We start from the raw sequence: 72,089 nt of genomic DNA on the forward strand, positions 1-72,089 counted from the left end.
TAATTTGGCCCACAAGTTCAGAAGTTTGAGTATCCCTGCTATACATGATATCCTGATGTTCAGCTGACATGGATATACTATTTCTAGTTGTAGCCAGCAGAGTCATCTTTACACTGGCTGTGAACCAAGAGGAATTATAGGTAAAGATCTATAACAATACTGTTTTAATCTCTCTGAAGTATGATATACAGTAGTTCTTGTTAAATAGTTGAAGAGTGTTAACCAGTTATTAGACAGCAGACCACACTGCTTCAGACCCAGGCTGGGATTCAAACAAATGCACAATAAAAATCAATTACAGTAAATCAAATACAATACATCCCCCTCATGCTGTATTTCAAAACACCTTTAGCAGACAATGATTGCAGTGGTTCTAAAAGTGGTGTCCGGGGACCCCCAGGGGTCCTTGGAGGGGTTCCAGGTGGTCCCCAGTTAAATGAATTTAAAAACCGAATGAATCGGCTTGGATGGTTAGCCGCCTAGGCACCGTGTCGCGGGTTCGATCCCGACGACCTTCGCTGCGTGTCACTCCCCATTTCCTGTCAGTCAACTCTATCAATAAACCCGCCCCCCATCCTTCTATGGAGTCTATAACTCAAGTGTACAAATGGAACGGTTTGTACACTCTCAGGGTTATAGGCCTATAATGGTCATACTTGAAATTAAAACGTTTGAGAATCACTGTTCTGTTGGACTAACCATTAAATGAATAACGGCTGGTGTCCCTAGTAACTCAACTAGAGAATGCACAGATGGTCTGTGGTCCTTACATGAGGAGACATGTGAGAACAGTCCATCTTCTCTTTCGTGTGTCATCATCAGATGTCCAGATCAGTAGCATACAGCCACGCCCTACTGATCCAATAGGACTCATGGTCGAATCAGGCTATTCTCACATGTCTCCTGAGCTCCTCTCTGTGCCATTGGTTTCCTGTCTCTACACTTGCCTAGCTAAGAAATCAAGCATAAAAGTGGCAAATAAATAACTATTTTGTTATTTCAAAATGTAATTAGAGGACAAACCCCTTAAGGGGGTCCTCAAACTCAACTTAAAAAACAAAGGAGGAAAGGTTTCTCCTGCTTTAAACAAAACTTTAGATGTAGAATGATCAAAATTACTTCGACAAAGCACTAATTGTGTTCTAAAAAATGCCAGTGACTCGATTGAAATCGCAATCTTTCTACTCATGTGCATTTTGGTTGAACCTATATCCCTATTTTACTTAATCTGTATGTATTCTTTATTAGATCTTGGCTATGAAATGACTAACAAGCCTCTGGAGGTCCTGAGCTCGAAGGCGAGTTGTTTCCAGTACCTCTTCATGGTTGGCTTTCTCCTGGCTGGCGTAGTCGGTCACTACCATGTTGGTGATCAGGGACAGACCCAACACACGCAGGCCACAGTGGCGTGCTACCAGCACCTCTGGGACTGTGCTCATACCTGCAGAGAGGGAAGGAGGACGTTTACTTTTATACACTGACTATATGCACACACGCAGGGGTGTCGCACCAAATTCTGGGCCCTGGGTACAAGGATTCACTGCGGGCCCCCCATGAATGTTCTTCATAGGGGGAGGGGGTCTGACCCACTAGAACGCATTATTTCGCATTATTTTGTGCTTTAACTATTGAAAAATAGCAGCTATACAAGCTCGGTGTGAGCTTGTAGATCTGCTATTTTTGAAAAATCGTGAACATGTGTGCAAGTCTTTCAATATTTCAAATCCTTTTTTTTTAATGTCAGTGGTGCTCAAATTCTTTCATGTGAAGGACCCCCAAAATGATATGTATTTGTCCACGGACCCCCATCTCAAAATATTTAGTTCCAGGGACCAGAAGCAAAATTTGAGTCACAAATATTCGCTTAAAAATACATATATTCAGTACAGTTTTGCACACATTTTCACACATTTTTCAAAAATAGCAGATCTACAAGCTCGCAGCGCAGCACCCGGTGCCACGCTGTGAGCTTGTAGATCTGCTATTTCTCAATGGCTAAAGTATAAAATTATTCCAGCCCCCTCCACCTTGGGCCCTAGTAACTCACACACACACACACACACACACACACACACACACACACGCGCGCGCACACACACACACACACACACACACACACACACACACACACACACACACACACACGCGCGCACACACGCACACACACACACACAATCATAGAAAGTGGAGTTTGCCTTGAGAGAAAAGGGAAAGATGGAAAAGATGCTTTGTCAACATGACAATAATAAACATGAACTCAGATGACTTCCCTGGAATTGGTTTGGTTGGACCTCTAATTACGAGCACGAAAGAACGTGGAACTGGATTGTGAAGACTAGCACATTTTGGGTGAAAACACGTCTTTATCTTTTACAGTTGGGTAATGATGTACCAAGATATTAACAGTGATGGGCAAGCTACTTGGAAAATGTAGTAAGCTAAGCTACAAGCTACTCTTGATGAAATATAGCTTAAGCTACAACGAAGCTACCCACAGAAAATGTAGCAAAGCAAGCTACAAGCTACACGGCAAAAGTAGCTAACTACAACAAAGCTATTTTTTTTTTTTTTTTTTTTTAATCAACTTCATGATCAAGTGCAACTTTCCACCAAACAAATAGTCAGGCAAAAAATGCTCAGTTCAATTGATTATTATAAAACTGGAAAAAAGCCCTCATGTCTAGCTTTTTGTTTCATCCTTTCATTTACTTTTTTAAATTAAATGTGTACCTTTTCAGGCTGTGACCCCCCCAAAAAATCCTATTTGAATTTGGGACCCCACCCTGACAAGCAATTGGAATTAGGAGTTGAGGCATTACATTTAGTTTCACTCTGTTCCACCGATTTATTGTGAAAATAGCAGATCTACAAGCTCACAACACCTCGGAACACAAGGCGTTTCGAGCTTGTAGATCTGCCATTTTCACAAGTTGTGCCTCTTTCACTATATTGTCAAATTGGCCAATGTTTGACCAGTTTTTATAGTTGCTAACTTTTGATGCAGTTTTGGTATTTTATTTGTATTTTTTAGGTATTAAAAATGTCTAAAAGGTCCTTAAATTGCCACTTCACTGTCATTTAGCTGTGGACAAAAGAGTGCCCTGATCTGTGTGCTGTCGAAACAGCTGATAAGATGGATGGATGGATGGATAATCTTTATGCTGATAAACAGACAGACAGACAGTCAAGTCAGTCAGTCAGTTACTTAGTAAGTATAGTAACATTCTCATTTGAATTGATTCATGTTATAGGCCTACAATTCATTTTGTACTGTAGTGCAGATAAATGGTGAGTTGAGTGTAACGTTCTACTATGACTACTTCGGACCAGTGGTGTAAAGTAAAGTAGATTTACTGTAGGCCTACTTACACTAAGTACAATTTTGAGGTATCTGTACTTTACTTGAGTATTTCCAGAGTATTTCAAGTTTTCAGTACTTTTACTTCTACTCACTACATCTCAAATCCAAATATTGTACTTTTACTCTACTACAATTATTTGAACACTTTAGTTACTAGTTACTTTACAGCTATGAAAGATTATATTGTAAAATATAGACTACATTATTCCACTTTAGCCCTATTTTATACCTTCCTTGGCTATTTTCAAACATTTAGTAGCCTACTTTTAGTTTTGGTACTTTAAGTAGACCTACATTTTGATGCCAATACTTTCATACTTTGACTCAAGTACATTTTGAATTCTGGACATTCGCTTGTAATGGGGTAGGCCTACATCTACAGCGAAGTATTGATACTTTTACTAAGTACAAATTGTGAGTACTTTTTCCATCTCTGCTTTAGACAGAACAGAACCTTTAGCACTAATTTAGCAGGTCACACAATGGATCAGACATGCATCCAGCCGATGGCTCATTCTTATGTTAATTCACGTCGTTGAGGCACGCTTTTTAAACGAGGTGCGAATGGTTGTTTTTGATCGATATGCGAGTTATGTCCAGTCCGAGTCCGACGTTCCTTGCACTCTATCATGCGGCGCGGTGTCCCCTTCACTGTTTCACCCGCATTTGGTTAAAGTTATAACGAGTGAAGTTCTAACATTGCAAACGTTGCAAACAACTTTAGTTTCACTGTGTATGTTTAGTTCCATATCCCTCCGTCTCTCCGTGTCTCTCTCTGTGTGCAGTGAGTGCACCGGTGCAGACACTGACAGACAGAGAGCAGTGACTTCTTGCTATTGGGGAGGAGCCATGGAACTAAAAGAAGGGTAGATCTTCAAGCGAACACCCTGCCGAGCCGAGACGCGTTGATAGCTTGTAGATCTGTCCTTTTTTGCAAATGACACCGCTGTACTATAGAAGTATAAAACGAGCTGTGATTCATGTGCACTGTGCACAGGCTGTACCATGGCTTTTCTCCTGGGATTTCTTCTTTTCTTTTTTGCGCACAACCTTTATTAGTAACGTGTAGCGTTTGGTGGACGCTACGTCACTACTGGTGTCTAAAAATAGCTCCGCTACGCTAAAAGCTATTTGGTTCAAAACGAGCGGCGCTACCGTGACGCTACTGAAAAATGTAGTTAAGCTATGTAGCGTCGCTACTTGTAGCTCGCTACTGCCCATCACTGGATATTAATCTCTGAGCTTATGAATTTTTCAGAGTTCCATTTGGCTGCACCATTATGATTAGTCATTCAAAGCAGAAGCTGCCTCTATGATGTTAGCTCAGCAGCTCTGAATGTCAAAGAAGGTTGAATTTCTATGGTTGTTCTGTGTAAACAACCCTTTCATATTCGTTGTTGTACAGTGTGGTGTGTTGCGTACAGTGTGGTGTGTTGCTAAACTGAACATCGTCACTTTTGTGCAGAAACCTCGTAGCTCCAAATTTGTATGTTTTTTTTTGTTGTAAATTAAAGCCCTACTTCATCACACAAAAGTGTCGCACAAAAGTAGTGAAAATAGCAGATCTACAAGCACACAACGCTTCGCGCCGCAAGGCATTCATGTGTGCTTGTAGATTGTAGATATTTTTTTGAATAATAACAAAAAAAAGGAAGCTTTTGGATATACCAGGTTTCCACCGGACGACGACGAAATGTGGTTCTTGTGTTGCACAGAACCTTGCCCTTCCAGTGTGTCAATATCCCTTTAAGTGAGTGTACGCGGCAGCCATACTAACCCACAGCGTCTGCCCCCAGTAGCCGCAGTACTTTGCATTCTGCGATGGTCTCAAAACAGGGTCCACCCAGCATGCAGTAAACCCCCTGTTGCAAGAAGGCACCGCAGCCCTGCTCCTGGGCTGCCTGTCTGGCCAGGGCACTCAGCTCACGGTCGTATGCATCCGACATGGCGGGGAACCGCGTTCCAAACCTGAGGGAAACATTATGTTGTTGGATGCATGTTACATAAACCCCTTCTTTAAAACAGTGGTTCTCAACCTTTTCAGGCCGTGACCCCCAAAATAATCATATTTGAACTGGGGACCGCCAACCCTGACGAGCACTAAGAGTTGAGGCATTACAATAACACGGTTCTATTGTGAAAATAGCTGATCTAAATGCTCATGTAGCATGTAGATCAGCTATTTTCACAATTTCTGCCTCTAATATTTGCCAATTTAGCCAATGTTTAATTTGTCATTTTAGAGGTATTAGAAAGTACTTAAATTGTCACTTTAGAAATGTGCAGATACCCTCTATACACTTAAACTTTATGTTGGTTTGTTTACTGTTGAGTGAGCAAACAATGTTTCATATTAAGCTAATCATCTGGGGACCCACCAAAATAATTTGGGGACCCATTATGTTGTTAAAACAAACATTATGTTGTTGGATGCATGTATGTTACATAACCCCTTATTTAAAAGGGTGTTTAAAGTGTGTGTGTGTGTGTGTGTGTGTGTGTGTGTGTGTGTGTGTGTGTGTGTGTGTGTGTGTGTGTGTGTGTGTGTGTGTGTGTGTGTGTGTGTTTGACACATTCCTGTGTCAAACTTCTGCAATGAAAATCCTGAAATCTTTGCACATCTCTCTGCTAATACACCAGATGTTGTCAGCGATGTTGTTGTTGTCAATGAAGGAGACAAATCAGTTTCCATTCTTGAAGTGGCCTGTACCTTTGATTCTAGCTTAGAGGAAGCCTTTATGACCAAAGTCATTAAATACCAGCCACTCCTACGAACCATCACAGAGCTAGGCTACAGGTGCAAACTATTTACATACCGGTAGGTTGGTTGTAAGAGGATTCCAACAACTTGGGATGCCAAAAAAAAGCAGCTAAACAGCAAAATTCTGTGCAATCTCTTCTACTATCGGTATAGTCGCCAGAAAATGCCAAGGCGTTGTTACTTGTACCCTTGAATGGTGTGTGTGGGTATTAGATATTTGTCCAGGATTTGCTGACATAGTTTTTACAGCACTTTGTAATAGGTGTGTCCTTGTATTGTATCTCTTATGTGGGCATAAATGAATGATTGAAGTGTGTGCGTGTGCGTGCGTGCGTGCGTGCGTGCGTGCGTGCGTGCGTGTGCGTGTGTGTGTGTGTGTGTGTGTGTGTGTATGACCTACAGTACCTCTCGTCATTGTGCCCACGCAGTGGGGTCTGCCCAGCAAAGCCTGGCATGTTGATGTGATCTTTAATGAGCATGATGTCACCCACGTTGAAGCTGCTGTTGAGGCCTCCCGCTGCGTTTGTCACGATGAGTGTTTCCACACCCAGCAGAAAGAACACGCGTACTGGGTATGCCACCTGGAGAAGAGGAACATGTATATACTATATATCAACTTGTGGCAGGCGTTTGTTGTCTGTTTGTCTCTAGCATAAACGCAAATAGGCCCATTTTGACAGGACATGCCAGATGTCAGCTCGAATCGGCAAATATGCCCATGTATGGACCGGACATGCCTGACTGACTTCAGTGCAAATCGGTGTTGTGAGGCAACGGTTAATGTTCAGTCAGAGGGGGGAAGACCAAGCCCCCAGGACGGGCTGGGGGATGCTTGATGCCAGGATTTCTAAGTGCCCAGATGTGCAATGTTGCACCGATTTGGGCCCAAAACTTGGACGTGAACACGCTGGGCTCGACCAATGGGTTTGACGCACATGGAAGTAGTTTGTGACGTAGATAAACCAGCAAGACTCCCTAATCGGGAGATAAACTTTAGAAGGCAATGGTAGGCAATGAGGAGGGAATATGGGAAATGATGGGACTGATCCATATAGATGACGTGACTTAAGAGATACTGTGTACCGCAAAGGACATACGAATGGGACCACGATGTCATCAAACCACCAGTGGACCCAAACCCCAGAAGGAAGGTTTTCCTAGGGGAGTACGTGCTGGGTGAGCAACTTTCACTGAAATGAGTATACAGTGAGTTTGTGTCCGTCCTCCAGATATGGCTCAATGGCAAAGACGGTGGGAGGGGAAGAGAGAGGTGGAGAGAGAGAGAGGCACCAGAGAGGGGGGAGGGGGGGGGGAGGGGGGGGAGTGAGAGGGTGCATGAGGGTGAGGGAAAGAGAGAGGGAAAGAGAGAACCTTTTCCACTAATAACCCAGCAAATACTGGGTACCGACTATTATTACAGATTAGTAGCCTAGTACACAATGTAGAGTCTTGTCTGGTGAAAAGAGGGAACAATCTTAAGACACAATCTGCATTCACATCAGACGTTTTTTTGCAGCAGCAGCAGTCTAACTAATGGAAGCATTTCGGCTCCTCAGGCCTTCATCTGCGTTTAAGACAAGAAGGAGCAATGCACCACAAACCATCTACTTTTAAGTAAAAAATGACCCTTCTGTAGATAATCCAAAGATAATTGAGGTTTTAAGGACTTTCTGCTTCATTTGGCAAAGTGTGGTGCACACATCCGAGAGAGAAAAGAAAAAAAAGAGAGAGAGAGAGAGAGAGAGAGAGAGAGAGAGAGAGAGAGAGAGAGAGAGAGAGAGAGAGAGAGAGAGAGAGAGAGTCATGTGACACAGTTCACAGTGTTTGAGCCCATAGTGTCACTCCAAACACATACACTCATCAGCCCACTGAGCTAACACAATGCTCTAGAAATCCAAGTAGAACAAACTACTACTGTCAGCCGTTCAGAGTTCATTTAAGTTCAGTGTCATCATGTAGTTAACCATTGTGATGTTCAATTTAATGTAGTAAACATCATATTTAGGGCCTCAGCTGGATAGAGGATTGCCATACCTCTGGCGTATTATGAGGCTGTACTTTGTTTTCATGTTTATTGTGCCTATCTTTATAGTCAATTGAGCCCAAAGGCCACACTTGTTGTGATAGTAACATGCACGCACTGGGTTGTTTTCTTACCGATGATTGACTATCCCTGTGCCTCACAAGGTGATCATTCAACCATGTAGCTATATACGGTAAATGTCCCCGCCAGCATGCATTGATGTGTGCCAAAAGCATGTCACAATCGGCGTTCACTTTTCTTCCTGATTCCTCAGAGCTTGTTATGTCTCCCTGAAAACCCACCAACAACCAATAAAACCACAACATGGGCTACGAGACTGCAACTACAGATCCCATTGGCCCATCGCCCTAAATTTGTGTCTTGCCAAAATGCTACCTGTACACAGCTTAAGAGTTTAAATCAGCTTTGTCATTCCCCCCAGAGTCTGGGGGTCGGCAACCCAAAATGTTGAAAGAGCCATATTGGACCAAAAAACCCCAAAACAAATCTGTCTGGAGCCGCGAAAAAAATATTAAAGCCTTATATATCGTCGTTGTCGGGTGGAAACCTTGTATGTCCAAAACGTTGTTTTGTATTTATCATTTAAAAAATGATTTAAACTAGTGAAAACAGCCGATCTACAAGCACACAACGCCTCGCGGTGCGAGGCGTTGTGTGCTTGTAGATCTGCTGTTTTCACTACTTTTGTGCGTCAGTCTCGTATGAAGAAGCTTTACTTTGCCCTGCAAAAAAAAAAATACAAATTTGAAACTTGGAGATTAAAGGTTTCTGCCCGACAGTGACGATAAAAAAATCATTACATTTTTTTTTTTTCCCATTTTCATACATTTTTGAAAAAGCTCCAGGGAGCCACTAGGGCAGCGCTAAAGAGCTGCATGCGGCTCTAGAGCCGCGGGTTGCTGACCCCCGCCCCAGACAGACAGACAGACAGACAGACAGACAGACAGACAGACAGACAGACAGACAGACAGTGTAGAATAGTAAAAGGTTAAAACAAAGCTGTAAGCAGTGCAACAGCCTGTGAAACAGTAATGGGCCAAAAGCCCACTACAGGGGCATTGGCCAATAGAAATCATAAGAGTAGTTATGGACCTCATAATCAGTACTGGACTTCCATAAACAACTGACTGGATGATTCCAATCTGGCAGAGCTGAAGCAGATGAACAGCCATACTCTCTGGAATGCCTTCACTCAGCAGATTTGCATCATTGGAATCAGGACAGCTGCTTTGTCTGTCAATCAGAGTCTGGTATTGTTGACTACTCTCTCTGAATGTATTCTTCCAATTCATTAAAAAAATGTCTCGTAGTGTGAGACATTTGTCTCGTGGATATTTCAATATGTTTCTGAGCATCATAGTATTGAGGCATTGTCCTAGTGTGAGAGATTACATCCCTCTTTTAAATTTGAGGCTGTACATCTTAAGAATATCAAGAATAAACTGAGAATTCTTACTATTCTTAAGCCAGGTGCTCTGTCATGCAATCCACTTGCAAATCCACTTGGCAATTGGCCCATAAAGAAGTAATAACATCTTGTTGAATACTATTACTAGGCTATACTGTATGTTAAGGTGCCTCCACACCGAAAATACTACAGGAGACTCTTTCTAACTGTTCACAGACTGCAAAGAACTGCAAAGAACTGCAAAAAACTAAGCACATTGTTTTCCATCCGACTGCACGCAGACTGTAGTTACTGTACGCAGTTGTGCGCATGCGCACTGTGTTGCCAGGTCTGCTCGTTATAAGCGACTTTTATCCTGTTTTCTTATAATGTTGCTAGTTGTGGGTTACTTTTGTTTGGGCTTGTTTCTGAAGTGTAGTTGCTTATTTGGCCTAGTTTTCAAAATTCTTTTAGAAAATAGCTAATTTAATAGAGCTCAATAGGTGAAACTGGTTGTTTTCTTTTGGTCTTGTTTTCATAGACCTGGTCGCTTGTTTCACTCACAGAATCTGGCAACCGGATGGGGGAAGTGGAGATTTTACTCAGTGTTTTTTTCTGCTCTTACCAATACAACACACATTACTATTACTAGCGTTGCTTTGGAGTTGATTAGTATAGGAAATTGAGATTGTGAATATGCTATTGAGTAAAAATTATTATTTTGGCTTGGTTTTGCAGCAGTAGCAAACGAATGGTCCATTCTACAACTCCCTCAATCCTACCGACGGCCAGGGGCGACTCAACAAAACTGAGCAAGTCTTCCAGTTTTCCGAAAACCTGCCGATGAGCTCCCTGTCGGCAACAGATGCTTTCCGCCGCCGATTCGTGGCCGAATCAGTTTGGTTAAAAGTGCACTTTAGGTTTGTCGCTATAAGTGTTTATCCATAAGAGCACAGGTCTCCGCCAGGTGAGGTGGTTGTGGGCGTGCATTGTTTGGTATTGAGTGATCATCAAAATATGTGTTTCACATAAGTCAACCTCCTAGTGGCGCTATAAAAGGCAGATTTGAAAAATGCAGGCCAGACATTTACCTTGGCCTCTAACGAGTGTGCAAACAAGTTTTACGCAGATTGGTGCAGTTATTGGTCAAGACGTGACTCGGCCTGTTATAGCGCCACCATGAGGCTGATTTAAAAATGTGGCATTTCCTCCTCACCCTACTGTGAATGCGCATACACAGTTTTCCACCCAATCGGACGCTGCGTTCATGATTTGCAATATTCACAACCCCTGCTAACTTTAGATGTCATCTTAGCCAATCAGGATGGAATATGAAAAATCTAACAAATCTGGGTTGGTCACATGACTATAGAGATCATGTGTATCGCTTTGTGTGAAATTTGGCTAAAATCTGAAGGAGTAATGTCAAAAAAATTGTTTTACATGAGTCGGTCTCCTGGTGGCGCTATAAAAGGTAGATGCAGGGCAAAGGTTTTTTCTTGGCCTCTAGGGAGTGCGCATACAATGTTTTACACTGACCGGTGGAGTTATAGGTAAAAACACAAATCCGGTTGTTATAGCTGATTTGAAGATGTTCAAGTTGGCCTAGTGGGAATGTGCGTGCAATCTGAAAGACCTCTTTTGTTTATTTACTATAGAGACTGACCCGCACACTACCACTTGCGGGCTCAAAAGACTTTAATAAAGCAACGTTTTGGTCCAGAGACCTTCAAAAATCCACCTCCTGGTGTCACTATAACAGGCCTGTGTGAAAAATGAGTTTTATTTGACCTAGAGTAAACTTTTATTTTTTTGTAACCTTTTCTGTAACCCCAAAAGTCCATTATGTTCAGTGGACGTTTTCTGTAACATTTTCTATAACCCCAAAACCCCAAAAGTCCTTTGAGTTCAATGGACTCAATCTGTCCCTTTTCTGATTGGACAATTAATGGCCAATATAATACAGGATTGGTCATGCTTCACGTGACATCACAATATCTAATTGCATTTACTATAAAAAACCTCCAGATCCTGTGCGTGTGTTGCAGTGTGTGACACATGTACGTCACAGTGCGTGACACCTCATCCCAGCTCAGCAGGATATACTGTAGCTGACCTGTTCTGACATCACAATGATGTTGCAAATTAATTCCGTCTCTTTTATGCCCATATATGGAGATCCCTGATGTCATCAATGAATTCCGTCCTTGTGTGACATCATAGACCTATGACGTTTGACATCATACAATCCCTTTTATGCCATTATTTGCGACCATAGTTTGCAGTTTACTATCAGAACCGTCACAGCTTGTCTGTAGACGTCCGTCAGGACGCGTAACGCCTGACACTGTGGTTCCCCTGACACATCACTGTGACATCACAGGTGACATCACAGTGATGTCAGATACTCAGAGCAGGGATCTCCATATATGGGCTTAAACAGGTGACATCACAGTGATGTCAGATACTCAGAGCAGGGATCTCCATATATGGGCATAAAAGGGATTCTGTTAGGGATCTCCATATATGGGCATAAAAGCGATTGTATCCCAGATGATGCCCTGGAGAACCACACTATCAGAATCCATATATGGCCAAGACAGATGGCGCGACCTCGCCCAGGCCCTCACCCAGTCTTGGTATATGGATGTCTTACTAGTATGGTAAGACGGAATTCATTTCCCAGTGGATTCCTCGTGACTTGCAAATTGCACCTTTCTAGTTATGGGCTAGTTATTTGTCAGTTTTCCAGTTGTCATCAAGTATCAATACTAAGCTATAGCTCACCGTGTATATACTGTGGCCCTCATAGAAGTGGAAGCGTCCCTGCATGCAGACACACTGACGGCCTTTTAGCTCTCCGAACACCAGTTGACCTGCATGGCCCGGCACTGTATAGCACACATAAAGCCATTAGAATGCTCATGCACTGTAAATTAGTCACATACCGGTATATACTGTACAGACATGCTATCTTATCCTAAATATCTAACTCACACCTAAGCTTTTTTCCTCCTCTCTCTATTTCCCTGTCATTCTCTTTCAACCACACACACAAACACGCTGTACCCGTGCTGCTGGGGAAATGTGGAATCTTCTCATAGGGGAAGACAGCTTTGTTCTCCAGCAGGTCCGCGAGGCCGCCCAGCCCTGAGCCACAGATGATAGCCACTTTAGGACGCTGCTCTGTTTGGGCCAGCAACCAGTCTGCAGTCTCCCTGTAGTCCTCATGGCTGTAACTGAGAAGAACATGACTCTGAACATCAACCCCTATTACTATTATTAACCCATTTAGGCCTAGAATTATTGAATGCTTTAACCAGTGAAAAATAGCAGATATACAAGCTCACAGCGCGGCACCGAGTGCCGCGCTGCGAGCTTGTAGATCTGCTATTTTTGAAAAAGTCGTGAAAATGTGTGCAAATCTTTGAATATATGTATTTTCAAAGTGAACATTTGTAACTCAGATTTTGCTTCTGGGGGGTCCCTGGAACTAAATATTTTGAGATGGGGGTCCATGGCCAACCGCCAAATACATATCATTTTGGGGGTCCTTCACATGAAAAGGTTTGACTAAGTGAGCTCCAGTTAAGTGAAAAGGACCTTTTTGTTGACGATGGCTGGCCAGATTGCTGACATAGAAACATACGTTTTTCTAAAAACCTTAGAAGGATTCAAAAGACACTTATAGAATCGGGTCAAAATTCTAATTTTGTGAGCTTGTATATCTGCTGTTTTTCAATAGTTAAAGCATAAAATAATGATACACAATAATGTGTGCCCGTTCTGAATGCGTTTAATAAATCAATCAACCATTGCATCATAATTCAGCGTAACATTATTAAGCCATCATTTTCACGTTCTCTCTCATCATCTTCATATTCACATACCGGTAGGTCAGCACTTTTAGCACGACGAGCCAATTACATAGATTAGAACGGCTTATAATAACTGTAATTTTACAAAGGGGGAAATCGTGCTCAAATATCCCTTTTTTAATCATTCTGGGGAAGAAGAAAAAAGAAAGAGTAAAATAATTATTGTCTTGTCCCCGCTCTACAAGAGAAGGCCTTGAGAAAGGTGGTTTTGATTAATGTATGTCTGCAGAAGCTCTTGAAGGGAAAGTGATGACTGTGCATGACAAAACTTTTTCCCCAGGATTGAGAAAGCGAGATTGGCTTTCCTGCCAACTACTTGACTGGTTTGTAATCAGTAAGTGATTTATTTATGTCTTCACAAGGGGGATAGTGAGCCAATAACTTACTGTTCCTCTGCATGTTTTCTCTCAGATCCATGGAGTAATTATCACAGGGGATGCACGGTTGTTCAAATAATAGAGTTTCCATAGCCTTTTATCACCCCCACAAATCATCCCTCGCGATGGCATCTGTGAGTGCTCATGTTTTAGTTAAAGCACAAATAATACACACAGCATAAACTAACCAGTAACCACGTTTTCTTAATGAGTGATTCATAAACTCAGTGACATCAAGGATAGGGCAGTGAAGGGCAAGTCATGAAACATCTAAAACTGAAAATAAATGAGATCTGAAATGAGAGTCCTTTCTGTATTTTAAAATAATATGGATTTAAGCCAGGTTTAAGCTTTGTCACAGTACTTATGAAGCACTTACAGTATTGATCCATAATGCTATTATAGTCTTTAAAGGGATAGTTCACCCAACAACAACAAATACAAGTGGTTCCCTATGGAGTCACAAAGCACCTCTTTGTTCCTTATGGAGACACAAAGCTACAAAAAATATCCATGAATTCAAGTCTGCATGGAGTGACGTGTCTCAACCAAACAAACAAGTGACTTTCACTTGAGATTCAACAGTATATAAAAAAATCACACCTAGTGTGAAGTGAGCGGGGCTATTTATGAGTTCATTTCATTAAGCGTCCCGCGAAGCTAGGCCAATGTGACCCTAGGTGTACAACAAACTTTGTCCGCTTAGTGCAAAGATGTAGGCCAGATGTAGGCATGCTTCGCATTCCACAAAGCGTGGCCAATGTGACCCTGCATGGGTGAACAACAAACTTTGGACAAAGCCAGGAGTTGGAGCTTGTGTCAACTATTGACATTAATACTTTTGATATGTAGCAGTCTAGCAGAGTGACTCACTGCCTCAAAAGTCTAGTATCTCCCCCAGTTCATAGGGATATCCTTGTGGTCTGGTGGTTAAGATGTCAGACCCAGGTACGAATCCCGGCGTTACAATGGTGCCGGCCCGCGACCCCGATCAAGTTTCCCTGGGCGTTTACATAAACAATGAATGATACTATACACTGTACTCTTTTTCACGTGTACTTCTTCATGTTGTGTACTTGTTTGCTAATTTCAAATGTGATTTGTTAGGACCAGCATCGTGGGTAGCTGAGCTCTACTTTTTTGAAGCTACATTTCTATCAAATCATGTGGAAAGTGAATAAACACATAACAACTGTCAACAAGCTGCAACCTAGAGTTTTACCTATAAACTTGGCACATTTAGAATAATCGTGGGCTTGCTGAAAGGTGAGACCAGTATGTTATACCAAATCTTTATATGTCAAGTTTATTCTCCTCAAAGAAATTACCGACAAAGGTACAAAGGCAGGGCCCTTAGCCAATGAGGAGCAGCGTTCTAGGTGACATCATCACCAACAAGTGCGACCTGATATAGGCTAAATAACAACAATACCCACATATAATCTTTGGGGCTCTTCTCTCAAATCTTTATAGACCAAGTTTATTCTCCTAAAAAAATTACCAACAGTACAAAGGCAGGGAATGAGGGATCACCAGCACTACGCTGAAAGCGTATGTTCTCCCCGGCCTGTAGGTTCTCCCAAATATTTATTGCGACCGTCAGGGAGCAGTTTACTATGAAAACCTCCACCGGCCGTCCGTCCGTCCGTCCGTCCGTCCGTCCGTCCGTCCGTCCGTCCGTCACACGTCACACGTGACCATCAACAAAGGTCACACCTTTGTTGATGTTTAAATCGAAGAGTCTTGGTCAAATACTTCTGTTGGTTTCTGCACTGATCATTTATACAATTCAGCTGTGTTTGCTCGTGTCATCATGATGAGGTCATAAATCAGCCATGCCCAAATATAGATTTTACGGGTTTACATGCTTACTCAGTTATTCGTTATGTGAAAGTCCTATGACGTCTATGATATCTGACATCATCATACATACATTCCCTTTTATGCCCATAAATGGAGATCCCCTCTGTAGAACCAGCCACTGACATCACTGTAATGTCAGGGGAACCAAATCCCTTTTATGCCCATATATGGAGATCCCTGTGATGCCAGGGGAACCAAATCCCTTTTATGCCCATATATGGAGATATGGAGATCCCCGTGTTGCCAGGGTAACCAAATCCATTTTATGCCCATATATGGAGATCCCTGTGATGCCAGGGGAACCAAATCCCTTTTACGCCCATATATGGAGATCCCTTATGTCATCAATATTAAGCCCATATCTGTGAATATCTTTGGGTACCAGATGTCTCCATATATGGTTAAATGGTCCGATATACATCACTGGCCAGAAGACCAAGAAATGGTGCAACCTCGCCCTTTGCTTTTCTCCCTTAGGCATCTTACTGGTAGGTAGTTTAATGAGGAATGCAGTATGGTGGTAGGTAGGTAGTTATGGCCTTTGATGTAAGATTTTCACTTTCTAGGATAACTATATTTGCTATTCCCAGATGATGCCCTTTTAGGGTACCCCTCATGCCCATATATGGAGATCCCCAGGCTTTACTAATTAACATAAGTTTTATGCCCATATATGGAGATCATTGTCCCAATGTCATCAGATATATGGGCATAAATGGACACAGGCAAACTAGATGGGCTGTATGGATATCCAGATGTGTGATGTAAGTGTTTTATTCCAAATGTGGCACCCCACAGACATATTTCCAGAAACAAAATCCCTTTCATGCCCATATATGGAGATTTCTGATGTCATCAATCCCAGGCCCTGTAAAAAACATGGTTGCTATGGTAAACAGTTGGTTGCTAGGGTAAACAGTTGGTTGCTAGGGTAAGAAAACATGGTTGCTAAACAATTGGTTGCTAGGGTAAACAGTTGGTTGCTAGGGTAAAAAAAACATGGTTGCTGTGGTAAAAAGTTGGTTGCTAGGGTAAACAGTTGGTTGCTAAGGTAAAAAACATGGTTGCTATGGTAAACAGTTGGTTAGTAGGGTAAACCTTCAATGATTTTGACATCTTGTTACTAATCTGTCGGTAGATAATGCCGGTCTTATATAAGGGTCATTTGTGTACGGTGTGATGTCATACTGATGTCAGCAGTGTGACAGGAGATAAGCGACCAACGGTCGCTTATCTCCCGATTAGGGAGTCTTACTGGTTGCGACCGTCAGGGAGCAGTTTACTATGAAAACCTCCACCGGCCGTCCGTCCGTCCGTCCGTCCGTCCGTCACGTCACACGTCACACCTTTGTTTGTGTACGGTGTGATGTCATATATCTTCAGTATGACATCACACCACATGTGTAAACAAACCTTTGTGTACGTTGCTGTGGCAACAGTCTGTTGTTGCTGGTCTGTTAGTGTACGTTAGCAACCACCTTAGCAACCATGGTTTTACCCTAGCAACCAACTGTTTACCCTAGCAACCAATTGTTTACCATAGCAACCATGTTTTTTTACCCTAGCAACCAACTGGGCATAAAAGGGATTCTGTTAGGGATCTCCATATATGGGCATAAAAGGGATTCTGTTAGGGATCTCCATATATGGGCATAAAAGGGATTCTGTTAGGGATCTCCATATATGGGCATAAAAGGGATTCTGTTAGGGATCTCCATATATGGGCATAAAAGGGATTCTGTTAGCTGTTAGTGATCTCCATATATGGGCATAAAAGGGATGCTGTTAGGGATCTCCATATATGGGCATAAAATGGATTCTGTTAGGGATCTCCATATATGGGCATGAAAGGGATTCTGTTAGGGATCTCCATATATGGGCATAAAAGGGATTGTATCCCAGATGATGCCCTGTTAGGAGATCCACACTAACAGAATCCATATATGGTCCTACCGACAGCTGCTATAAGCCAACCCTGGCGATAAGGTCTGAGTCGAAGAAATGCTTCTTTCCTGGCAAGAATTGCCCCTTTATACTGTAGGGCTCGTTTGTGTATTGTATGACATCACGCCACATCATCGGCTGAGGACTGTGTGATGTCATCATATCTCCATATATGGAGACATAAGTTGCTCATGCCCAAATATGGGCTGGTGAGGTCAGACTTAGTGTGATGCGTAGGTTATCTCCATATATGGAGATTCAACTTCAATGAGTAACCATGGCAAACTGTCAACTGCCCGTATGTCTTGATAATTGGTAAAACAAACTTTTGGCCTATTTGTGGAGATAAGCGACCAACGGTCGCTTATCTCCCGATTAGGGAGTCTTACTGGTATACTCGGGTTATTCTCCTCAAAAAACTGGACGACAGTACAAAGGCAGGGCCCTTAGCCAATGAGGGAGCAGCGAAAGGCGAGAGCCTGAAAGGCGAGAACACTATGTTATCTTCAGAGGCGGCCGCCAGGGGGGGCTAGCGGGGCACTCGCACAGGGCGCCACTTTGAGGGGGCGCATGAAGAAGAAAAAGAAAAAAAAAGTAGAGTGACGGCCCTGCAAACATTAGATCAACTCCACTCCTTGCCTGGTTAAACCAGACCGAATACAACAACACCCCCTGGTAGTAGTGATAGAGGCTGGCAGCTCCAGGCAACTCCACTCCGCCCTCCCCTCCTCCGGGGATGTGATGTCATATCCACCCGCCAGTATTGAAATTGAAAATATGTTGAGAAAACATCTGTTAAAAAGAAAGCATGGAGTTCGAGTTCTTCACTACTATGGACATGACTAGATATTATAATATAGCTGCTTGCCCTGAAACATCACATGGAGAGGATCATTTTGTTCCTGACTTTCCTCTACAAAACACAGACCTCAGGCTCTATCAGCCAGGATATAGGAACTCTATAGTCTTGTCTCACTGTGCGTGACTGTGAAATAACCATTTCTCCTGACCAGCTCAAGGTAAGACTAAGACAGTCAGATCATGCTTTTATAAACCCTATTATATTAAGCCCAAAATGGTTCTGCTGCCGTGTAGAACCGAACCGCTTATAACTTAAAAAAATGCATAATTTGCCCGCAAAAACCCGATTTTTCCGCGGCCTAGGGCGCAATATAGTTACCGACCGCCACTGGTTATCTTCATTATTTATTTATCAAGGGCCGCCACGACAGTACAAAGGCAGGGCCCTTAGCCAATGAGGTGCAATTGAGGTGCGGAAAATCTGGGAGTGGTGTTAGTTGGAGTATTGGTTGAGCTTCACATGACAGTTAGCACGCTGCAGAATGAAGTCACGACTCACGAGCAAACCCACACTGTTTCGTAGGAACCGTATTTCTAGTTATCTATCATATAATTAGGGAGGTCAGTCAGTAGGAGGTCAGTCACAGTCAGTCAGTAAATGCTTTTCCACTACAAACCACCCACCAACAGGGGGTGGTGACGTGCGGACTGAAGTCTAACACACACCAATCTCACAGTTAGGAATGTTGCAAATGTTGCAGTCCCCATACTTCTATTCACCTAATTTAGCTGTTAAATTATTTGTATCCATCAAAAAATATACACTCCTCCATGGGTTGCTCCTTACATTATGATGCTCCCACATATTCTCACACACGCACCAGTTACAGTTAATTTCTCCATAACCCACACTCTGCACATATTGGAGCACATATCTTCAAACGGGTAAGGTCTAGTTATTATATAATGTTATATGATTATATGCCCTGTGCTGTGTGTGCATTCATTGCAATAGTCACACTTTTCATACAGGCCTTCGACTTTGTAAAACAAAATATCCACACGGCAATGAAAAGTTGTAGGCTATTATTGTGGGCTCGCCTAAAGGCGAGCACACTTTAGATATTGTCATTATTTATTTATTTATTTATTTATATACTATATCAAGTTTTCCTCAATACTTTGGCACCTTTCTACTCCTACATACTTAGTGAGAAAATGAAAATAAAAACATCAATGTGTTCAGCTTACAGTGGCGACGTGTGCTATTACTTTATACAGCAATCGGCCAAATGGTGGCGCTGTAGGAAGCCTTCGAAAGTGCGATCTTTGAACAGGTATAGCTCATGCTCTGTTATACGTACAGCCATGAAACCTGTATACACTTATGCGTCTCCTCATGCCGAACAACTTTTACCCTCTAACTTTTGACCTCTGACCTTTAGGTCTCCCACAATTCGGAATTATATGAAAAACAGTAAAAATCTATCTCCTCCTGGGTTTTTTTTGTTACGCGCACAAAACTTTTTTCACATGAACTTTGGACCAATACGGTCAGATTTATCTCGGTGGATTTCTTTTAAAGTGAAATATCATTTTTTAATAATTCAATCAATATTGCGGTTTTATGCAAATTATTCTTCGGCCTCTAAATCATACATGCAAAGTTACACGTTCATGGCATTTGGCAAAGATGTGGAGGGTTAGTCAAAGTATCACTGAAACCAATTTTATTCCAATCGGCCAAAGGGGGGCGCTATACGAAGCGTCTGAAAATTCAAACTTCAAACGGGCACAAGTCATGACTCGTTTCGTTTGAAGACATGCAACTTGTTACACGCGTGCTTTGACTCAAGCGGAAGACATCTGTGTCGTTGTTAAGTAAGCTCCGCCCTTCGATTTTCCGCCACTTTGAGCAGTTTGTAAAACGCGTAAACCCGCTTTTATTCTGGAATTTTCGCGTCACGTGCACAAAACTTTTTTTACGTGAACTTTGGACCGATATCTAAAGATCTGTCAGATCGGATTTCTTTAACATTGAAACATGCTTTTTTAAATAATTCAAACAATATTGCATTTTTATGCAAATTATTCTTCTGCCTCTAAAACATACAAGCAAAGTCACATTTTCATGACAAAATAGTGTAGAGGGTTAGTTCAAATATCACTGAAACCAATCTTACCCCAAATGGCCAAAGGGGGGCGCTATATAATTTTGAGCAGTTTGTAAAACGCTTAAACCCGTTTTTATTCTAGGATTTTTTTTGCAATTTGCATGAAACATTCTACACGCAATATAAGGACCTTTATCTAACATGCCTATGAAGTGCACACAAAAAAATTATAAAATAATAATAATAAATATAGCTGCAAGCAGCGATAAAGTGTCCAAAGCCAAAAACACCTCAAATCATGAACACAGCCTGGGATGTGCGTGAAATCTTGCAAGCACATTCCCAATAGGTCAAGGAACAGATACCAACCTTCTCACATTGGCCTGTTATAGCGCCACCAGCGGGTCAACTTTTGCACAACACATTTTTGGAACAAAATGGACCAATCTTTGACGTCAGTAACGTCAAAGAGAGCACTGCCTGCGATCTTGACATTTTGTGCTTTTATAGCCATTGTTTTCCGGCTTGAAGCGAGCCCACAATTGTTTCGAAGGAACAATATTTTTCTAGTGACAATATCTAACCGTCATATCAAGTTCTCCTCAAAACTTCGGTTCCTTTCTACTCCTACATACTTAGACAGAAAATGAAAATAAAAACATCAATGTGTTCAGCTTACAGTGGCGAAGTGTGCTATTATTTTTTACAGCAATCGGCCAAATGGTGGCGCTGTAGGAAGCCTTCGAAAGTGCGAACTTTGAACAGATGGAGCTCATGCTCTGTTATACGTACAGTCATGAAACCTGTATACACGTATGCGTCTCCTCATGCCGAACAACTTTTACGCTCTGACTTTTGACCTCTGATCTTTATATCCCCCAGAATTTTGAATTATATAAAAAACAGTAAAAATCTATCTCCTCCTGGGATTTTTGCATTACGCGCACAAAACCTTTTTCACATGAACTTTGGACCAATACGGTCAAACTAGTCTCGGCGGATTTCTTTTAAAGTGAAATATATTTTTTTAATAATTCAATCAATATTGCGGTTTTATGCAAATTATTCTTCGGCCTCTAAATCATACATGCAAAGTTACACGTTCATGGCATTTGGCAAAGATGTGGAGGGTTAGTCAAAGTATCACTGAAACCAATTTTATTCCAATCGGCCAAAGGGGGGCGCTATACAAAGCGTTTGAAAATTCAAACTTCAAACGGGCATAAGTCATGACTCGTTTTGTTTGAAGACATGCAACTTGTTACACGCGTGCTTTGACTCAAGCGGAAGACATCTGTGTCGTTAATAAGTAAGCTCCGCCCTTCAATTTTCCGCCATTTTGAGCAGTTTGTAAAACGCGTAAACCCGCTTTTATTCTGGAATTTTCACTCCACGTGCACAAAACTTTTTTTACGTGAACTTTGGACCGATATCTAAAGATCTGTCAGATCGGATTTCTTTAAAATTGAAACATGCTTTTTTAAATAAATTCAATGAATATTACAGTTTTATGCAAATTATTCTTCTGCCTCTAAATCATACATGCAAAGTAACATGTTCATGGCATTTGGCAAAGATGTAGAGTGTTAGTCCAAATATCACTAAAACCAATCTTACCCCAATTGGCCAAAGGGGGGCGCTATATAATTTTGAGCAGTTTGTGAAACGCTTAAACCCGTTAGGATTTTTTTTTGCAATTTGCATGAAACATTCTACACACAATCTAAGGACCTTTATCTAATATGCCTATGAAGTGCACACACACAAAAAATAATAATAATAATGAATATAGCTGCAAGCAGCGATAGTGGCCAAAGCCAAAAACACCTCAAATCATGAACACAGCCTGCAATGTGCGTGAAATCTTACAAGCACATTCCCAATAGGTCAAGGAACAGATACCACCCTTCTTACATTGGCCTGTTATAGCGCCACCAGCGGGTCAATTTTTGCACAACACATTTTTTGAACAAAATGGACCAATCTTTGACGTCAGTAACGTCAAAGAGAGCACTGCCTGCGATCTTGACATTTTGTACTTTTATAGCCATTGTTTTCTGGCTTGAAGCGAGCCCACAATTGTTTCGAAGGAACAATATTTTTCTAGTTATGAGTTTGAAACTCTGCTCAAGTCAAGCATAACGTGCAGCGCGCATGCAGCGGCCAGCTGTGTGCGGAGCGGAGCTGTCCATGGTGCTGCTGCACAATCCCCACTCTCCAGCTGGGATCAGCACTTTTCATTCATAGACTCTCTGACACACACACACGGGCACGCGCACGCACGCACACACACAGGCTTGGCGAAGGGAACGGCCTGCAGGCACAATAAGTGCAGCACAGCGCCTCTCTCTCAAATACAAAATGAATGTGATCCGCTTCCCATAAAGTCCCACTCAATGACTTGCTTCTCTCTCTACGCCCTGGCCTAGCGCTTCCCTGTGGTGAACTGTCCCTTTAAGACCAGTGGCGTCCACGCTCTCGCGTGCGTATTATAGGTTTAACCCGGCGCTTAAACCCATCTGTACATCTTCGTACGCCAGTATCTTTGGCCAACCTATAGAACAGATCTACAAGTTCGCATCGATGCATTTATAACAGTTCTAAGCAGCGACATCACGTCGTAGTACGAGTACGACGGGGCATATAGTCTAGCCTAAAGAAGCATCAACGCTCTTACAGCGGTTACAGAAAATGTATGTTTAATTTAACGTTACTAGGATGATCAGATTATAGGCTATAAAAAAGGAGATAGAACCGTTATAATGTCATGGAAGTAGCAGCCTAGTAGGCTGTGTCTACATAATGCCAAAAATATGAAAACGTCCAATCCGACGCGTGATTATGAGCACATTTATTGACACTCTTGCATTTATTGGCCTGATGTTTTGGACATTTTCTGGAGCTCAGCATAATTTCTTGCGTAGCCTTGACAACCAGCGCTGTGGGGGGAGAGCATTTTCTCTCCAGTCACGCAGCCAGCCGGCGGCAGTCAGTTCACTGTCAGACTAACCATCCATCCACCCACCCTTATATCTTCTTACCTGCTGCTCAGATCAACGGAGGACGATGCCACTTCCATGTCTGATGCTTTGGACGAGAGGAAACTATTGGCTTTATGCTGGGTCCCGTGTCTATCTAATAATAATTCGGTCAAATTGACGGCAGTACTAGTAGTTGAGTAGCGGATAGTTTCATCAGCGTGGGTAAAGTGACAGCTTCCAAGCAGGTCACGCTGCGCGATGACGTCACGCAGGGCTGCTTTGACAGGGGGGCGGAGGCGGAGCCCGCCAACGCTGCCGGTTCCTTTGAAAATAAGGAAGGGACTGGGAGCGATGTCCAAATAATCCTATTTTCTAACAGACTGAGCAGCTCACTGACCCGTGCATACACTGACAGACTGCAGGAATGACACGGGCCTGGGAAACAGGGGACACACAGAGAGAGAGAGAGAGAGAGAGAGAGAGAGAGAGAGAGAGAGAGAGAGAGAGAGAGAGAGAGAGAGAGAGAGAGAGAGAGAGAGAGAGAGAGGTCATGAAGATTTTTGTCCAATTTCCAATACTTTACAGTTATTAACCACTTTCAGCCCATTTCGGCCATTTGAAAATATCAGATCTACAAGATCACAATTTGTCGCTATGCGAAAAGGTAGTCTACTCAACTTACAGTATCAATTCTGCAATGTAGATACTTTGTTGCAAGTAAAAGTCTGGAATTCAAAATGTAGACTAGGCCTACTTGAGTAAAAGTACAAAAGTATTGGTATCAAAATGTAGACTACTTAAAGTAGCAAAACCATAAAGTACTCATAATGCAGAATGCCCAATTTCACACCTTTTCAAATGTCTAAAATGTATGAATTTGTACTCTTTTGAAAATAGCTGATCTCCATCATCTATCGTCTATTTTCAAATGGCCGAAATGTATATAGGGCTGAAGTGGTTAATGTATGTTTTGTAATAATAATCTACAAATCTACAAAGTAACTAGTAAATAAAGTGTTCAAATAATTGTAATGCAGAAAAATATTTGCCTCTGAGATGTAGTGTAGACAGTAGAAGTAAAAGTACTGAATGAAATTAAAAATAGTCAAGTAAAGTAAGTAATTGTACTTAATTACAGTACTTAGCTACTTTATACCACTGCAATAGAACAAAAGGTGCTGCTGTTTCAGTCAACACCACTGTAGCCTAAGAAACGCCACGGACCAATCAGAAAACAGCTTATTGGGGTGCCAGGAGACGCGTTGCTTGGCAACGGCAAAACCAAAACGAAGTTTGGATTTGGAAGAGCCTGCACAGACAGTCAGACACGCGGAAGCTGCAAAAGTGGTAAAATATTGATGTTTTAGCCCTTTGTGAAACCAGGCAAAGAGTGTAAAGTGTTTTATTTCAATATGGTAGCAATACGTCATCATGTCATTGTCACGCTTTACCGGTAATTATAGGCTAGTCTACACTAGCCTTGCAGAGCTTATAACAGCTGTAAAATTGCAATGCCATTCTAACTGTGGCACGCCGTTTGATATTCGACGTGTTGTGTTCATGTATATTTATTATGTTCTATTCTATCTGGTCAGTTGTAGCTAACATGCTAAGAATAGCTAGTTTTGTGACCAAGTTGTTTACAAAAGTTAATAGTCAGGGGATATTAATAAAAACCTGGGAATAAATTCCTTACCAAACAATTTCTTCACCAATGTGTTCGTAAAGGTGTTTAGTAACATATCTAACAAATATTGAAATTCAACATCCCTAGGAGAATCTTTGACAGCTAGGGTTTCTGGGTCATTGGGCTAAAAGTAGCCCAACAAAAGATGGTTTAGTGATGAGTAATTTTTGGCCCAAGGAAAGTTTTTCGTGCAAAACAAATGCTTGCAATGGATTCAGAATAATTAAAAACACCTAGTTAGACCCCTCACATCCCACTTAAAGCATACTTTTTGAGAGTCATTTTTTACCCTTATAGTATAGTGTATAGTAAATGAATTACCGGTACCCTAGCTGTCAAATATTCTCCCAGGGATGTTGAATTTCAATCTTTGTATATGTTACTAGACACCTTTACAAACACATTGGTGAAGAAATTGTTAGGTAAGGATTAAGGAATTTATTCCCAGCTTTGACAGGTATTCTGATAATATTCCCTGACTGCTGACTATAAAGAAAAATGACGTTAAAGGTAATGTAAGTGATATTATAAGGCATCTAAGCCTATACTTTTGTTATGGGTTCATTAACAGGGCTTTTCCCTTTCAGCCATGTTTATCAGCTATTAGCAAGTCCAATTTTGTTTGCTTTTACTTCTTTATGTCATCACTTCCAATTTCAATTGTTTAACCTGTATCCTCCTTTTGTATGAGTTCTCTATTGTGGAAATGCCTTTTCTGTTTAACAAAGAGCTTGAGAGACAGGGTTGGGAGAACCCTGCAGAACAAACGCTCTATAGCAAGGGTCTTCAACAGGGGGTCCGGGACCCCTAGGGGGTTCTCAGAGTTTCTACAGGGGGTCCTACAAATCTGTGTGGGATAGAAACCTTTTTTTCTCCTTTTTTATATTAACCATTCAAAAAAATAGCAGGTCTACAAGCTCACAGTGCCTCGCGCTGCGAGGCATTTTTTGCTTGTAGATCGGATATTTTCGGCTAAGAGGTTTGGTGTTGAGGGGAAAAAGAGCAGACCATGTACAGAGTGAAAGGACAAGTTTATTAAGTATTGACGGTTCAAGCGTTTACATTTCTGAAAACACAAATTGACATGACTCCAAAATACACTGGTTCGATATACATCACTGGCCGATATACGCCCTTACCGGCGAGGTCGCTTGTCGCCCTGAGGCGTCTTACTAGTTAGTAGGATATATACTGTGTGTGTGTGTGTGTGTGTGTGTGTGTGTGTGTGTGTGTGTGTGTGTGTGTGTGTGTGTGTGTGCGTGCGTGCGTGCGCGCCTGTGTGTATAGTTGTTGTTGCACTAATCTGTTAAAATATTTCTGTTGTAATTTCAGCTGGATCTGTCACAAAACACCATCAGTATCAGTATGGCAACCTCCAAGGTCCAGGCACTTCAATCTTCTTCGCATACTCTACCTCCGAGATTGCCAGAGGGGTTCAAGAGCAAAGTGGTTTTCCCTCGGAATCCCAAAATTGTCCTGAAGAAAGACAGACCAAAAAGGGTGAGGATAACTGGCTATACTGATGACATGCTGTGGGTTTTCAAGCAAACATTTATTTCTTACCTTGAGTGTTGGCTTCTAGAGGTGATTTAGCCTAGAACATGTCACTATAGGCCAACACACATTGCAGCAATTACTAAAGACTAATAGCAACATGACATATAATTCATCCATCAATAAAATTGGACGTGTCCAGTCAGAATTCCTAGATTTGTAAAGCCACCTGCTATACAAGGACAATTTAACAACCTGTTTTAATCTAAGTTGTGACCCAAATGACTGATTATTTGAATAATTACTTTGGCATCTTGGAGAGAGCGGAAATCAATATGTAACTACTTCGTCTCATTACAGCCAGCTCTCATCTATTTTCTGTCTTTGATCTCTCTTTGGTCCCTAGCTGTTCCTTAGTTCCTAGTTCCTACAGGTGTTAGAGGATAGGTGCCCTTGCTTCAACTTCATTTCATTCTTTCAATGTCAAAGAAAACAAGAAAAGTTAAAAAAAGTATAACTCAAGTAGTTTGGTCATTTCAAATTGATACTAGCTTTTAAAGCGATGTTATTTTGGTGGGCTTAGGGGGCGGGCAGGCAGCACCCACTATTCAATATCAAGGTCCTTTACCATCCCGCGCACCTGCACACACAATTCAAAATTTGCGTAAGTTTCTGCTCAGAACCTTAATGTTTACCGTAGGTCGCAAGTTTAGTACGGTGTGTGAACGGTCTCAGCTTGTCCGTATGTATCTCTGTCTATAACGCCTGACACTGTGGTTCTATGGGTTTGTCGCTCTGACATCATGCTCTGACGTCACTGTGATGTCAGGGGAACCACTCTTAACAGAATGGGTTAGCCGCTCTGACAACACGCTCTGGCAGAATCAATCCAATCCAATCCACTTTATTTATATGGCACATTTTACAACCGAGGTTTACAAAGTGCTGCACAGAAAATCATAAGCAAAAATACACCAAGAACAAAACACTAAAAACACAGAACAGCAAAATCACACAACATAAAACAACAGTGAAACAAACAAAACATAGACCACAGAAACTCTAAAGCCAAGGTATAAAGATGGGACTTAAGACAAGCTTTAAAAGACTAACATGGGAGGGGAGCGCATTCCATAGTGTAATCAGAACAGAATCCCTTTTATAACCATATATGGAGTTCCCTGGTGTCATCAGTATTAAGCCCAAATCTAACTGGACTTCATATGGGAATGCCCATATATGGAGGCCACATACCACACTAACGGCTGGTTCTACAGACAGGGATCTCCATGTATGGGCATAAAAGGGTATGATGTCAGATGTCATAGACATCATAGGACTTTCACATAACGAATAACTGAGTAAGTATGTTTGGGCAATCACAGCATATCTCCATATACAGTACATGGATCTCCATATATGGGTACCTGGGGTCTCCATATATGGCTACTTGGGGTCTCCATATATGGGTAACTGGTCCGATATGGGTAACTGGTCCGATATACATCACTGGCCAGATGGCCAAGAATTGGCGCGACCACATGTCGCCCTGAGGGTCTTATTAGTTTATTATTCTCTGTTGCTTATATCATTTTAAGCATCTAATTGAATGCCACATAATATATTTTATGTTAAGCTGGGCTGATAGAATATGATTAGGCCTATTAGCCTACTTCCCAGGGAGCAAAATAATGTATAAATAAAAGCATGATGTGACTAATAGAAGTAGAATCATGTATCCTTAAAATAGGCCAGGGCTACTAATGTATCAGTTAGTGTTAAACAACTGCTTATAAACGGGAAATAATAAATAATAACAAAAATGATGCATTCTTGGTTCCACTGTAAAATACAGAAGTGCATTCTGGACTGCTCCAGCTAGATGCTGTTTGTGAATGCTTGTTTAGCCAGCCACAATGAATTCCTTTTCAGGGCACCTTTTACGGTTCTCACATAACATATCAAGAATTTGCGCTCTGTACCAATTTGAATAAATGACATGTTATTGTCACCCCCAAAGTTATTACAGACCTGCATCACCTGCTGAATTATGTTAGCATTGAATTTTGTCAACAAAGTATTGAATAGTCTTTTTTCCCCCCTTCTTTTCTTTTTTTTGCTCAGCACTGCTAAATTGTCAAACTGGTGTGCATAATGGATAGTATGGATGAGCACCCTTGTGGTTGCTGAATAAGGAACAAAACAAAAATGTTTCCATAAAGCTGGCTTGTACTGCGGAAAGCCTGGTGACACAAGGTTAATGCTGGCTGCAGCCTGAAAAAAATATGCCGCTGATAACTTCAGTGATGTTACTAGGTTTTCAATGTAATGGGTCCCGGGACCCACAGGTGGTCATTCAAATGGGTCCCAGAAAAGTTTTATGAGTCCTCAATACAATGTTTTCGAGTGCTGTGAGCTTGTAGATCGGCTATTTTCAAAATGTTTGCCTATTTCTTATATTTATTTTACAATTTGGCTAATGTTTGAACTTAGAACTACTAAAACTACTAAAACATGTGCTCCTAACGAATTCGGGCGCACAAAATGGCGTCGGACGTCGGTGGAATCAAAACATTGACGTTTCTATCGCCTGTTTAAGACTTTCTACGTGGATTTTATTTGTGTTAACGTAGGGTAAAGTAGGATGCTTTCACCCATGAACAATGGTGGTGTCTGTGGAATTTTAAAATGTTTTTCTTTTACTGCGACCCGGTAAATTATTTTAACATGGACTCCAATGGAGGCGCATCCCCGGGACCCCAGGACCATGACATGAATGAGTCCCTGGGCGACTTGAATGAGTTTTTGATGCGGGATGCGCACGTAATGACATCACTGTAACTTACCAAATTGTGTGACTGATGGTGCAATGGAGAAGATCCAACAATGAACTAGTAAGGCGCACTCAGTAAAACCAAGCACTAATCTCTACCAATGTTGTTTTTGACAGTCATAGTCTTTTGAATAAATATTGAATAAAATGTCATTTAATTTTAGTCATATTTTAGTCGACTAAATATCATACGTTTTCAGGCGACTAAATCTACAGTTGATTTTGTCAACTAAAATGTCTTTTGGCGGGACTTGATGGCATCGTAATGACTGATTTTACACTTGGTTGCGTGCTGCTGCTATTTTCAGCACGCAACACCTGAGAGCAACCAAACTAGTCCCTCCCTAACGTTTTAGCCTAGTTTTTATTTTGTTGACGAAACACTCAATATATTTAGTCTTAGTTTTAGTCATCACAGCTAAGTTTTTATTCAGTTTTTATTTCGTTTTTGTCAGTGAAAAAACGCAGTCGACAAACATTTTTCGTCATAGTTTTAGTTGACAAAATCAACACTGATCTCTACCTGTCTCTCTGTCTGTTCGGACATGTCCTGGTTGGGTGACATGATGTGCACAAAGTGAAGCCGTTATCTTACCTGTTAGCTTTATCTAATACCATAATCGTGTCATAATAGTGTTCTGTGTTTTATTGTTGTTATTTCTTACAGTATAACTTTAGATTTTATTGAAATAAAGAATGCATGACCTTTTACATCACTTGAATAGAAAGGCAGGCGCACTGACAGAAGCGTGTCCATTGCATTTCTAGCCACGGTCACTCACTCTGCACTCTTTCAGAGTTAAATTAAACCAGGATTTTACAGATTTGAGGTTGGATGTACATTCGTTCTAGATCTAGAACATAATTTAGCTCTCTCTAGTCTAGGTCATCCTTGGATTTTAGTACGTCCACGTAAATTTGGAAGATGTGGGGGTCCAAGCTTCAGGGTCCAGCCTTCACTGCCACATGATATTGGACTACAGTTGCAGAGAGGAAATTGAGCTTGATATGTTGAGGGAAGTTGGACTCCACACAATGCACTGGCCTTGCCATTCAGACCCCTTCATGCAAGCGTTTCCTAACGTTAAGGTCTACAAAGTGACCCATGAGCCCAAGTTGATTATTTGAAGTCATTGACTTCTTTCAGTGCAGTGTCCATGTCTTTATTGCCTCAGAGCAGGTTGGGAGGGACATTGTAAGCCTTGGGTATCCTCAACACCATGTCTTTGTGTCCATCCATCCATCGCAGGGCTAAAGTTTTTAACAGAGATTTACAGTTTTCCCCTTTCCAGTGCAACGTTAACAACTCCCTCCTGGGGTATCCAGAGGCGTTCCCAGGCCAGTGTGGACTGGGGAGATATAATCCCCCATCCGGTCCTTGGTCTGCCACAGGGTCTCTTCCCAGTGGGATGTGTTGTGTAGCGAGGACCTTCCTAGGGAGACGCTCGGGAGGCATCCGAACCACCTAAGCTCTTTTCCAAGTCAAGGAGCAGCGGTTTTACTCCAAGTATCTCACGGATGACTGAACTTCTCACTCTATCTCTAAGGGAGAGGCCGGCCACCCGTCTGAGAAAACTAATTTCAGCCGATTGTATCCGTGATCTTTTTCTTTCGGTCATGACCTACAAGGGGTGGATGCTTTTGTGTATCAAGTCAAATGCCTTTTTGAAGTCCACACTACTGGCATGTTGCTCTTCGTCACCCGCTCAATGGGTGGTCCTTTCCTCTCAAAAGCCATTTTGGTTCTCTCTCGAGTAGGGGTCAGTGGCGCTCCGTACCCTGTTCAGTATCATGCAGTTGTGTGGTTGCGCTCCGCCAGAAGTTTACCTTTATAACTGAATGTTGGCCTTTGAGGGAGATATATTTTGCCATCTTGATAAATATACGAAGACATCTGTTTCTTCTTTAAAAGATCTCACAAATAGCTTCTTTTATGACCTTTCCCTTCTAAAGAATAGTGCGTAGGTGAGCAATTGTGTTGTCTCTGAATTATAGAAAGGAGTGTGTATTATGAATACACACCTAACTGGCAGCTATTCAATATTGCATATACAGTAACCCCTTCTGCTACATTATTCATTTCAATTTTAAGCTAAAAAATATATTCTCATGCCCTGACCTTGAAATAGGCTAAGTGCAGTTGTATGTTTCTTTGCTGCTAGTGCACTGATGAAGAGAAATTGGAGAGGAATGTGTTGAGTTAATATTAACAGCACCAAGCTATCCCAGATGGCCCTCTCTGAAGGAGAAAATATTTACTTTCTCCGAGCATAGTAAATCAGCTGAGACAACAGTCTGTGTGTGTGTGTGTGTGTGTGTGTGTGTGTGTGTGTGTGTGTGTGTGTGTGTGTGTGTGTGTGTGTGTGTGTGTGCGTGAGCGTGTGCGTGTGCGTGTGCGTGTGCGTGCGCGTGTGCGTGCGTGGGGCGCGCACATACTGTATTTTGTGTTTGTTACAGATGACAGCTTTTCATTGCACCATCCATTGAAGTGCCTCACAGGACTCGTATCACAATGTTTTTCCAACAGCCGTTGGCTATTTATAAGTTTGCATCTGTAACAGACCGTGGTTACACTCGTCATTTCAGTCGTTTTCTTATTGTGGGCTCGCCTGGAAGGCGAGCACACGTATGTTATCTTCATTATTTATCTATCAGTCAGTCAGTATCCTCAAAACTTTGGCGCGATTCATCTCTTAAACGCTTACACCTTTCAACACCATTCAAATTTTTATGTGTTCAGCTTACTGAGGACACGTGTGCTTGTATTTTTGGTTTTGAAATGTTTTGTAGTATAAATATAAAAAAATAAAAATGTTTAACTTTAAGCACCCAATGCATTTCCAATGGGTTTAGTGAGTGGAGAGAAGGATAATAGACCCATGTTTATGTTAAGGCGCTGTGGCTGCAGTGTTCACACTTCAGATATGCTATCTATATCATTGCGTTCACACAGGTCTGCTCTCTGATTTGATCCAAATATCTAAGCTTTGTGATGTATATATTCTGAGTTAAAACTACAAATATCTATAAATGTCCCTCTCCACTCTACTGATTGAGACAGCTGTGATTAAAGGCCTGTCTGTCATTGGCTGTTCTGTGGTGCTGCAAAGTAACTAAGTACATTTACTCAAGTATATACAAGTACTTGTACCTACAGTACAATTTTGAGGTACTTTTACTCTACTTTCCATTTTTGTTACATATACTCTACTATAAATACAGCATTTGACAGCCTCAGTTACTTGTTACTTTGCAGATTTTATTATTAATAAAAAACATAGATGGACCACTTAATACTGCTATGAAGTTGATCTACAATGTGCACACGCACGCACGCACGCACGCACGCACACACACACACACACACACACACACACACACACACACACACACACACACACACACACACACACACACACACACACACACACACACACAAACAACTGTTACTGTGTTACTGTGAAGACGTTTGCTTGTATTTGTCTTTGAGACATGTTTTGTAGTGTTTTAGAAATTGTTCTTAAAAAGAATAAGGTTTTAGGATCCCGGGCAATGGGATTTACAGTATATATCCTAGAACCCGCAGGGACAATCAGCCGTATTAGTGGTTGTTGTTGGTTTTCAGGGAGATATCACAACCGATGCATTTTCAAATCAGATCCACAAACACAATAAAAGTCATGCTCCACTCCTCAGTCTGGAGTGGCCACATAGAAGAACGCCTTGGTTATAGACATAGTGGAGGACAGATGTGATCTGGGATTGTTAACCTACAGTATATGCACTCAATATACACCTCTAGAACACATAGAATATGTACAGTAAGGTTCAGTAGAGTACAGTAAAAGTACAGTTAGGTTCAGTAGAGTACAGTAAAGTACAGTAAGGTACAGTAAAGTACAATAAAGTACAGTAAAGTACAATAAAGTACAGTAAGGTACAGTGGAGTACAGTAAAGTACAGTAGAGTAACGTAAATTACAGTAGAGTACAGTAAAGTACAGTATAGTAAGGTACAGTAGAGTACAGTACAGTAAGGTACAGTACGGTACAGTAGAGTACAGTATAGTATAGTACAGTAAGGTACAGTACAGTAGGGTACAGTAGAGTACAGTAAAGTACAGTAAGGTACAGTACAGTAGGGTACAGTAGAGTACAGTAAAGTACAGTAAGGTACAGTACAGTAGAGTACAGTAAAGTACAGTAAGTTACAGTAGAGTACAGTAAAGTACAGTAAGGTACAGTAAAGTACAAAACAATACAGTAAGGTACAGTAGAGTACAGTAAAGTACAGTAGAGTACAGTAAAGTACAATAAAGTACAGTAAAGTACAATAAAGTACAGTAAGGTACAGTGGAGTACAGTAAAGTACAGTAGAGTACAGTAAAGTACAGTAGAGTACAGTAAAGTACAGTATAGTAAGGTACAGTAGAGTACAGTACAGTAAGGTACAGTACGGTACAGTAGAGTACAGTATAGTATAGTACAGTAAGGTAGAGTACAGTACAGTAAGGTACAGTAAAGTACAGTAAGGTACAGTACAGTAGAGTACAGTACAGTACAGTACAGTACAGTAAGGTACAGTACAATACTGTAGGGTACTGTACCTTACAGTACCTTAAAGTATCCTATTTGTTGGGTTGGAATCGAGCCCACACTGTTTCGAAGGAACAGTATTTCTAGTTTTTTATTATCATCAGACAATAATGACAGAACACTTAGCTGGCTTTCACAGCAGACAGAAGAAATGGTACCCAATGGGTAGGATGGTGTCCCTGTGACATTAGCGTCATCGTGTGCAGGCAGGGGGTGTTCATGTACATCAAGCTGCCTCCCGGCCCCCACAAGAGAAACAGGAGATAGGCTTTTGACCTATCATGGGCCACCAATGGGAACTGTTGGCTCCCAAGGCTACTGCTTAATACTTTTACACTTGTACACAGTGTGCTGTTTAGATCATAATGGGAGCCAGTAGAGGGAATACCAGTCACTTCGCCAAAAATCCAACTCGCCAAATCAACTTGCTAGGACACCTCGCCAATGAGCAGGGTTGTCAACATTGGACTGTCAGTCCAGGAGAAACCAGGAGATTTATTTTTTAGGGGGTGCTCGGAACTCCCCAACAGGGGTCTGGTGGTCCTCCCCCCAAAACTTCTTAACAGATATATATTTTCCTGTGTTCTGTTGAATTTTTGAACTTGCTTTACTAGCATGGGTACAATTTCAGCCTTAAAATGCCAAATATAGGTGTACAAATTTGATGACTGAAGCAAAGTAAGACATCCTTAATAATGACTTCTCATCTGGGGGTCCTCCCCCAGAAAATATTTAACATAGTAGATGTAATTGCTAATCATCCTGGCAAATCCAGGAGCATTGACAAGCCTGCCCAATGAGCGTGGACAATTTGGCGAGTTGGATCTTTGGCGAAGTGACCGGTTACCAGTAGAGGCCGTCTTTAAATCAGTACTTATGGATAAAACAGCATTATATGCAAAACAGCGTTAGTAGTGTTTTCCACTTCATATTCTGCTGCTGTGGATGTTTATTCATGGGTTGCATTTGTAGTCCTACACCAGCCATTTTGAGGACCAACACAGGTGTTTTGATTAACGTAGAACATTGGTTCTATGCCAGTCAGACAAATTGAACACCTGTGTTGGTCCTCAATATGGCCGGTTTAGGACTACAAATGCAACCCATGAATAGTTTATGAGGCCACATCTTTTTTTGGTGCTACATTGTTCAATTAAATGCTATAATATCCCATTCTGTCAACTATGAATGGTAATTGTCTTGCTGCGGTGGCCCAGTACTTCTTCATTAAGTATGTATGGAGGACCTGCTGACTATCTGTAAATGAAAAGATTGTAGATTGAAGATTGCTGCTTTGTGGTTGCAGGTGACTCCATCTGTTTATGCCCAAGAGATGCTGCAGTCCACGGAGGAGCGCCTGGCCAGCACAAAGGAGATGCACCTCCCTCGCATCCTGGAGCTGTTGGACATGAGCGAGACCACACACCAAAAAGTAAATGCTGCCATATGCTAACTCAGTGGTTTCTCAACCTTTTCAGGCCGCGACCCCCAAAATAATCATATTTTAACTGGGGGACCCCCCACCACCGTGACGAGCACTAAGAGCTGAGACATTACATTTTGTATAAAAATGTTCTATTGTGAAAATACAAGGGATGGTCCGATCAGGTTTTTTGGAACCAATCACCGAGCACCGATCACAAAAGTTTGATCACCCGATCCCGATCAATCACCGATCCGATCAAGTTATTATTTATATTTTCTAAATGTTAATGTTTTAACTTTATTTCATTCATTCACTCATGAATTTATTTATATATTTGCCTTATAGTTATTTACCAGCATTAATATGTATTTATTATCATAGCAGTAACTAATTATTCCTTCAGCACTGTGGAAATTAATACCCCAAAATGGCCTCAAGTGGGCATACTGAACGGCTGGTTGATCAGATGCACCGATCGGATCGGATCGGTGAATTTACCTTTTGATCTAAACCACCGATTATCGCCGATCATGCTTTGATCGGCCCGATCCGATCCATTGCCGATTGATCGGCAACATCTCTAGAAAATAGCAGACCTACATGCTTGCGAGGAGTTGTGAGCATGTAGATCGGCTATTTTCTCAATTTCTGCCTCTTATTGCCTATTTGACAATTTGGCCAATGTTTAATTTGTCATTTTTGAGGTATTAAAAAGTCCTTAAATTGTCACATTAGAAACGTGCATATACTCTCTACACACTTAGGTGCCCTCCACGTCGGAGCTGCGCGGTATTTCACAAAGATGAACACAATCCATCTCTCACCGCCCGCGTACGCACGCACAAACGAGCACGCTCGTGGTGGATTTCACGGGACCGCGCCCGCTCGCCTCGCCGACCCCAAACGTCGCTGCGCGGCCCGAAAAAGTCGCCCGCCTCTCATTGAAAATGAATTGCTAGGAGGCGGTGACCGCGCCTAGTGTGGAGGGCACCTTAAACTTTATGTTGGTTTGTTTACTGTTGAGTGAGAAAACAATGTTGCACACTAAGTTAATCATCTGGGGACCCCCCCAAAATAATTTGGGGACCCACCTGGGGGTCCCGACCCACAGGTTGAGAACCACTGAGCTAACTGAACATGCCCTGCTTTCAGTTTCACCAGTTTTCACCGAAATTCAATCAAATTGCGTACTGTATGCTTTGGGGTTATGACCTGTGACATACAATGGAAGCAGAGAGACAGTGCAGGCATTCTTGACAGGGAGGATAAAAGATAATAATATTATCTTTTATCTTATACATATTATGTTAGTATGACATTTACTTTCACTGCACATGATAGATAGCTGGTGTTCATATAACAACAACGGACGTTCAAAAGAAGCAGCTTACGGATTAAAGGTAAACATTAGATGGGATTTTGCTGTGCCGTGCGCGCTGTCTGCACAGTACACAGCTACTGCACTGACTTTCATCTTGTAAATGAACCCCCGGGAGACTCTTCCATACAGACTCAAGTTCCAGTTAAAGTGGTGAGGCCTACATTCGGTTGTGACAAGCTGTCTTCTGGCTCCAAAAGCCTTCATATCCACAGGGATATGTAAAATACATACATCAAGTCACTCTCATCTTTTGGAATAATTAGTTCTACACACTGCAGACACGTTGCTGTCACTTTGTAATGAAAGCTTGGCCTATTCTGCCTGTTTTCTCTCATTCCCCGTATTATATATATATATATATATACACGGTATATGGCTTAATTAATGCATTCATGAATCTACAAACATATCCCTCGCCGAAGGACGTAGGTAGATGTGTTCTGGAAGAGAACGAAAACATTCGTATGGAAACATATCCCACTGTTACTTCATCATTAGTCCCCTGGGCACAGAGCATCTGCTCCCTGCTAAGGTCATTGACACTCAGATTTACTTTGCTGCTTTTGCCTTGTCAGCAGGGTGCTAATAGCTGGACAGAGGACAGCCAATGTGAATGAATCCTATACTGTACTCTCATTTTGTATAGTAAAGTTCTGTGGACTTGGAGGAACTTAGTGTTATCAGATGCGAGGACAGAAGGGTTGAGAGAATGTCTCAGATCGAGGGAGGAGATTGGCGTTTCATTTTAAATAGGATTCTGTCTAGGGATGGGACGATAAGCGATATTATCGTCTATCGTGATAAAAAACACTCACGATAATCGTATCGCGGAGATTTAATATATCGTGATATCGTCCTCTGTCATGCACTTGGATCAATTCACCTTTTATTTGCCGAGCTACATATCCGGTACCACTTAAACCCTCTATAATTGGTAAACGGTACTTATAATATACTTGATAGTCTTTTTTTTCACTCGATCTCTATCAAATGTCTTTGCCAAAAAATAGCTGATCTACAAGCTCACAACGCGTCGCGTTGCGAGCTTGTAGATCGGCTATTTTTTGGCAAATGTTCCGCCCCAGGATAATGGATTTTGATTATCGCATTAATATTGTAAATCGCGATTTCTTTTGTCACAATAATCGTGATATGACATTTTCATATCGTCCCATCCCTAATTCCGTCTACGTCATACTCAGGAGTTATTTTAGGGAACAGGGTAAACTTTGCATATGTTGAGGTTAGGGCTACAGAGAGTTTCAAGTAGAGATTTGCACTAAGGCAGTGGTTCTCAAAGTGGGGTCCAGGGACCCTCAGGGTTCCTTGAGGTGGTTCTTAATGTGCCGTTACAGGCCTGTAACTCTGAGAGTTGTGGAGTCCTTGAAATGAAAAGGCTTGAGAACCGCTTCATTAACTGTTCTGCTGCTGTTGACGACGCTCACCGTCATTGAAAGGGTTAATACCATGGCGCCGTTGACGGTGAGGACTGTCAATCTTACTGTATATACAGTAAAGATATTATTACTTACTGTACGTCGCTCCGGTCCCGCCCGCATCGGTAATGTCCGCGATTTGTTTACAACGCACGTCGGGCGTGCACGCGAAGTGAAGCTCCTCCATAGTAAATCCATTGAGAGGCCCATAAAGAAACTTCAATAACTCATAAAATACATTTGTATACAAAGAGGGGTCTCCACTCTGCACACTCTAGACTCGGGATGGGCGCAGCCATGTTTCCCTTCTGGACCCACACTGTCATGTGACTAGATGACGTAATCGTTGCCGTCAAGTGATAATCCAAAAAAACAAAAACAACCCCCTTCCAGCCCTTCAAAATAATAGCGGAGGCCTATGGAGGAAACGGCGTGGCACAGAGGCACCAAGCAAACCTTCAGATTAAGAGGCAGTAGTTGTGTTAACGGAATCGATAGAACCTTCATTGAGTAAACAGATCAAGACTAATGTCGTCTCACGCTAAATGTGTGCGTGCGTGTGCGTGTGCGTGTGCGTGTGTGTGTGTGTGTGTGTGTGTGTGTGTGTGTGTGTGTGTGTGTGTGTGCCTGTGCATGTGTGTGTTCTCCTCAGTTCTCCTTGGTGGATGTGGATGTGGCTCTGTTCCAGCCGTACCCATCTGAGCTGGTCTTCCAGAACTTCTCTCCTTTAGAGACGTATGAGCTGCCGCTGCTCCTCCGCAACAATGACAAGGTGTGCGTGCATGTGTTTAATATGTGCATTTTCACTTAGGCTTCCTACACACAGCAGTTAAAGTCACCTGCCCTCTCCGTGTCCTAGGGGAATGAGGGGGGAGAGCAGAATCCAATTCATTCCCTATGGAAGTCACATGGTTTCATGCCTCTTGGGGTAGTGCGTTGTCACTTTAAGCCAAGAGGATTGGAAGAGGCATGAAACTTCCATAGGGAATGAATTGGATTCCCCCTAGATTCCCCTAGGACAAGGAAAGGGTAATATCACTCTTTAGTGTGAATGCACCCTCACAAGTCAGGCACTGAGCCGAAGCTCTTATTGAAAGTGACAAATATTTACTACAACAATGAAAAGACAAAACAACTACCGTAGTTTTGACCTCTGTAATTATTGCCGGTAGCCCAGTGCACTGCATGGACTACTTTATGCACATGTGGGGGGGTGGGGGGTGTTGTACCATAATTGGAAAATGTTTCGGGGCACGGGTTAGGGAAAGATTTATTGCAGTGATTTCTGAAAGACATCTTCAAGCAGCAATGAATGCCTTTTTATATACCTGGCTCTGCATTTGTGGTGGTGGTCAGTGTTTGCACTTCTATATCCACATTAACCCTGACGTCCCTCCCTATTTTGGGCATGTCATTATAGGTGATTCTGATCTATAGTACTGCAAGCTCAGTAGTTGTGAGCTTGCAGATCAGCTATATTTTGAATAACCGAAGTATAAAATAGGGTTTAACTATTGAACTTTAGCCAAAAATAGTCGATTTACAAGCTCACAGCGCGAGGCGTTGGGAGCTTGTAGATTGGTTATTTTTGTCAAAGAGCTTTGGTGTAGAGGGGAAAAAGAGCAGACTGAGTGAAAGTTAAAGTTTTTTTAAGACGGTTCAAGTGGTTAAATATCTGAAAACACAAATTGACATGATTCCAAAATACACTTCATGATTGTGCTATCAAACAATGAAACTATATGGAATCTATGAACAGGTTGTGGGGGTCCCTGCTTCAACTCAACTAAGGGGTCCTTGGCCTGAAAATGTTGAAGACCCCTGATCTACTGTGTGTGTGTGTGTGTGTGTGTGTGTGTGTGTGTGTGTGTGTGTGTGTGTGTGTGTGTGTGTGTGTGTGTGTGTGTGTGTGTGTGTGTGTGTGTGTGTGTGTGTGTGTGTGTGTATGTGTGTACTGTGTGTTTATTGCCCAGGTGTCACGACAAGTGAAGGTGGTGCCGGGCGACTTGCCATGTTTTCGTGTGGTGGGTCAAGTGGATGTGTATAACAAGGTGGCTCCAGGGATGACCTCCACCTTCTCTGTGTTCTTCACCCCTCAGGAGAACAAGGTACCTGGGATTTGAGGGATGTGACACTGTCTGGGCCATCAATTAGGATTTCAATTAGGGGTGGGCGATATGGCGATAATTATCGTCTCGGCGATACAGCTTTGCCACGATAGGCCATTTCAGAATATCGTTTCTCTCGTGATACAAACAGTCATTTAGAAAAGGCTCTGGATATACAGCGAGTGCACGTTCCATGAGTCGCAGCTCTATTGCTTAATTTATACTTCTATAGTACGGTGGTGTAATTCGCCAAAAAGAACAGATCTACAAGCTATAACGTGTCGCGGCTCAACGTGTCATATAGTTTGAGGATCTGTCCCCTGCTTTCACGGCCCCTCCCCCGTGCAGCACGCAGACAGGAGTGTCTACAGCACTGACTGAGTTGTGATTGTGTGCAGGAGCACGGCACAGTGGTCCACGATTTAGTTTCACTTTCACGGGACTTAAAGCAGTGATGCAGCTTGGCCTGCATTCTTTGAAGCATATTTTTCATAATGGATGCATTAAACTAACAGGACGCAAACTACTTATCCGTCCTGCTATCGCTATCAGCCATCTCACTGCTTGCAAAGCTGAACTGTGCTGGAGTCTCATCCATATTAGCTGTGTGTTCTGGCAGTATTGATGAGATGATTTAGATCACCTTGTAAATCCATGCTTCTGTTTTTATTAACTATAAACAAGTAGCTATTTGCTGCTATTTGTAAAGTGCTTATGTTTTCACCATTGATGCATGCGTGTGTCGTCGCGAATCGCGGTGAAATCGTCGCGTCTATTTTGCGTCTATTACATAATTGGCTTAGTTATAAAAACCATGCCATTATTGTTAGTAGAAAAGCGAAAAGCTAGGATGATAATGAGTGAGTAATTCTCTAAAAATAAAGCTTGTATCATAACAAACCTCCTGACTTTGGTTGGTCATAAGGTAATTTGTTTTCCCTCAAGTTTCAATGGTAAGGCATGGGTTGTTGTCAACCTGTGGGTCGAGACCCCCAGAGAGGTCCCGCCAAATTGTTTTGAATATAGCCGATCTACAAGCTCACAACACTCAAAAAACATTTCAAGGGAACCCATAAAACATTTCTGGGACCCATTTGAATGACCTGAACCATCATCACACCAACTAGTAAATATTTTGAGGTAAAAAATTATAATTGTTTAATCAAAAATCTGAATGTTATCATTAAAAAAAAACATAGATTAGGCTATCTATCTTTCTATCTGCAGCATATAAATGAATAGATTATCTATAGAATATCTGTGTGGGTCTAATAAACCAACCATAAGGTAATTTGTTTTCCCTCAAGTTTCAATGGTAAGGCATGGGTTGTTGTCAACCTGTGGGTCGAGACCCCCAGAGAGGTCCCGCCAAATTGTTTTGAATATAGCCGATCTACAAGCTCACAACACTCAAAAAACATTTTAAGGGAACCCATAAAACATTTCTGGGACCCATTTGAATGACCTGAACCATCATCACACCAACTAGTAAATATTTTGAGGTAAAAAATGATAATTGTTTAATCAAAAATCTGAATGTTATCATTAAAAAAATCATAGATTAGGCTATCTATCTTTCTATCTGCAGCATACAAATGAATAGATTATCTATAGAATATATGTGTGGGTCTAATAATCATAATAAACCTAAAAACTCGCATAAAACAGTATCGTGATAATATCGTGTATCATGATACTGCATGAAGCATAGCGTGATAATGCTTTTATCCAGTATCGCCCACCCCTAATTTCAATCAAGGGTGCGGTGGCGCAGTCCGTTGTGGTGTTGCCTCACAGCTAGAAGGTCCTGCGTTCGACCAATCAGATTGCTTCGTCGGAACTACCTGTTGTATAATAGACAATTGACACAGGGTAAAAAATCATGGGATTAAAAAGAGAGTCTTAAAAAGAGAGTAAAACAAAGAAAATAAGAATTAGAATCAGAATGGCAGTGTGGATAATGCTGAACTGCTATAGTCATTGGTACACTACTAAATCAAAAAGAATGAGCAAAATAGCTTTAGCTGTAATTTAATAAACAAACAAATAAAGCTTCAAATAAGAAAGTATTCACTTACTCAAAACAAATAAAATAAAGCGGTTCATAAAAGGTTCAACCAAATGAAATATTCAGCTTTAGTCTATAATAGTCTGGCTATAATTCAAACTTAAATGTCCAAAAGAAATCCAAAGAAAACCTTTGTCTCTAATGCAACGTCGTCCAATAATCCAGCAGGAAAAGTTCACTTCTTCCAGTGGAATTGGTAAATCTAGGGAAAATAAATCCTCTTGCTTCTCTCCTCTGCTGTGTTTCACCTTGGTCTGCCCGAGTCAGACTCCCCCAGGTGCCACAAACATTCAATCTGAGGTTTGACCCAAAAGCAATAGTGCAATAGTAATGGTTCAAAGTTTTTTATGATCCTTAGGGTCATCCAAAAAACATGTTAAAAGTTTCCCATTGGGGCGCCCGCTGGCCTACTGGTCCAGGTGCATACCACTTAGGCACTGCCACAAAGGCATGGATGCCTGGCGGCGGCGCCGGTTCGATTACCGATCCAGACGGCCTTTGCCACTTGTCACTCCCCGTCTCTCCCCCCATTTCCTGTCAGTCTACTGTCCTATCAATAAATGCAAATATCCCAAAAACAAATCTTAAAAGAAAAACAAAAAAAGGTTTCCCATTATATTCTTTTTACTACACAGGAAAAAAAATCTTCTTTAATTAGCATGTGAGGGGTCTAACTAGGGTTTTTTTCATGATTCTGAATCCATTGCAAGTATTTGTCACGAAAAACATTCCTCAGGCTAATGAAGGACCCCGCAAAACTGTGAAAAGTGATGACTCATCACTAAACCATCACTAAACCATAGTTTTGTGGATCCGTTTTTAGCCCGAGGAATGTTTTTTTGTGCAAAAAAAATGTACCAGCTGAATCATGAGCATTCAGTAACGTGAACTATGTTGGTTTATACTGTATGCATATTAGCAGGTCAAGGGTCAGGCATTAGGTTACAGAGGCACTCACTCTCTTCCTGATATTGTATGTGCAAGTGAAAAGTGAGAAGCTTCCATCAAATCTAGCAGTAATATGTTAACACATCGGATGCCCACGTGATCTCTGACGTCTAATTTGCTGGTGCCCATGGCAACGCGTCATCTTACCTACCGGCGAGAGTACTGGCGAGAAAAGTAATCCGAGTAAATGTAATCCGAGTATGTCCTGTTTATTTCGCGAAAATCTTTTCTTTCAGTCAGGACCGTTTTTTATCATTTCTAAGCCACGGTGTTTGTGTTACGGCATGTAGAAGAGGCTGCCGTTTTGAGAAAAAAATGAAAAAAGGAAGGGAATCCGGAGAAAACAGCACTTTTGTGCAGCCGGTAAACAGGAAGTCAACGAGCCACACAGCACGTCCGGGTGACGTAATTGCGCGCTGCATGTTGGGAAATGGAGTTGTTTCATCACCGCGGTAGCCAAGTGCAGTAGCTACAGTACAGTATAGTTTACTGTACAACGCGTCAAACGCGTCGTTGGGCACTCGTAAAGATCAAAGAGATTGACGCGTAGACACCACGTGGGCACCCGATGTGTTAAAGGACACACAATGCCTCTGGTGCAATATGGCTTTCATTCAATGGTCACCAGCACAGCAAGTTGTGCAAATACAAGACATTTATGTTATATACTATAAATGATAGCTTTATAGAGATGGATAACAGTGTGTGTGTGTGTGTGTGTGTGCGTGTGCGTGTGCGTGTGTGTGTGTGTGTGTGTGTGTGTGTGTGTGTGTGTGTGTGTGCGTGTGTGTGTGCGTGTGTGTGTGTGTGCGTGCGTGTGTGCGTCCAGGATTACCATCACAGGTTGGAATGTGTGACTGAGAGGGAGAGGTTCGAGGTTCTGATCCGTGCTATCGGGCCACGGGGCATCCTGGACTTTCGAGATGAGCTCCATTTACCCATCTGTCCTGTCAAAGCCTGCACACAGAGGACTCAGTTGGTTCGCAACATAGGACACACCCAGGCCAAGTTCCAGCTGCACACACAGAGGTAAAGACCATCATTGGACAACATTGGACTTCTATTCCAGTGGTTCTCAACCTGTGGGTCGGGACCCCCAGGGGGGGTCCCCAAATTATTTTGGGGGGTCCCCAGATGATTTACTTCATGTGCAATGTTGTTTTCTCACTCAACAGTAAACAGACCAACATAAAGTTTAAGTGTATAGAGGGTATCTCAGTGACGTCATTACGTGCGCGTCCCGCGTCTCTGACGCATTCACGTTGCCTAGAGACGCATTCACGTCATTGCCCTGGGGTCCCACGGACGCATCGCCTCCATTGGAGTCCACGTTAAAATAATTTACCACGTCGCGAAAAAAAAAATATTTTAAAAAGTCCACAGACGCCACCATTATTCATGGGTGAAGGCATGCTACTTAACCCTACTTTAACACAAATGAAATCCGCGTAGAAAGTCTTAAAACAGACGATAGAACTAACAACAGTGCGTTCTATCGTCCACCGACGCCATTCTGTGTGCCCGTAGATGGTCACAGAATTCAATGGGTGCCTGAGTTTTAGCGTAGCACCGGGCCGCTCTCTGACCATAATGGCACTGCATGTTAGGTGATACACCAAAAGGGGTTCCCCCACAGAACGTGTGCAACTGACGGCGCAGAAACGCGACGTCTCTACACTGGCAAAACAACAGCGTCGCGGTCAGGGTCCCCGCGGAATGAACGTGTCGCAAACAGCATTTCGTTTCATTAATATCCTCGCCAGAAACTGCCTGCCGTCTGTCTGTCTCTTTCTGCATGCAGCGGAGCCACCGCACTCTGCACTGCAGCAGCATGAACGTGCTCTCTCTGTCACTCTGATGTGATGCTGCTACTTTTAGCTACATGCTAAAGCTACTGCCGTGGCTGCTCTTCTGAGGCACAGTCAGTGAGGCTGGCAGAGGGTCATAAACTCATTAAGTCATAAAAAGACGTCTGATTTTCAAAGCGGAGAAACTAATTATCTGTGATTTACAACAGCCGTTCTCCGGAGCGCTCCACTTTCTCATAGTATTACGTCGAGTGGTCTCTCCATACACAGAAGTATACTCAAATGTTTTACTTAAGTAAAAGTATCTTCTACTGCAAGTTAAAGTCCGGAATTCAAAATGTACTTGAGTAAAAGTATAGGCTACACTTTAGGACTAAAAGTAAAAGTACTCATTATGCACAATTATTCTGTATCACATGTTACCAAATAATATCCTTTGAAAATAGCCATGGCTGAAGTGGTTATGTAGGCTATACTTTTCAAAGTAACTAGTAAAGTTTTCAAATAATTGTAGTGGAATAAGTACAATATTTGCCTCTGAGATGTAGTGGAGTAGAAGTAAAAGTAATGAAAATTGGAAATACTCCAGTAAAGTAAAAGTACCTTAAATTGTACTTATAAGTTACCTTTTTATTACCCCAAGAAAAGAAAAAAAAAGACCATTATTGCACCATAGTAATCAACAAGCTAAAACTATACTATCAAAAATGTCCAAACATTAGCCTAATTGTAAAATAATATAAGATAGAGGCAAATATAAATAGCCGATCTAAAAGCTCACAATGCAAAAAATAAATAAAATGGGGACCCAAATTGGGGACCCATAATTTTTTTCTGGGACTCATTCGAATGACCACCTGTGGGTCCCGGGACCCATTACTTTGAAAACCTATTAACATCACTGGTATCTGCACATTTCTAAAGTGTCAATTTAAGGACTTTTAAGACCTTTTTAATACCTCTAAAATGACAAATTAAACATTGGCCAAATTGTCAAATATTAATGGCAGCAGAAATTGTGGAAATAGCCGATCTACATGCTCACATAGCTTGTAGATCTGCTATTTTCACAATAGAAGTGTGTTAAACTACATGTAATGCCACAACTCCTCCAACTCCAAGTAGTGCTCGTCAGGGTGGGGGGTCCCCAGTTCAAAATATGATTATTTTAGTGGTCACGGCCTGAAAAGGTTGAGGACCACTATTCTATTCTATTTTATTCTATTCTACAGCATTCTAATCTAATCTAATCTGTTCTATTCTGTTATGTTGTGTTGTGTTCTGTTCTAGCCCGTTCTCTGTGACACCTGCTGTGGGGACACTGGGCGTAGGAGAGAGTATGCAGGTGACTGTGGAGTTCAACCCCAGGACAGTAGGGGACCACTGTCAGGGCATGCTGCTGCGCTACCATACAGGTGAGTAAAGAGACACGTTGAAATACAAGGTTTGTGAATGAATAAGGATATGGGTGATGTGATAAGCAAACTATCACCCAGCATTCATCGTTGCCCTCTGCAGCGACTGCCATGGTGATAATCTATTATGCACTGTGCCATGTTTTTTACAGTCAGTGTGCCATGTCAACATTGATTTTAATGACACCCCATCACAATTCTGACATATTTTGATTGTCAGGACCTTGTTATAACGATCATTAGACTCAGAGCAATAATAACCTATCTATCTCCCCGACATTCGCCCTAGTCAAAGTTCAGAATTTTAATGAATGTAGAATTGTGTGCAGGATGTCATTTGCTGCAAATTGGGTGACTCAATATTTGATTTAAAAATATAAATCTTCTCTCTCACATTTCTGCCAGTGTGCCCAGTGATCGCCCTCCCCTGTGCCAATGTTGGTACCCGTGGCTAAGGTTGCCTAACCCTGGTGTACAGTATATGTAGGATAGGTCTTCCCCTTCTGGTTGACCAAGAGGCGGTTCTGCAATGAGGCTATTAACTCATTTCTAGCCGAGTATACTCGTGAAAAATACTCAAGTATTTAGAGTGCCGATCCCGAGTATACTCGCGTAAAATACTGTATATAGAGTAAAGCTGGCGTTCTTACCCTATAGCCCGGCGGAAGGTCTGGGCACGATCGGCCTCGCCGATTCATCATCATCACGGATCCACGTGCACAAAATAGTAATCCCATAACATGGAGGCCGACGGGGAATCTCATCTTTAATGTCCATTTTCTCCAAACACTTTTAAAGCCAAGGATGGCATTAGATTCTCGCTACAAAAACATAATAACAAAGGCATCGATCGGCCATTTTAGAAACGGCATGGGATGACGACCGCTCCCGTTGAATGACGTCATGACGTCAACCCGGAAGTGTTTACGCAATGGACTTCTGGCCTTCAAAATAAGACAATGGAGCGTATAGGAGCCTGCGAGATGCACGCTAGACATTTAACCCGTTCATGTCTGGAGCACTAAATGGGTTAAATGATGCTAATGCACACGAGCCATGCAATCTCCACCCCTGTCCTAATAACAGCTCCAACATTCAGTTACACATAGAATAATAAGAATAACATGTACTCTCAATCTCAGCATTTATGTACTCAGGATTCTCTCATTGTAAGGTTTCTATACTGTTCCCTTGTAACCTCCAATGTTACTTTGGCCCACTAAGTAGCAAATCAAAGGCGTTAATAACATGACATAACCACAACTGAGTTCACATGTTTAAGGTTACGCTTGTAATGTCAGTATTTAGATAAATCAGACATGGATCAAAATGGACGCTGTTTGTTGCTGTTTTATGTACGCTATAACCTTGAGGTATTGCTCACCGTCCAGCCAGACAACACCCGTGACAATACTGTACGATAACTCGACATAACGCAGCATTAAACATTAATAGTCGTCAAATTTGATGTGTTCACACGGTGGTGAATTTTTCAGGCATTTAACAGGCTGTAAACTCCAAAGTGTTCTGATGTGGTATGCATACGAATAGAAGTACACGCACTCACTCAGGCACGCACGCACGCACGCACGCACGCACGCACGCACGCAGCATTGTTTTGAGGTTCTGTTCCAGAAGACAAATTTGTCTGGTAACATATTTAGAGATTGAGTATTTCTGTTTGCGTCTTCTGTTGTACACGCATGCACATGTAAATACATACACTCACTCACCCACCCACCCACCCACCCACACACACACACACACACACACACACACACACACACACACACACACACACACACACACACACACACACACACACACACACACACACACACACCACATGCGCGGGCGCACGCATGCACACCCCGGCTGACTTTTATTCAAACTACAAAAGGAGTTTTACATAAAGATAATCAGTGAGATCAAATGGAGTGGAACTAAAAGGATGAAAGTGTTTACCATAAACACTGGGGTAAACACTATGATAATACTTTGTCTCTGCAGCAGTGATGACCCTGAAGCAGAACAACACACACGCACACACACGCACGCACGCACGCACGCACACAAACACACACACACACACACACACACACACACACACACACACACACACACACACACACACACACACACACACACACACACACACACACACGGCAGAAAATCACTAGATGATGGAAAAAGGCTAAGGGCTAGTTTGTTATATTTCTTTGCCATCTGGTGGAAACCTTGTACAGTATTTTCTGGACTATAAGGCGCACCTGACTATAAGGCGCACTGTCAATGAATGGTCTATTTTCAAACTGTTTTCATATATAAGGCGCACCTGACTATAAGGCGCACATAATAGACGCTACCGTTGCGTTATGCATCCAACAGATGGAGCTGTGCTAAAGGGAATGTCAATGTCAATGAATGATCCATATATAAGGCGCACTGGACTATAAGGCGCACTGTAGTTTTTTGAGAAAATTAAAGGCTTTTAAGTGCGCCTTATAGTCCGGAAAATACGGGTATGTCCAAAACTCACACTTTTCAGAAAATTGGAAAAAGAAGCTGTGTTCAAATGGATCCAAGTTGGTTATTTAGGCCTATTAACAAGCTATTGTTAGTATATTTCATTGGTTCAATATTTATAAAGCTCACTTAACCACTTTCAACATTATTATTATAATTTGAACTTTTTGACTGGCTGTTTTGCTACTTTTGTGTGACACTGTAGTATGACGAAGCAGATTTACAACAAAAAAAAGTTGAAATATGATACCGTATACAAGGATTCTGCGTGACAGCATCCCTGTGTGTGCTCGTGTCTCTGTGCTCACATGCATGCACACTTGCACAGTGTTTATGTGTTTGTGCTAGCATGCATGTGTGTTTTTGTTGTGCACTACAAATTGTATTAGCCGAACTGATACAATCAGCTCCTCATTGTGTTGAATGTAAATAGTGATCTTGGTTTGGTTGTACTGTATGTTGCTTGCTCCAGCTTAGCACCACCACAATACGTTTTCAGGACAGGGACCCCCAAACTGATGGGGAGATTGAGCAGGGACCCCCTACTACCTCGTAGGGTCGGGGGGTCAGGGCTACAACATATTTCTTTTCTTTTAAACATACATGTACACGGTACAGCGAGCAGGGTGGCCAACTGGCCATACCACTGCCATTTCTAAACTTACCTTATTAACTGAGAACCAGCATTTCAATATAAATGTAAAAAATGTTTTAAAAATAATTTAAATACAAATCAAGCAACAAAGACCTCTGCGCTAATGTACATAGATGTACGAATGGTTTGGGTGCATGGAAGAATCTGTAAACCATGGACCAAGGTGAGCAGTGGAAGCACTTGACCTCATTTAGCAGCCCACCTCTCTACCGTGCCTCTACCCCGTTCAACATATACTGTAGCTTAGGTGTCAAAGAGTGTTGTTTAGTTGATCTCCTGCTGTACTGTATGTTGAATTCGAAGTTGTTCGCAAAGCACTCAATTACATCCCATGGCTACTCCGATCTTGCACTTTTTAACCCATTTAGGCCTGAACACATTATGACGCAATATTTTATGCTTTAAATATAAAAAAAAAAAAAATCACACCCGTGTGAAGTGGAGCTGTGTGTGTGTGTGTGTGTGTGTGTGTGTGTGTGTGTGTGTGTGTGTGTGTGTGTGTGTGTGTGTGTGTGTGTGTGTGTGTGTGTGTGTGTGTGTGTGTGTGTGTGTGTGTGTGTGTGTGTGTGGATCATGTGTACCGATTTTTGTGACATTTGAAGAAAATATGTAGGAAAAGGAGCAAAAAGTGTGTTTTGGAGAAAATTCAAGATGGCGGAAAATCTATCATGGCGCAAATGGGCGTGGCCTATATGGGGAGATGCGTCATGGCCCAAGGAATCCAGGGAAAAGATATTTTTAATTTTCCGACCTACGGTTCAAGAGTTACAGGCCAAAACGTAAAGTGGGGTGTTATGGCGCCACCATGCGGCCAAATGACACAATTATTTTTTATTTAATCCTTGAAATCATTATGAACCTCCTCTCCAAGTCTTGAAACTCTAGCCCCTATGGTTTGCGAGAGACAAATAATTGAATGTGAGTTTTTGCGATTCCCATTATAAGTCAATGGGGAAAATTAATTCACTAATAAATTAATATCAATTAAACTATAGAACCTTTCTCTTAGAAAAGTAATAGCCCACGATTCCCGAGTAAGCCGGTCGATTTGACATATGGCGCGAGTGTGTGGTGGCAAAACTGTGGGACTAGTGGCGTGCCGAAGTTTAGGAAGTTCAGGCTACATACACACAGACAGACAGACAGACACACACACACACACACACACACACACACAGACCCACACAGCCACGTATAGGGAGCCTGTGTTTCACACAGCTCCAAAAATAGCTGATATACAAGCTCACAGCGCGGCACCGAGTGCCGCGCTGCGAGCTTGTAGATCTGCTATTTTTGAAAAATCGTGAAAATTAGAATTTTGACCCGATTCTATAAGTGTCTTTTGAATCCTTCTAAGATTTTTGAAAAAAACCTATGTTTCTATGTCAGCAATCTGGCCTGCCATCGTCAAAGAAAAGGTCCTTTTCACTTATCTGGAGCTCAGTTAGTCTGTTCTTGAGAGACTACCATGTCAGTGGTGCTCAAACCTTTTCATGTGAAGGACCCCCAAAATGATATTTATTTGGCCACGGACCCCCATTTCAAAATATCTAGTTCCAGGGACCACCCAGAAGCAAAATTTGAGTTACAAACGTTCGCTTTGAAAATACATATATTCAAAGATTTGCACACATTTTCACGACTTTTTCAAAAATAGCAGATCTACAAGCTCGCAGCGCGGCACTCGGTGCCGCGCTCTGAGCTTGTATATCTGCTATTTTTCACTGGTTAAAGCATTCAATAATTCTAGGCCTAAATGGGTTAAAGTCACTATCAGAGCGTCTGCTAAAATGCCTAAATTCAACTCTTGTGAACTTGGGAACGTTCTAGCCTTCATGGCTAAACATGAACTTGTGAATGAACAAAATGTTTGTCTTTGTGCATCGTTGGTTGCATTATGAGCTGTGGAATCATCAGCGGTGAGATAAGTTGGGCTAATGAGAGGAGAATCCATAGGGTCCATAGGGATTGGTGCTTTCTGCTTTGAGGCTGCTATGGCTATCTATTGTGCTGCTTACTGCTTGGCTCAGCTCAGCGCAGCGTTCTCTAAGGGCCTGTTATCTGTCATTCTGAATAGGGCTGTCACAATTATTGCATAATCGTCTAATCGTGACTTTTTGACATAATCGTGATTATTTTTCATAATCGTCATAATCGTTTCCATGTTGAAAAATGTTCTTAGATTTTTTTTTTTTTTAAAGTCAAAAATAGTGGAAATAGCAGATCTACAAGCTCATAACGCGTTGCGATGCGACGCGTTGCGAGCTTGTAGATCGGCTATTTCCACTATCAATGTTCTTTCTAAGTATAAAGTTGCAAAATATGTCAGTAATCTCTTTGTATATTTAGGTTATGTGTCATATCTACCATGTGCAACTTCAAAGCCTACAAGCCAAACAGAAATGTAATTGTCAACAACAAAAACACAATTAAATCGTCAATCGCCAATTATTTGAGTGACAATTAATCGTCATGTTAAATGTCATAATCGTGACAGCCCTAATTCTGAAGGCAGTCCTCTCCTCTCCTCTCCTCTCCTCTCCTCTCCTCTCCTCTCCTCTCCTCTCCTCTCCTCTCCTGTTTCCTGCTGCGTATCTACTTCTTTGATTACGTCTCAGATTACGTCTTAATGGGCTTAGTATAGATGGTAACCCATCCGTATATCTTTGTCTCTGGGGGTCTCTGATAGAAATACTAGTAATATACATGTATAGTAGAGTACTGTACACTATACTTTGTGTGTATGTAAAAGTAATCGGTTTGATAGTTTGATAGTGTAAATGAAGCTTAACCCATTCAGGCCTAGAGTTATTGAATGCTTTAACCAATGAAAAATAGCAGATATACAAGCTCACAGCGCGGCACTGCAAGCTTGTAGATCTGCTATTTTTGAAAAAGTCGTGAAAATGTGTGCAAATCTTTGAATATACCGGTATGTATTTTCAAAGCGAACGTTTGTAACTAAAATTTTGCTTCTGGGTGGTCCCTGGAACTACATATTTTGAGATGGGGGTCCGTGGCCAAATAAATATCAGTTTGGGGGTCCTTGACATGAAAAGGTTAGAGAACCACTAACATAGTAGTCTCTCAAGAACCGACTAACTGAGCTCCACTTGAAGTGAAAAGGACCTTTTCTTTGACGATGGCTGGCCAGATTGCTGACATAGAAACAGATTTTTCAAAAAACCTTAGAAGGATTCAAAAGACACTTGTAGAATCGGGTCAAAATTTCACGATTTTTCAAAAATAGCAGATCTACAAGCTCACAGCGTGGCACTCGGTGCCACGCTGTGAGCTTGTATATCTGCTATTTTTGAGCGGTGGTCACACCGTCTCCATAGCGTGGCCGTGTGTGTAGGTATGTTTGTTAGTTAGTTTGTTTGTATGTGGGTGGGTGGGTCTGTATGTAGCCTCAAGCCTGTGTAGTACCTTTTCTGACCACACATGTTAAGGGAGGGGCGCTGTTGTCCAGGCCACACACACACACACACACACACACACACACACACACACACACACACACACACACACACACACACACACGGGGGGGGGGGGGGGGAGAACCACCGCTCAGTTCACACGGGTGTGATTTTTTATATTTAAAGCATAAAATATTGCGTCATATTGTGTTCAGGCCTAAATGGGTTAATGCAATACACACTTTGTGGTCTGTAATATTGATGATACTGTGTACACTGGAATGAATGTCCAGTATATAGGACTGGGCATCAGTGAACATAAATAACCCTCAACTTATTTCTGGTGCCTGTACAGTATATATTTCCATCGTGGTGTAGAAGCAGCCAAGCAGAAATGACCTGCCTGCTCCCTTTCCCACTTGAACCTCCAATGGTCCATAATGATATGCATGCATGCCTATAATCAATAAAGACAAACGTTACCAACAAACGAAACCTAAGAATTCAAATTAGAAATTCCTTCAAAAGAAGCTCAGGTTATGTTGAGCAGCCTGTTTGCATAATGCATACTTCTTCCTCATTTGTAAGGGCTGAAAACGGAATAATTTGTATTTTAAAGAATTTGTATAAATCATTTTGTATTCAAACATTGGCAGTTGGTGTCTCGTCTGCTCGCCACAGGAGAATGACAGCCAAATGAGATCAGCAAACACGATGGGCTGGCCAAGAGTTAAAAAAAGAACATGGTCCAGTCACAACAACGTCAATCTCTTCATTATTGACTGATTGTACTTGTTTACATAAAACAAAACAAAAATCACACCCGTGTGAACTGAGCGGTGGTTTACCCACCTCATAGATCATGTGTACCGATTTTTGTGACATTTGAAGAAAATATGTAGGAAAAGGAGCAAAAAGTGTGTTTTGGAGAAAATTCAAGATGGCGGAAAATCTATCCTGGCGCAAATGGCCGTGGCCTATATGGGGAGATGCGTCTTGACCCAAGGAATCCAGGGAAAAAAGAATTTTAATTCTCCGATCTACGGTTCAAGAGTTACGGGGCAAAACGTAAAGTGGGCCGTTATAGCGCCACCATGAGGCCGAGTGATGTAATTATTTTTCGATTCATTCTTAAAATCATTATGAATCTCCTCTCCGAGGTTTGAAACTGTAGCTCCTATGGTTTACGAGAGAAAAATACTTGAAAGTGATTTCTTGCAGTGTCCCATTATAAGTCAATGGGGACAATTAAGCGTTGTTTTTTGCCGATTACGTCGGCATGGTAAGGCGGATCGGAACGAAAGGTAATAGCACACCATTCCCGGTCGAGCCGCACATTTTGATGTATATATTGCGCGAGTGGCGTAAATGGTGCGGCACTAGTTACGCGCCGAAGTTTTAGGCTACATACAGACACGGAGACAGACCCACACACACGGCCACGTATAGGAGCGTTGTGACCACCGCTCAAAAAGCTGCACAACCTAATTTTAGCTCAGAAGCTATACCTAAAAAGCAGGTTTGTTCCAAGTTGCTTTGGAAGTTCCCTTTATATCAGAAGCCCTAAAGAAGAAATAGGTGCGCTTATTCAGCCTGCATCAACTCGCTGCCTATTCCCTAGCAATGCTTTCAATTCAATGAATGTGTTACAGTGATAGAATGGTATAGTAGACTTGATGTGTTGCTAACCTTGATCCGGAGATCTCATGGCTAAATCCCCTTGGGAAAATGATTGCCTGTTGATGATTCAAGTGGATAAGACTTAAAGACTTAAGATTTAAAACTCATTTAAATTTACATTTAAATGAGTCACCTTTGAAATTTTCTTGAAATGACAGTGATGCATTTAGCCCTGCTAGTGCAAAGGTTCTATTTAACGATGGAATGGTTGGTTTGCTTTTCCACCCACCAAATAACTACAGTATGGTGGATGGACAATAATCACAATATCAATGGATAGGCAATATCTAAAATACTACTTGAGTTACTATGGAATTTGTTGTGCACCTTCATAATCCCCATGACCTCACATTGTCTCTTGCCATTCTTGGGCCAAAATGTAGTTTACAAACAAGATTGTGCATAATCCAATAGGCTGACTTTTGGATTATGCACGCGTGCGTGCATGCGTGCGTGCGTGCGTGCGTGCGTCCGCAGCGACCGCATTTTTCCCGGTGAACCTGAGCGCAACGGTGGGGGTGCGGGAGTGTGGGTAACACACCACTGACTATTGCAGAGAGGTTATATAGCTTTATGTATTGAGAGGCACTCTTGCCGATTTCGTAAGAGACTTGTCGCCAATTGCAAGATATTTAAAAGTTATTTGGGGCCATGATGATTCTTCCCACTACTAGACTAATAAGGATTTATATTGTCTGTGTTATTGTTTACAACCACAATTATTCACGTGTGGCAAGATCGCGTTACACTAGTTTTACTAGTAGAAGCCTTTTCAGAAGTAAATTTAATGTTTTCCATTTAATGATTTCCTTTATCCTCATCTAATCTTGTGCTAATGCACGCAATTGTTTTTGCCAGGTTTTAAGGCCTAGTAAGCTTTTCAGAAGTTAATTTAATGTTTTCCATTTAATGATTTCCTTCATCGTCATCTTGCGCTAATGTACGCAACTGTTTTCGCCAGGTTTTAAGGTCCTATTTTAGTTGTTTCTCATAAGCTCATGACCCTCCTTGCCCATCGGCCCCCACCACGGAAAGCCGCGGTCGCGTGCATGCGTGCGTGCGTGTGCGCGTGTGCTTTGCTATTTGTTTCTGAACATTCGGCTTTACTGTTTATGTCATGTGTTGTTTAGTTTCTTTGCTGTTTGCTCATGTGCGTGACCCAAGGGAGTGGACCATGCTCATTGTGTCACTGCTGTTCGCCCGCATAAACAGGCAGGGCCGCCTCAGGCCAGCAACAGCAGCAATGGCATTCAGCAACATTAAGCTTTTATAATGGGGGGGGGGGGGGGGGGGAGGGGGGACCAAGCCCAAGCTCCAGAACACCACTTTCAGCCCATCAGGGGAGTATCATTTTTAATTCAGCACCTTTCCCTGTCTCCTCCTCCCTCTCATGCATGTTTCAGGCCAGCCTCCTTACACATGGCTTTCCTCTGCACAGAGCCAGCTGGTGGCTCACGCTGGTATTACTATGACCAACATATCATCACCGTTGGATCGGATGGAAACCTTGTAGGCCTACCTACCGTATGTCCAAAACTGGTACTTTTCAGGAAAAGAATTGATCCAGTGGTGTTATTATTTGGTCGCAAGCTCTTGGTAACACTCTTCATTGGTTAAATATTCACTCACAGACAGACAGACACACACAGACAGGAGTACTGTTGTTCGCCCAAAGAATAAGCAATTACACACACTTTAATTCATGAAGATGTTTGTAGTTTTTGTCACATTCCTAAGCCCATAGTTAATTTAATAAGATGCCTACTGACAGTGTTTATATCCTGTGTGCCATGTGTGATGGTGTGTGCGCGCGCCAGAGAAAGTAGATGTGTTTGCACGTGGGCATTCAGGCATGCCTGTGTTTGTGTGCATGAGAGTTCTGCTTTCATGTATGAACAGATTCCAACACCTTATGTTGTTTGACAGGCACACCCGGAGTGACGACAAAGCAACACAACGTGCTCACTTAAAGTTGCATCTTTTTTCCTGGCGGCACCCTCCCAAGCACCGTTACAATCGTTTGTTCTGAGTGCTTTTTTTTTGCATTCATGTCAGACTGTCATTGCGAAAATGAAGCGTTGGAGTCTGTCACAGCTGTCCCTGTATATTTCCCCTACACCCACCCTCTAAATGAACCTACAGACAACGCTTTAGGGGACCGCCAAAGCCTCTGGTTTTATGAGACCGTTGCAGAAGGGAGGCATTGGCACAGAGTTGCACTGAAAATGGGTGTACACACACACACACACACACACACACACACACACACACACACACACACACACACACACACACACACACACACACACACACACGCATGCACACACACACACACGCACACACACACACACACACACACACACACACACACACACACACACACACACACACACACACACACACACACACACACACACACACACACACACTGCAGTAATCAAAGGCAGTAGGCAGGCAGTGATGCTTGAGAAGTTCTCTTGCTGTGTTCCTGGACACACAGTGGGGGGGGGAGCGGGACAGACGGACAGACGGACAGACAGACAGACAGACAGAATGAAATGTGGATGAGAGGATGAAAGCTATAAGCAATACACTGTAGCTCTCCCTGGCTGTCAACTGCCGTCATAGCATCGGGATGCAGAAAGATAATTGCCTCCCTTTCAACATTCCTCAGCTCTCCTTTTTCTCTTCTCTCCCATCGCTCATCCTCCCTTTTTTACTCCCTCTCTTCTCATCCTCTGTTGGATGATGTCTCAAAGCTAAACGATGGCGGAGAAACAAAGCTCTTTCTCTCTCTCTCTCTCTCTCTCTCTCTCTCTCCCTCTCTCTGTGCTTCTGTCTTCATAATGAAAGTGTCAATGAAAAGCTGCCTGATGGAAGTTGCCTAGATACGCTCATCAGAATTGCAATATTTGTGTGTATGTTTTGTTGTTGTTTTTGTATTGCTGTGCCAGTGCTGCTGTCGTAGGGTTATTCCTCACAGTCTGGATTGTTGGCTTTTACTCAAGCAGGACAGGGGGTCTGTTCACTTTCTGTTCAACCAGAAAAAAATGTATGAAAATGAATTGGCTATGTTGGGGAAAGCTGAACCAAATGGCCCTAATCTTCAGACGCAGTAAAAAAAATACATGCAAGACAACGATTCATCTACAGTTGACTTGGCAGCTCCGCCATGCAAGTGTTGTTTAAAGCATTACATTTGGCAGACAGTCCACTTGATGAACTGGTTGCACTTAAGCCCCTTTTCCACTGGCCCAACACCACACCACTCCACACCACAACGCCCACTTGTGCCAGGTTTTCCACTACAAGGACCTGGGTAGAGTGGTGTGAAAGTGGTACTAAACGTGGTACTAAAAAGTATTCAATCTAGAGTAGGTCTGAGCTAGGCCAAACAGGGCCAAACACTTCATAATGACCGATCACTCACTGACTTTAGATCACCAGGATATAGTTGTAATACATGATAATAGATTTTATTGTGTTATAACCACTATTATAATCTATTATAATGTATTGTAATTATCATAGTAATACATTAATACTTTAGTGTGTTATAATCACATTTATAATCCATTATAGTGTATTATAATTAAGGATAGTTGTAATACAAATTTATATTGTATTATAATCACAGTTAAAAGGGTCAATTTGTTTCTTACCGATAGGGGTACTTTTGTGTGATGGAAAATGTAGATATTTGTATGTGGTGCGGTGTGGTGTGGTGTAGTGTGGTCGTGTGATGTGGTGCTAAAGCTGCAGTCGAAAAGGGGCTTTAGAGTGAACACAACAGGGAGAGAGAGAGTGTACGCTTGGGAACCGGAAGGTTCCCAGTTCGATCCCAGGCTCCCCCAGTGTTAGTGTCAAAGTGTCCTTGAGCAAGACACTGAACCCCTAATTAATTTAGACACTTCAGCTCAGAATTAACCATTTGCCATTTATTAAGAAACTAGAAGGGCGGCCCAGCGTCTAGTCGGCGACCTGGCCAACTCGGGAACGATGTAAATAGGGAATGAATGCCCCGCCCTTTAATGCAAACCCCATTATACCTGTTGTCATAGGACCCGTTTTGACCATCTGTTTGCCTGTGTCCATTTATGCCCATATATGGAGATATCTGTATCTATCTGTCGGCATCCATTTTATGTCCATATATGGAGATCACTGCAGAATGATATAGTTCTGGGTCCATTTTATGCCCATATATGCCCATATATGAAGATATCTGTCTATTTGTGTCCATTTTATGCCCATATATGGAGATCTCTGTATCTGTCTGTCTGTGTCCCTTTATGCCCGTATATGGAGATCTTTGTGATTCTGCGTCCATTTTATGCCCATATATGCCATATATGGAGATATCTGTTTATCTGCGTCCATTTTATGCCCATATATGAGATCTCTGTCGCTTTTTGTTTGTTTCTTCTTTAAGCAGAATACGCAGCCTGCTTAAATCTGCATCATTCAAGTCATCCTCCCAGTCCCACGCTTTGTTGCTTGTCTTATGTTTGTCTTTGTCTCTTTTATTTTATTTTTCTTTTTTGGAGCAGACCCCATGAATGCCCCACCCTTTAATGCGAACCCCAATATACCTGTTGTCATAGGACCCGTTTTGACCATCTGTTTGCCTTTGTCCCCTTATGCCCATATATGGAGATCTCTGCACACACAGTACCGGTTGCTGAAAACTCTGATGTCAGACATCAGCTCCGCATACGGGCATTCATTTTATGCCCATATCTGGAGAACGCGCGTGCCGGTGGGAAAAACGGTTCTCGAGATAGGCGGATTACATACATACATACACATTCACAGAGATTTTTTGTTGACTCATGTGGCGTACGTGATGTCAGAGCCTTTTATGAAGTGATGTCATATGGAGATCTTTGTGATTCTGCATCCATTTTATGCCCATATATGCCATATATGGAGATAACTGTTTATCTGCGTCCATTTTATGCCCATATATGAGATCTCTGTCGCTTTTTGTTTGTTTCTTCTTTAAGCAGAATACGCAGCCTGCTTAAATCTGCATCATTCAAGTCATCCTCCCAGTCCCACGCTTTGTTGCTTGTCTTATGTTTGTCTTTGTCTCTTTTATTTTCTTTTTCTTTTTTGGAGCAGACCCCATAAATGCCCCACCCTTTAATGCAAACCCCAATATACCTGTTGTCATAGGACCCGTTTTGACCATCTGTTTGCCTTTGTCCCCTTATGCCCATATATGGAGATCTCTGCACACACAGTACCGGTTGCGGAAAACTCTGATGTCAGACATCAGCTCCGCATTCGGGCATTCATTTTATGCCCATATCTGGAGAACGCGCGTGCCGGTGGGAAGAACGGTTCTCGAGATACGCGGATTACATACATACACATTCACAGAGATTTTTTGTTGACTCATGTGGCGTACGTGATGTCAGAGCCTTTTATGAAGTGATGTCACAATGAGTCAGCGCTTGCGCCGATTTCCTCCGGAACAGCCTGATGTCAACAATCAGCTCTGCATAAGGAGATTCCGAACGTTTCGGGCCGGTTCGGGAAAACCGTGCGTCGGGTCGGGTCGAGGCCCGGCACTGCACTCCGCGCCGCGGCGGGGAACGTGCGTGCCGAATCTGAAGCCGGTGGGACGAACGGTTCTCGAGATACGCGGATTACATACAGACAGACAGACAGACAGAGATTTGTCGCATTTATAGATAGATAACATTAAACATTCATCCAATGATATTGCATTGAGTTTGGCAGTGTGGCTCTGCTCTAATGATGAACAGATTTATCAGTGTAAACATATCCTAACACAGAATCTGCTATCACAAACCCCCCAGAGCAGAGCATGAGATACGATGTACATAAACAAACATGAACTTCCATAATTAATTTACATACTTAAATACCACAACCATAGAATAATCATAGAAAAATTCACAGAACTCCCAATTACATTGTAATACAACATAAAATAACCACAGAACAATCCATATTCTCCTATTACATCATGCTTTTACAATGAAGCTAAATGCCACAGGGAGGAGGCTGGGGAGGTGGAGGATTTTCCGACACTGACACACACGACCCGCTTTGACAGCTGCACATGTAGAATGAGCAATGAGCTGAGGCTGATTAAAAAGGCCGCCTAAGATACCCTGGGAAATTAGGGCATGTGTGAGGTAGCTTGTAGAGAATGAGAAAGAAGAGAGAATGAACGTAGGGACATGGATTGACTGAGGAGCGCATGTATGAATTAACTTGTTAGCGAATGAATGAGGGGGAGTCTGGGGAAGAGAATAGCTAGAACACTGCCTTCTGTGTCTACATGAACTAACGCTTACGCTAAATTGGCTCCCGATGAGCAGGTTGGTGCCTTGCAAGGTTCCTCCGTCATCTGTGTATGAATGTGTGTGTGTGAATGTAAATGCATCATTGTAAAGCGCCGTGGATAAAGTGCTATTATAAATTGACCATTTACCAGAACAGAACAGAACCCAAATCAACAGTTGGTTATAGTCCAGAGGTTTCAATTTGATTTCAATTTGATTGGTCATCTTTGGTCATGATTGGTCCAAAGTATGAGTTATTTACTGTGTGTGTGTGTGTGTGTGTGTGTGTGTGTGTGTGTGTGTGTGTGTGTGTGTGTGTGTGTGTGTGTGTGTGTGTGTGTGTGTGTGTGTGTGTGTGTGTGTGTGTGTGTGTGTGTGTGTGATAACGTGGTAGAAAGGCATGTCAGAATGGTGCAGGATATGTATTGTATGAAGACAGCGTGACAGTGGTGAGAAGTGCGGTAGGAGTGACGGACAGGTTCAAGGTGGGGGTGGGCCTCACTGTGTCAAGGATCGCCTCTGAGCCCTTTCTCGTTTGCATTAGTTATGGACAGGTTGACAGATGGAGTCAGGCAGGAGGCACTATGATGTTTGCGGACAATGTTGTGATGTGTAGTGAGACGAGGGAACATGGGTTTGAAGAGATAACCTGAAAAAGAGAGGCGAGCACTCATCAGGAGAATAGTTTACAGTTCACATGTATCGGGTGCACGGTTCTGGCAGAAATGGTATCGTAGAAAAGCACTCACTTCACTCACTTTGATACTTTTAGGATGTCTCGTTTATTTAGTCAGTCCTAAGCCCCAGCAGCAGATCATACACCACAGCATCTATATTCTTTTAGCTGAGAAAGTATGTGCCAAAACAATGAGGACTGTTTTCGGAAACATGTTACTTACTATAAAGTGTGATTAAAACGCATTGGATTTGGTATGCAAGACTGTGCGGAATCCACACTGCGGATCCGAAAAGGAATCATAAAAGGAGTCAATGAGTTTTTACCGCATGCAACAAGACGCACAAATCAAACTGGGTTCGATCGGGGGAAAAACGCACAGCCGCAGCCACCTGCCGCATGGCAAATTCTGAGCTGGTGTGCATGAGGTCATAGAGAATCATTGTTTTCTTTAAAAAAATGTAATCGTTGGTTTTGTCCGTGTGGAAAAAACGCGTCTGTGTGCAAAGCCCCTAAGCAGTATTTCCTAAACTGTGACCTCATTTTGTCGCTTTTTTGATCCTCTACTTTCATATGATAATAATAATAATAATAATAGTAGTAAAAGTCAATGATTAGTTGCTGTGTTTGGTCACATACATTATGTTGTGATTTACATTTTATAAAATGTTAATGTTTTTGTTTAGTAATTTTCAGTTGGCCACATTCAGTGAATATACAAGACCCCAGCCCAGTTTGATTACAAGGCACCTGTAAGTTCCATCCAAAGGCATGACAGCACATATAAAACATTCATGTGGAAGTAATTGTCTGGCGCCGCAATTATTCAAGATGAAAAATCAGAACAACCACAAAGAAGAAAGTTACCTTATTATGTTATAAATTATGGAGCATGGAGCAGCCAGTGGAATCTAAAAGAGATTCATCATGGAAATTGGCATTTTACGATCTCAAAACAAAAATAAAGCAAGCCGTGTAATCTCTCAAGACAGATTCAGCTCAGCAGCAAATCCGAATGAATTCTTTTTTTCTTTTCTTTGCCGATGGGTTGCTGTGAGACATTCGAGCCAATAATTGGGGGCACAAAGCTGGAAAAATATCCTTTATTTTCAGAAACCAGCAAAATTATTTTTTATATCGCCTTCATTCAAAGAGCTGTGCGACGTGCTTTTCCATCCTCCCATTCACACACTGACAACATGGTGCCAACCTTTGTTATTGGGAGGAGTTAAGCCTGATTTTACAACAGGTAGTTCCGACAAAGCAATCTGATTGCTTTCTACCCGTGCGAATAATGAGCATTACCACTCGGGTCTAATAAAATGTAAACATCAGCTGTGCCGGTTCCTGTCCCAGCACTATGCTAAGCGGTTATGCTAGCAGTTTTCACATGAAGTTCAGGGACATAGTTGCAAAATCCGGCATTAAAAAATTAGGAATTTCTATTGAATATCTTAATTACAATGAAATTAAGTTGCTGTGTTATTTTCTTTAAGGGTAACTGTTGCATAATTGCAATATTACACTCGAGGGTCATGCCTTGGCGCTTCAGCCCTGCCTACGGAACTCGGCTGACGGCTCGTTCCTGCAGCAAGGCTGGCGTGCCAACAACCACGATAATGCACACCCTCTCGTGTAATATTGTTTAATCGATACTTTGTCCTATGACGGAGTCGTGCACAGAACATAGCCGATCTACAAGCTCACAACGTGTCGCATTGCAACGCGATGTGAGCTATTTTCTGTGCACGACTCATTTATGCTCGCGCTACAGAGCATAAATGAAGCATTTGGAGGATGCTCAAGGACAATTCAGCACTAAGCCAGGAGGATTGAACTGGTTCCCAAACAGCTGCTCTACCTCTTGAGCCACTGCCCTACACAATAAATCCCCAGTATTGATTTATCCATTTGTAACTCCGGGAGTGTACGAAATCTGACCAAATGTACTTGTAAATGGTTAAATGAACACAGATTTTGATGCGTACAGTATGTGTTGCTGCAGGTTAGAGCTGAACTCCTCCTGATTTGAATGTAAGCAAAGCCTCAACCGATTTTCCCTTCAAGGTAGATTTACGCACGTGCACAAGTTGTAGTAGAGTGTGCGCGTGTGTGCATGCGTGCGTGTGTGTGGGGGGTGTGTGTGTGTGCACGTGTGTGCGTGCGTGCGTGCGTGCGTGTGTGTGTGTGTGTGTGTGTGTGAGGACTACTCTTGTACTTTTAAAGGTTGTTGCCTACCTGTATTGGTATTAGAAGTATTTCCTCTATAGCTATACAGTAGATAGTTGTTGCTGCCACAGTGACTTCATAGTTGCCCTTTAGGATTAGATTTCAAACCTTTTCTCTGTATAGGGAGATCAGGGGCAAAAGTAACAGAGGGCAATCGTAACACAATAACTCCAATCAGAAACAATCTAGAGTGATTAGACTGAAACAGATAAACACATATATTTCTCCATTCAAGTGGATGGTATATCTGTCACAGTTATTTTTTATATGTAGTAACTCAGTCCCACTCCCCCCCCCCCCCCCCCTTGTGACGCCCCTGGTTGGTGTATTGCTCAAGGTGAGGAGGTGCACATCAGCCTGTACGGGGCCTGTGAGGAGTTGGACGTGTGTTTGGAGCCTGCCTCTGTGTCGCTGGAGGACACCTACGTCTCCCTGGTCAGCCAGCGCTCCGTGTCCCTCACCAACGACAGCACCGTTCCTCTCCACTACCGCTGGAAGACCTGGCCGAGCCAGGAGGAGGAGGATCTGTATACACTGAGGTACGCACACACACACACACACGCACGTTTGAGAAACACGGAGAGGGCCGTGTAATTTACCCTTTGTCAGCCTTCTGATTGGTCCATGACTGGCCAACCAGAAAAATCATTCTCTTTTGCTACCGGGGGTGGAGTTATGCAGTGGGACAAAGTCCTATTTCTTTCATTCACATACATGGAAAGAGTGTAGTTTTAAATTTAAATGTATTTTTATTTTATTTTTTGCTTTGTCATGATAAATAGGAACATTTTGGAACACAATGGAGTGAATACACAGTGAATATTTTTTGAAATGACAAAAAAAAAAAATCATTGCAATTTTTATAATTATAATGAATAAGCTTCAACAAACTAGTTCACATGAACGATATCGATGTAACTAAGATATTCGATTGGGTATTCTAAATGGGCAGAATTAAAAGGGCGAGGCTATACCTCAGTTTCCTGGTCAGGGCAAGGCAGCCTAGAGCAGCTGCTCTCTCTCTCTCTGCCCTTTTTTCTTTTGGATTAAACTAAGAAAAACATGTATTTTTCAATGTAACTACTTCATTTATTTTTTTCCTTTTTTATTAACTCTTTGAGTGCCAGCGCCCTCTAGGGGCCAAAGAATGCCAGCGCATCTCTCATAGGCGAGCACTTTAGCTTCCAGGACTTCAGCTTCCAGGACCTGACGTGCTCACGTTCATGCACGGCATGGAAATGTCCCGGATGAAGATGCTAACAGAATGGCTATTCCCATTTTGTCATCTAAAAGATCATTTTTGGGCGATTTCGCCGTAAATAAACCTCGCGCCGCTTTCCTAAAACACAAAAAAGAGATATAAGCCTTTAAAGATGCGGTCTTTCATTGGATTAGGCGGAGATTGGCGATTGCGTTCGCAAATTACGGCCGGCCGGGACTTGTTAGCTTTCGGCTAGTAGCTACAAAAATCAAGCCAGGCTTCAGAAGGCCTCTTATCATTTTATTCATTTAATTAAATAAAGCCGAACTACTTCGGGATCGGCACACTCGTGTACTCATCGGAAGCGGCGCCGAACATCGGGTGAACATTGGGGAGCTCAAAAATGTATTTTAAACCATTTTTAATGGAATATATCGTCGGACAGAGTAGAACGGCTAGCTGGCTAGCGGCTAGCGAGCCAGGACCACCCACGACTCTACAAGCAGCTCGGGGTAAGTGAATTAATAAAAAAAAGATTGTATTGGATTGAAATAAAGCCGAACTAGTTCGGGATCGGCACCAGATGAGTTAATATCACATAGATTTTTTTTCTTTTTGTTCTTCAAATAGCAATATGAGGCTATGAAAAATCTATTTTTTACAATGGGAGTGGATGGAGGAAAGACTTTTTTGTCCCACTTAGTAACAGAGCGACATGGGGTGGGACTTGACAAAGAGTGCTGACTCCTTAGAATCTCAGCTCTGCTGTGTGTCTGTAAATAAATGGTGCAAATGGTACAAATGGGTACAGCAGTTAGGGGTTAACCACTTGAACCCTAGCGTCCCTATTGTGGGGAAAGCATTCAGGAAAAAATAGCCTATCTAGATTCAGTCTCGAAACACGTTGCAACATGATGAGTTGTGAGTGTGTAAATAGCATATTTTCCACTAAGAGATTTGGTGTAGAGGGGGAAAAAAGGGTAGACCAAATATAGAGCCCTGGGGTATCCCGGTCAACTAAGTACAGGGTTTACACAGTAAAGCTGGCAATACACTACAAGATAATCGGGCCCGACTGAATCGGGTAGAATTAAACACTACAGGATAATTTTTTCAGATTATTTTACCAGATAATCTAAACGGGCTCAGACTAGCCGTTTTGAACAGTCGGGCGCTCCGCACGCTACAGGATTCTATCCCGATTGAGTCGGGCTCGAACACAGCAATAATACATAATCTATCTATAAATGCGAGAAGTCTCTGCGTGTCTGTCTGTCTGTCTGTGTGTCTGTAATCCGCGTATCTCGAGAACCGTTCGTCCCACCGGCTTCAGATTCGGCACGCGCGTTCCCCGCCGCGGCACGGAGTGCAGTGCCGGGTCTCGACCCGACCCGACGCGCGGTTTTCCCGAACCGGCGCGAAACGTTCGGAATCTCCTTATTTGATTGTTGGTTTATTTGGTTGATTGTTGACATCAGGCTGTTCCGGAGGAAATCGGCGAAAGCTCTGACTCATTGTGACATCACTTCATAAAAGGCTCTGACATCACGTACGCCACATGAGTCAACAAAAAATCTCTGTGAGTGTGTATGTATGTATGTAATCCGCGTATTCGAGAACCGTTCGTCCCACGGGCACGCGCGTTCTCCATATATGGGCATAAAATGAATGCCCCCATATATGGGCATAAAATGGATTGCAGACAGACAGATACAGATATCTCCATATATGGACATAAATGGACAGAGGCAAACAGATGGTCAAAGATCTCCATATATGGGCATAAAATGGACGCAGACAGACAGATACAGATATCTCCATATATGGGCATAAATGGACACAGGCAAACAGATGTTCAAAACAGGTCCTATGACAACAGGTATAATGAGGTTTGCATTAAAGGGGGAACCGGCACTGTGTCTGCAACACAGTTGGAGGCACAGACAGATACTCCATATATGGGCATAAAATGGACGCAGATAGACAGATATCTCCATATATGGGCATAAAATGGACCCAGAACTATAACTGCAGTGATCTCCATATATTGACATAAAATGGACAGCGACATACAGACAGACAGATACAGATAACTCCATATATGGGCATAAATGGACACAGGCAGACAGATGGTCAAAACGGGTCCTATGAAAACAGGTATAATGGGGTTTGCATTAAAGGGCGGGGCATTCATTCCCTATTTACATTGTTCCGAGTTGGCCAGGTCGCCGACTAGACGCTGGGCCGCCCGAAGCTTCTAGTATAATGAATACAAGATGCCACGGGGGCTGTTCTGAGAGCTGTGCTTTGCAACACGCACGCACACGCACATACAAACACATGACGTTATCCACTGACTCAACACACAACACCGCCTCACGCAACGAAAAAAAAAGCTTCAATATGGAAGTTGTGTCCTATTTTGACGATATGAGTTCACTTTGACACGTTTCATGTACATCCAGCTCTGACATCCCCTCTCCTGCGCTAAAGTGCCGCTCCGTCCTTCTCATGGTGCCTGATTTATGATTAGTCGTATGACTGTGTAGCGCACCCAGAACAAGATCTCCAAGACCAAACTGTGTCTGTCCCGTGCCACGTTGTAAGCTTGTAGATCAGGATGGGCGTGTACTTCTTTGACTCCTAGAGATGGGATTTATGGTTCTTTGAAGTTAACCGGATCTCTGGGATCCGTTCCTTTCAAAGAGCCGTTCAAAAGACTGGCTCATGGAGGCGTGGTCAGCGAGCATGCAGTAAGCTGTGTTCCCGTGGGGCTCCGTCCCAAACTTTGCTAATTTACTATTTTAAGGAATTATTCCTCAACTTTTCCGCTCGAAACTCGACTTAAATGACGGATAGGAAGAAACATCATCACAAATACAACACTAGAGTGAGCCCTTTGGTAGTGGACGAGGAGTTTATCAACGTTCTGGACGCCGACAGCATGTCGCAGGGGGGAAGGGTGGCTGGCGCGCCGCCGGCTACTATCCCTACCACGGCCGACCTGATGAAGGCTATCACCACTTTTCAGGACAAAATGGAGCTTAAACTCACTAACATCGAAGCTACTATGGGCTCCATGCAATCTTCTCTGGCAACGGTCACCGAGAAAGTGCGTCACATCGAGGTAGCCGTGACTAGACATGACGACGAACTACAGGCGCAGATCGCTGTTTGCAAGGAGCTACAAGCTAGCCACGCCGAGATAAACAGAAAACTACTACAGATGGAATTAATTTCCAGGCGCCAAAATATCCGCCTCGGTTTTATAGGCGAGGGCGAAGAAAAGCAAAACGCGGCCGACTTTGTGTCTAAGTTGATTCCACTTTTGCTTGGGGCGGAACACTTTCCAGACGGCGTGATGGTGGACATAGCACATCGAGTTGGGCCCAGACGTACCAAAGGAAGGCGGGAGATGAGTTAATATCACATAGATTTTTTTTCTTTTTGTTCTTCAAATAGCAATATGAGGCTATGAAAAATCTATTTTTTACAATGGGAGTGGATGGAGGAAAGACTTTTTTGTCCCACTTAGTAACAGAGCGACATGGGGTGGGACTTGACAAAGAGTGCTGACTCCTTAGAATCTCAGCTCTGCTGTGTGTCTGTAAATAAATGGTGCAAATGGTACAAATGGGTACAGCAGTTAGGGGTTAACCACTTGAACCCTAGCGTCCCTATTGTGGGGAAAGCATTCAGGAAAAAATAGCCTATCTAGATTCAGTCTCGAAACACGTTGCAACATGATGAGTTGTGAGTGTGTAAATAGCATATTTTCCACTAAGAGATTTGGTGTAGAGGGGGAAAAAAGGGTAGACCAAATATAGAGCCCTGGGGTATCCCGGTCAACTAAGTACAGGGTTTACACAGTAAAGCTGGCAATACACTACAAGATAATCGGGCCCGACTGAATCGGGTAGAATTAAACACTACAGGATAATTTTTTCAGATTATTTTACCAGATAATCTAAACGGGCTCAGACTAGCCGTTTTGAACAGTCGGGCGCTCCGCACGCTACAGGATTCTATCCCGATTGAGTCGGGCTCGAACACAGCAATAATACATAATCTATCTATAAATGCGAGAAGTCTCTGCGTGTCTGTCTGTCTGTCTGTGTGTCTGTAATCCGCGTATCTCGAGAACCGTTCGTCCCACCGGCTTCAGATTCGGCACGCGCGTTCCCCGCCGCGGCACGGAGTGCAGTGCCGGGTCTCGACCCGACCCGACGCGCGGTTTTCCCGAACCGGCGCGAAACGTTCGGAATCTCCTTATTTGATTGTTGGTTTATTTGGTTGATTGTTGACATCAGGCTGTTCCGGAGGAAATCGGCGAAAGCTCTGACTCATTGTGACATCACTTCATAAAAGGCTCTGACATCACGTACGCCACATGAGTCAACAAAAAATCTCTGTGAGTGTGTATGTATGTATGTAATCCGCGTATTCGAGAACCGTTCGTCCCACGGGCACGTGCGTTCTCCATATATGGGCATAAAATGAATGCCCCCATATATGGGCATAAAATGGATTGCAGACAGACAGATACAGATATCTCCATATATGGACATAAATGGACAGAGGCAAACAGATGGTCAAAGATCTCCATATATGGGCATAAAATGGACGCAGACAGACAGATACAGATATCTCCATATATGGGCATAAATGGACACAGGCAAACAGATGTTCAAAACAGGTCCTATGACAACAGGTATAATGAGGTTTGCATTAAAGGGGGAACCGGCACTGTGTCTGCAACACAGTTGGAGGCACAGACAGATACTCCATATATGGGCATAAAATGGACGCAGATAGACAGATATCTCCATATATGGGCATAAAATGGACCCAGAACTATAACTGCAGTGATCTCCATATATTGACATAAAATGGACAGCGACATACAGACAGACAGATACAGATAACTCCATATATGGGCATAAATGGACACAGGCAGACAGATGGTCAAAACGGGTCCTATGAAAACAGGTATAATGGGGTTTGCATTAAAGGGCGGGGCATTCATTCCCTATTTACATTGTTCCGAGTTGGCCAGGTCGCCGACTAGACGCTGGGCCGCCCGAAGCTTCTAGTATAATGAATACAAGATGCCACGGGGGCTGTTCTGAGAGCTGTGCTTTGCAACACGCACGCACACGCACATACAAACACATGACGTTATCCACTGACTCAACACACAACACCGCCTCACGCAACGAAAAAAAAAGCTTCAATATGGAAGTTGTGTCCTATTTTGACGATATGAGTTCACTTTGACACGTTTCATGTACATCCAGCTCTGACATCCCCTCTCCTGCGCTAAAGTGCCGCTCCGTCCTTCTCATGGTGCCTGATTTATGATTAGTCGTATGACTGTGTAGCGCACCCAGAACAAGATCTCCAAGACCAAACTGTGTCTGTCCCGTGCCACGTTGTAAGCTTGTAGATCAGGATGGGCGTGTACTTCTTTGACTCCTAGAGATGGGATTTATGGTTCTTTGAAGTGAACCGGATCTCTGGGATCCGTTCCTTTCAAAGAGCCGTTCAAAAGACTGGCTCATGGAGGCGTGGTCAGCGAGCATGCAGTAAGCTGTGTTCCCGTGGGGCTCCGTCCCAAACTTTGCTAATTTACTATTTTAAGGAATTATTCCTCAACTTTTCCGCTCGAAACTCGACTTAAATGACGGATAGGAAGAAACATCATCACAAATACAACACTAGAGTGAGCCCTTTGGTAGTGGACGAGGAGTTTATCAACGTTCTGGACGCCGACAGCATGTCGCAGGGGGGAAGGGTGGCTGGCGCGCCGCCGGCTACTATCCCTACCACGGCCGACCTGATGAAGGCTATCACCACTTTTCAGGACAAAATGGAGCTTAAACTCACTAACATCGAAGCTACTATGGGCTCCATGCAATCTTCTCTGGCAACGGTCACCGAGAAAGTGCGTCACATCGAGGTAGCCGTGACTAGACATGACGACGAACTACAGGCGCAGATCGCTGTTTGCAAGGAGCTACAAGCTAGCCACGCCGAGATAAACAGAAAACTACTACAGATGGAATTAATTTCCAGGCGCCAAAATATCCGCCTCGGTTTTATAGGCGAGGGCGAAGAAAAGCAAAACGCGGCCGACTTTGTGTCTAAGTTGATTCCACTTTTGCTTGGGGCGGAACACTTTCCAGACGGCGTGATGGTGGACATAGCACATCGAGTTGGGCCCAGACGTACCAAAGGCGGGCCCAGGGCGATCATCGCAAAGATTCACTACCTCCACATGAAGAACCTTATCACCAAGCTAGCTGCTCAGAAGGCCCCCCTACAATACAACAATGCCCGGGTGTCCATCTTCCCCGACATACCAACGGAGGTGTTCCAACAACGTAAGGCATTCTATAATGTTCGTGGAAGATGCAAGACTGCTGGCGTTCAGTCAGGTTTCGTGGGCACACGCCAGACTCGCCTTCGCATCACTATCAACGGTGCCACACGGTACTTCGAGACCCCTGAGGCGGCGGATCGTTTCTTGGATGGGAGGCCGGGCGGCGAGAACAACGGTGACGGCGCGGTGATCGACAGCGACATGGTGGATGACGTTAACGACGGTGTGAACGACGTGGAAGGCGGCGCGGCTGGCGGCGATGGCGTGGAGGGTGGTGTTTGACGGCGGTGT

At 42.6% G+C, this 72,089-nt stretch overlaps 2 protein-coding genes across 2 annotated transcripts in view; one reads left to right on the forward strand and one right to left on the reverse strand.

The window, feature by feature from the left end:
* Window positions 1-1,244: 1,244 nt before the first annotated feature.
* On the reverse strand, window positions 1,245-12,385 carry pnp6 (purine nucleoside phosphorylase 6; the record flags this gene model as incomplete). The annotated part of the gene is made up of 4 exons (XM_080737228.1): window positions 1,245-1,441; window positions 5,139-5,329; window positions 6,528-6,703; window positions 12,341-12,385. The coding sequence occupies 4 exons, from the start codon at window positions 12,383-12,385 to the stop codon at window positions 1,245-1,247; spliced, it is 609 nt and encodes a 202-aa protein (XP_080593354.1).
* Window positions 12,386-35,453: 23,068 nt separating this feature from the next.
* hydin (HYDIN axonemal central pair apparatus protein) overlaps window positions 35,454-72,089 on the forward strand; it is a gene marked incomplete at both ends in the record, with an annotated part of 211,630 nt that continues 174,994 nt past the window's right edge. The window contains 9 exons of the mRNA XM_080737231.1: window positions 35,454-35,552; window positions 39,016-39,135; window positions 40,337-40,471; window positions 44,317-44,516; window positions 46,586-46,710; window positions 56,394-56,450; window positions 64,553-64,754; window positions 68,276-68,811; window positions 71,155-72,069. Coding sequence (XP_080593357.1) covers window positions 35,454-35,552; window positions 39,016-39,135; window positions 40,337-40,471; window positions 44,317-44,516; window positions 46,586-46,710; window positions 56,394-56,450; window positions 64,553-64,754; window positions 68,276-68,811; window positions 71,155-72,069 — 2,389 coding nt within the window. The remainder of the gene's footprint in view (window positions 35,553-39,015; window positions 39,136-40,336; window positions 40,472-44,316; window positions 44,517-46,585; window positions 46,711-56,393; window positions 56,451-64,552; window positions 64,755-68,275; window positions 68,812-71,154; window positions 72,070-72,089) is intronic.

This window comes from Nannobrachium achirus (genome assembly GCF_963921795.1).
Source record: "Nannobrachium achirus genome assembly, chromosome: 11".
NCBI lineage: Eukaryota > Metazoa > Chordata > Actinopteri > Myctophiformes > Myctophidae > Nannobrachium > Nannobrachium achirus.